The sequence below is a fragment of the Myotis nattereri genome, assembly GCF_964212035.1.
Source record: "Myotis nattereri genome assembly, chromosome: X".
In the NCBI taxonomy this organism is placed as follows: Eukaryota; Metazoa; Chordata; class Mammalia; order Chiroptera; family Vespertilionidae; genus Myotis; species Myotis nattereri.
The window spans coordinates 93,624,307-93,685,254 of NC_138078.1; the positions used below are offsets into that span (position 1 = coordinate 93,624,307).

The 60,948-nt window shown below is 44.0% G+C and overlaps 4 protein-coding genes and 1 pseudogene across 5 annotated transcripts; 2 read left to right on the plus strand and 3 right to left on the minus strand.

The window, feature by feature from the left end:
- Positions 1-22,571: 22,571 nt before the first annotated feature.
- Positions 22,572-23,510, minus strand: SLC25A53 (solute carrier family 25 member 53; the record flags this gene model as incomplete). The annotated part of the gene is made up of 1 exon (XM_081081859.1): positions 22,572-23,510. The coding sequence occupies exon 1, from the start codon at positions 23,490-23,492 to the stop codon at positions 22,572-22,574; it is 921 nt and encodes a 306-aa protein (XP_080937985.1). The 5' UTR covers positions 23,493-23,510.
- A 6,039-nt stretch (positions 23,511-29,549) lies between these two features.
- On the plus strand, positions 29,550-33,617 carry LOC308511767 (uncharacterized protein; the record flags this gene model as incomplete). Its single annotated transcript, XM_081081668.1, has 5 exons — positions 29,550-29,657; positions 30,490-30,748; positions 31,083-31,141; positions 31,317-31,431; positions 32,173-33,617. The coding sequence occupies 4 exons, from the start codon at positions 29,550-29,552 to the stop codon at positions 31,329-31,331; spliced, it is 441 nt and encodes a 146-aa protein (XP_080937794.1). The 3' UTR covers positions 31,332-31,431; positions 32,173-33,617.
- ZCCHC18 (zinc finger CCHC-type containing 18) lies at positions 32,021-33,218 on the plus strand (the record flags this gene model as incomplete). Its single annotated transcript, XM_081115269.1, is given in 4 exon segments — positions 32,021-33,031; positions 33,035-33,082; positions 33,086-33,201; positions 33,203-33,218. Coding segments are annotated over 4 exon segments (1,191 nt in total).
- Positions 33,618-45,571: 11,954 nt separating the features above from the next.
- On the minus strand, positions 45,572-46,069 carry LOC308536238 (hydroxyacyl-thioester dehydratase type 2, mitochondrial-like; the record flags this gene model as incomplete). The annotated part of the gene is made up of 1 exon (XM_081115340.1): positions 45,572-46,069. The coding sequence occupies one exon, from the start codon at positions 46,067-46,069 to the stop codon at positions 45,572-45,574; it is 498 nt and encodes a 165-aa protein (XP_080971466.1).
- A 119-nt stretch (positions 46,070-46,188) lies between these two features.
- On the minus strand, positions 46,189-46,692 carry LOC308536239 (ribonuclease P protein subunit p14-like; annotated as a pseudogene). Its single transcript has 2 exons — positions 46,488-46,692; positions 46,189-46,281 (listed from the first exon to the last, which is right to left on the minus strand). The product of its transcript is annotated as a ribonuclease P protein subunit p14-like (transcript).
- Positions 46,693-60,948: the final 14,256 nt, after the last annotated feature.

Below are 60,948 nucleotides of genomic sequence, written 5' to 3' on the forward strand. Positions count from 1 at the left end.
TTCTACAGTCTAAACAAACAGAATTCCTGATGGCATGAACACACCTCAGAGCTAAGTTCACTGTTAACCGTGTTGCCGCCTGTCTCACCTGTACGTAACACAGCCTCTGTTGTTGTCACTGTCTTCCTAGTGTCAGGAGTTCTGAAGAGAATATACAGGAGGCTGCGGCAGTCACCACTCAGAATGCTCCCAAGGGTCAGCTTCTGGTTTTCGCTGCGCAGTGGATGTAAAATTCCTTCCCTCTCACCTCCTGAGTCTGAATTTCATTTCATGCATTCCAAGTAGAGGAACAGTGTTGGGCAGATGGAGAACAGGCACATCAGCCCTGGCCACCATGGAGGCCACCAGTCAGCCTAGGCTGCTCCTCCAATGACACCAGGAGGCCACAGCCCAAGGCGGTCCCTCTAACAGCCTCGGAGCTTCACTCAACAGCCAGGAAAGTTAGCAGCCTGAGAGAAAAAACAGGACATACAACTCACTCTCCCACCTTTTTGTGCAGCATTACCTAAGACGTTACAGACACCACCTTACCACAGTCCACAGAATGGCCGTAATCTTAACTCTTTTGAAAGTTATAACCTAAAACAAGTCTCCAGTCATGACTAGAGCATTTGTTCATCTTCACACAACTGTCACAGCCACACTCATCTCAGAGCAGGACAGTGAGCTTGTTAAGGAGCCCAGTTCCCAGGCACAGCCAGGCCCCCTCACAGCCCCCACAATACATGTGCACCCAGATTATTACAGAATTTACCAGGCAACCGAAAAATACGCAGGAGTACCAGAGGCACAGGAAAAACCCAATTAATTCCAGACGTTTCACGTGTACCGGTACAGTGACTCAGGGGAGACTGTTTCTCTCCAATTCCTGAGCAAGCCAATATGGGGGAAGCTTTCCCTTTATACTGTTTGGTTTCTTTGTCCCCCCAATATGGGATGGGACTTCCAGACCTTTCAAGGGCTTTGCAAAAAGCCCCGTGTGTTGGGGTGGGGGCCGTGAGACCACATCTAAAGGCCTGGCCTAGAGCCAGTGCTGATGACTCCATCTAGGAGTTGTGTATTGTTCATGGTTTATGGCCTCTCTAAAAGGGGAGTAGTACTTAGGTAAACAGGTCTTGCAGGACCAGATAATTAAAGAAGGGGCAGTGACTAGCGAACCTATGACACGCGTGTCAGAGGTGACACGCGAACTCTTTTTTTGGTTGATTTTTCTTTGTTAAATTGCATTTAACTATCCTATCTATTAATAGACAAACATGGTAATTGACCGTACCTTTGCTATGCCTCCCATAGGCTAATCAGTGCAATATGAAAATTTACCACCAACAAAGATGGTGGCTAATTTGCATACTGCAGGCAGGGTAGGAAAGCGCCAGCGGCCAACGCGCCGCCATCCAGGGCAGGCCGGCCCCAGAAGCCCCAGAAGCCGCCTGATATGGCAGTAACTCTATCAGTAAGCACTCTGAAAGTCAGTGGCATAAATGCACCAATTAAAAGACAGATTATGAGGGTGAATCAAAAATAAAACCCACTTTAAATATAAAGACACATATAGATTAAAAGTAAATAAATTAAGCTGCAGCCTGTTTTGCTCAGTGGATAGAGCATTAGCCCGTGGACTGAAGGGTCCCAGGTTCAATTCCAGTCAAGGGCATGTACCTCAGTTGCTGGCTTGATCCCCACTCCCTATCAGAGCAAGTGCAGGAGGCAACCAATCAATGTGTCTCTCCCTTTCCCTTCACTCTCTCTAAAATTCAATGGAAAAATATCCTTGGGTGAAGGTTAACAAAAACAAAGTAAATGGATTAAGTAACATTAAAGAGATTATAAGAAAAATATATTCCAACTTTTGTTAGTTGTACAATGGTTATGTTAAATTAACACCTAAGAAATTGGGTGAAGGGAACATATAATATGCTGTAGTATTTTATAACTTTTTTAAATGTATGAGATTATTTCAAATTAAAATATTAAAAAAGTAAAAATTAATAAAATATTAATTGAAATGTGTATGCATTACATGAAAAATCTCCTAATTGCTTCTAGCATAATTTATTAAATTGTGCTAAAATTTACAAGGGTTCAATTAAAAAATATCTTAATTCTAAATGATATAATAGAAAATATATAATAGTGCAGTTATAAACACTTATCTGAAAATAAAAATTTAAAGAAGGGATTAGCCAAAGAAAATATATGCACAACCCATGGACACAAACAACAGTATGGTGATGGCCAGAGAGAAGTGGGGGGCAAGTTCTGGGTAGAGGGGGCAAAAGGGGGGAAATAGGGACATCCTATATAATAATAATAAAAGGTTAATATGCACATTGACTGAACGGCAGAATGACCGGTTGCTATGATGCGCACTGGCCACCAGGGGGCAGGCACTCAATGCAGGAGCTGCCCCCTGGTGGTCAGTGCACTTCCATATGGGGAGTGCCACTCAGCCAGAAGCTGGCTCATGGCTGGCCAGTGCAGTGGTGGTGGCAGGAGCCTCTCCCACCTCCATGGCAGCACTAAGAATGTCCAAATAACGGTTTAGACCTGATCCCTTGGGGGCCTAAGCCTTTAGTCGGACATCCCTTGAGGGCTCCCTGGCTGCCAGAAGGATATCTGACTGCAAGCTTAGGCCTGATTCCCCCAGGGAGTGGGCCTAAGTCGACAGGTGGACATCCCCCAAGGGGTCCTGGACTGTGAATGGGCCCAGGCTGGGCTGAGGGACCTCCCACCCCCAGTGCACAAATTTTTGTGCACCGGGCCTCTAGTATAAAATAAATATCAAACATATATTTTTTTTTTACTATGGTTGCAAATATCAAAAAATTTCTATATGTGACACGGCACCAGAGGTAAGTTAGGGTTTTTCAAAATGTTGACACGCTGAGCTCAAAAGGTTCGCCATCACTGGACTAGACTATAGGCCAGGGGTCCTCAAACTACAGCCCGCGGGCCACATGCAAATACAAATATTGTATTTGTTCCCGTTTTGTTTTTTTTTTACTTCAAAATAAGATATGTGCAGTGTGCATAGGAATTTGTTCATAGCTTTTTTAAAAACTATAGTCCGGCCCTCCAATGGTCTGAGGGACAGTGAACTGGCACCCTGTTTAAAAAGTTTGAGGACCCCTGCTATAGGCTAACAAGAATGTGCATGAGGTTACTGGCACAGATTCAGATTGCTATCCCCCAGAAATGTCTCATTTTTCCCATCAAGATGACTTGTGCCTGCAGCAAAGGCCTCTGGCCCCCACGTGTCCCGGACACCTGCCTGCCTCACCTTGCTGGCAGGCTTAGTTTGGTCCTTTACAGCTTCCCTGTTCTAGAAATAGCTGTGCCAAAATAAAGGCTTAAAAAAGCTGTGTGTTTACATGGGCTCAGTTTAAAGAGAAAACATAAACACCTACCAAGGTAACACTGGCTTTATGTATGGAACAGCTCCCTGCATGGATCACACGTTATACTCCATTAAAACTTGATGATAATCAGAATATCTGATAAAAAGCTGCTAAAAATGTGTTTCTTTTCCGAATTATCTTTTACAAATTAACATAAGTAACTAAATTTTGTGACCATGCCACCAAAACAAAGGATTCCCTTCTGACTCAGCATGTGTGCTCCTCCTGCTGACCCAGCTCAAGGTGAAGGAGAACCTGCCGAAGGTGAGGGTAATTCCAGGACCTGCGATTCCCTGGGAACCCCCCACAGCACCCTCTCTTCAGCAGAGGGACACCCCTGAGAGGACAGGTGGAAGCTCCGCCCTGAGCAGAGTGTCCGCCTGTTCAGGTAAGGCCGAGCGCCTGCATTGCTTCCTTGTCAGCTGTGTTCAACATCTCGAGGACTCCACCTGCTGGGCTGTGGGAACAACCATTCCCAGCGCTGTGGGAACACAGGGTTCCTCTCTGATCTGCAGGGCTCTTTCCCCTTAGAAGTGTGCACCGATCAGTCCTCAGGGGGAACTCAAGCGGGGGCCGGCTCTTTGCAGACCCCAAAGCAGACTCTGCCCTGTGAAGTCCACACACCTTTCCTCCATGGCCACGTGTGGTCTCTTGGGCCCCCTTTCTGCTCCTCAGCCTGCAGCCTCTCTGAAGGCTGTAAACGAGGCCATCACAGGGCTCGTCTCATTTGTCTCCTCTCTCAGGAATCACTGTCCTGTGATATCTGATGCTCAGTGTCTGAAACGATTGTTTCGTGTATTTCGTCTGGAAGATAAATCCAGTCCCTGTGATTCCATCTTGCTTAATGTGTGGAATGCCCTTGAGTTTATTTGCAACCTAGCCAATCCATAAGAAGATAATGTTCTGCAATTAAATATGTTGAGATTTAGCCCATGTGGAGTGTGACCTACCTAAACAGCAACACCCCACTTTACTCCAGCAGCAGCATCACAGACCCTCCCTGAGACCAGCCAGTGGGACCGGCCAGGACAGGGGTTATGACACTCATCTGTGTCCAATGAACTAAACAGATATGAAGCACACAGCAGGTGATATTAATGGAAACCTTTGCTGCTTCCTTTACAGAATTTGCTGATTGTCTAGGCATTTTAAAACCATTACTTTTGCATTTTTGGAGAGAGACTATAAAATGGTAAAAGTGTTTCTAAATATTAGATACAATTCAATGGAACACTATGCAGCTGTATAGAAATAGCATCTCTTATCTTTTGAGACAGCATGGAGGGACCAAATTTAGGAATGAGTTGGTGGCAAGGAACCTTTGGTTGACAAGTTAAAGTTACTTTATTGCACATTAGCAATCATCATGTTGGACTTTCCATTGAGTTTAAAAAATAGCTACACAAAATGTTTTCTGAAAGCATTGTCCAACAATGTGGAGATTGTGAGGGCATGGGGGAAGGAGGTGGAAGAGGGCAAAGAGGACATAAAGGAAATAAATGGTGATGGTAAAAAATAACTCCAATCAATATACAGGGAAAATTCTAATTGTTAAGTGAAAATATAAAAATTAATGTAAGAACAAATAAAATAAAAGCATTGTCTAATGTACTATATTTAGAGAGTATAATGGTAGTGATAAAACCCGTTTGAAGAAGAGGGGAAAAAACAACAACAAAAACTTTCACATTTTCCTGTTAAATCTCTGAACCATGTGAAAGAAGATGCCTATTAAGAAAAGCTCCTGGCAACTAACCGGGATCAAATTTAAAATCAGAGCCTAGCCACCATTTCTACACAGGTTCCCCTCTGGCAAACTGTGCTTCATAGAGAAGGTTGCACTAAACTGCCTGCCTCCAGCACTAGTGCTTGCATAGTATTCCTGCCACCTGAGCCAGCCCTATAAAGGGGTCCCTGAAATTGTATTTCAACCAATAGGACTGAGACTTTACATGTCCAATCCCAGCTGCACAGCTCTATCCCCCATCTGCATTTTCACCAACCAATCAGAGTGGCACTATTCTGACCAATCAGGACAGTACTTTTGGGACCAATCAAACTGTGAGGATTTGCAGTCCTCATTTGCCTGAGAACGGGCCAATCAAGGCTAAGGGGAGGAGACTTCTGTCAATATAAATGAGCTCCTTGCTGTCTAAGAGAGCACACTTTCCTATGCAATGAAGAGGTGGCAGTGAGGAGCGGTGGTTGGAGCTCCCAGAACCACCTTGCTTTGATGCTTCCTCACAGACAGGCTGGTTCAAGCTGTGCTGCTTCATAATTATGTTGTTGCACTACTGAGCTGTTCACAACCACACTCCTCTCATATGCATACTGTCACATTTAAGTTCTCTGCAGAGAATAAAGTATATTTCTTCACTGCACCCCCAAATTGGGGATTGGTTTAGCACTAAAGACCATTAAGAAATTGAAATAATTGTTTTGCACAATAGTAACCTTCATGCTGAGCTTTATATTTAGTTTAAAAAAACAGGTATACAGTAAGTACACATGAACCCATACCAATAATAAATGCTTGAATTAATTTTTTAAGCCCACTTAGCCACCAATAGCTCTTTTTGATAGCTATTTTCTTTCTCGGGTTAAAGAAGTAGGGACTGGAGACAAACTGTCTTTATGAAGTTATTCCAAGTGATATATGCAGGCACGCTGCTCCGGATATCGTTATAATGACCTGGTTATTTTTATCAACAGAAAAGGAGTAAAGGGAAGACTAGATAATATAGACATGCCATTCATACAGCGTTGCTAGAAAACTGTAATTTAACACTCTCCAAATCTGCTCCCTGCTGATTGATGGGGAAGAGACTGGACAAAGGCAGTTTGGGCACATGCCCAGTAAGGTCTGAGTGCCATGGGAAGATGCTTACCTGTCAGTCACATATGGGGACAAGTCAGTGGCCACAATAGGAGTGGTCACTGCAAGGGTGTGAAACCTGAAGATTTAAACTTCTGCACAAAGGGTGTTCCTCTCTTGGCTGGCTTACGTGCTATTTGCACCAGATTCCTGTTGCAGGGGCTCATACGCTGGGCTAATACTTTAATGAGCTGATGCTCTGTTGAACACAGCTGTAACATGGAACCATGCTGCCCTTGCCGCCTTGCTCTTTCAATTTTTGCTGACTCACAATCAAGCTGTTGCACTATTATGCTGTACCACAGCCTTGCTCCTTTCATAGGCATGCTGTATCACCTTTATGCTGGTTGCACAGAATAAAGTTTCCTTTTCACTGCACCCCCAAATTGGGGATTAAATTGATACATTGATACAAAGGACCATTGGTTGACAAATCAAGTTGCACTTTGGTAATTTGCATGCTGGACTTTACACCTACACAATATGTTGTCTAAAGGCATTGACTAATAGTGTGGTGATTTCTCGGGTGGGGGATGGGGGTGGGGGCAGGTTCCAATCACATACAGTGTGATTGTAGTTAAGTAAAAACAAAAGTAAATGTAAAAACAGGTTTTAAAAAAGCATTGTGTAATGTACTATATTTACATAGTATAATGGTGGTGACAGAAAACTTTCACGTTTCTGACTTAGTTAAGTCTGAACTCTTAGAAAATGCCTACTAAGAAAGGCTCCTGGTGGCTAACGGGGCTCAAATTTAAAAGCAGAGTCTAGTGGCCATTTCTACACAGGTCCCTCTCAGGCAAACTGCTTCAGGGTGAAGTCTGAGCTAAACCCCTCGTCTGCACTGTGTTGCTGCCTTCTCAGCCAGCCCTTACAAAGGAATTGTACTTCTACCAATAGAACCCAGGCTTCCCCTGTCCAATGCAAGCTGCACAGCTCTGTCCCCCATCATTTTCACTGACCAATCAGATTTGGTCTGTTATGACCAATCAGGACAGTGGTTTTCAGATCAATCAAACTGTGAGGATTTGGAGTCCTCATATGAGAGCAGACCAATCATGACTCAGGGATGGAGATTTCTGTCGATATAAATGAGCTCCCAGGTGTCTTGGTGAGCACAGTTTTTTTTTCCACTGAAGGCTTCCCTGCCGAAACTGAAACACTGAAGTCTTCTGCCTGGAGCTGGATGCCCCCCTCCCTACAAGTGGGCCACCTTGCTTTACTGCCTCCTCACACCGTGCTCTTTCAAGCTTTGCTACTTCACAATTGAGCTGTTGCACTATTGCACTGTTCCAAAGCCAGCTCTTCTCATGGGCAACTCTATCACCTTTAAGCTGTTTACACACAATAAAGTTTCCTTTTCACTGCACCCCAAACTGGGGATTACGTTGGTGCTAAGGACCATTGGTTGACAAATCAAAATTATTGCACATTGGTAAGTTTCATGCAGGACTTTACTTTAAGTTAAAAAACAACCCGACTACACAATAAGTATACATGAATCCATACCCATATAATATATGTTTGAATTCATAAATGTTAACAGAGGGTCATTGGCACCAATTGAATGGCACCAGGACTCTCCAATTTGGGGTGAAAGGAGACTTTATTCACAGCAGACAGCTCAACTGTGATAGAGCATGGCTTCCGGGAGGCAGCCCTTGGATAAGGCAGCCCAGCCCAATGATACAGCTTTGGCCCTATCTGGCTAGACAGGTCTGCTCTGCTTTGCTCAGCTCTGGTCCACTCTGCTTTTGCCAAGATAGTTCTACTGCAGCCAACCTACAGGACATCCTCACTCTTTTGAGAAGTGTTTTCAGTGTTCAGCTGGAAACAGTATTAGGTTGGAATGGAAAGTGTGCTCTTCTAGGCAGAGAGCAGCTGACTGTAGAGAAGTCCCTGCCTTTGAAGAACAAGGAAAATAGGTTTATTTGTGTTATGCTTATTAATTTGTGCAGTTATTCTGTGTCTTGTAAGTTAATGGTAAATAAAAACTATTAATTTTTATTAAAATGTCCTATTGTTTTATGTTAAGGACTAGGGGGCTAATGCACAAATTTGTGCACCTTGAAAGGAAGTGTGGGCTGCAAGGCTGCAGTAGGCTCAGGGGCAGGTCTTGGCCCATCATCTGCCCGGCCCCTCCCGCCACAGCCTCCGGTCTCATATCTGCTGGCAGCCCTGCTCCCGCCCTGCCGCTCCCATGTGCTGACAGTGCTGGCCCCGCTCACATCCACTTTAAGGCATCAAGTTATTGGGGCCTGTGCCATCAGCAGGTGCTAGCCAGGTGCAAGCAGCAGCTGCTGCCCCTATCGCCCCTCTGGAGCAGGGGGAGGTAGAGAAACCCTCAAGGGAGATCAGGGCCAGCAGCTACTGCTCACTCACACCTGCTGATGGCACCAAGCAATCAGGACCAGTGCCGGGCACTGTCTGTGGGTAAAAGCAGTGGCTCCAGCACCAACTGCAGGTGTGAGTGGGGCAGGCGCTGGAGGTGGGTGTGAGCAGCGGCTCCAGCACTGTCAGCGGGTGTGTAAGCAGGGGGCCATTGCAGGCAGCAGGTGCGAGAGGTGGCAGCCAGCCCTGATCTCCCCTCAGGAGCAGGAGGAGGTGGAGAAGCTCTGGGGCGTGATAGGCACTGGCAGTCACCACTTGCACCCACTGATGGTGCTGAGAGATCGGGGCAGGCACCGGGTACTGGCAGTGGGTTCAACTGGGGCCAGCACCGGCAACAGATGCAAGTGCCAGTGGAGACTGCGGTGCGGGGGAACAAATAATTTTCAGTAACCACCAGAGGCTCACCCCGATGACAGCAACTGGTGCCCCACCTTGGTTTGGCGCTCCCGCTCAACTGCTCCACCATCCCACCTGGGCCAATGCCCACCATGTTCCGTGCATGACCTCTGGTGCCCAGTGCACATCATAGTGACCAGTTGTTCAGTTGTTCCACCATTCGGTCTGTTTGCATATTAGCCTTTTATTATATAGGACTAGTGGACCGGTGCATGAAATTTGTGCACATTAAAAGGGGATTTATTAGAGGAAATATTTTAAAATTGCTACTTGCCTTTTCTCTATAACAGAAGTGTCAGAGATGAAAGAAAATTAGTAAAATGTATATGAAAATCTTCCTCCTGTTAGAGTCTAGGGCAGCCATGGGCAAACTACGGCCCGCGGGCCGGATCCGGCCCATTTGAAATGAATAAAACTAAAAAAAAAAAAAAAAAAAAAAAGACCGTACCCTTTTATGTAATGATGTTTACTTTGAATTTATATTAGTTCACACAAACACTCCATCCATGCTTTTGTTCCAGCCCTCCAGTCCAGTTTAAGAACCCATTGTGGTCCTCGAGTCAAAAAGTTTGCCCACCCCTGGTCTAGGGCATGCTGTGAGATCCAGAGTCAAGTCCCCACACACCCACAGTGCATCCAAATCGCACAAGACCCAGACCCAGCCTGCCCCACTCACATTGGATGATATCCAGACTCAGCCGGCCCCACCCTTGTCAAGCCCCCCCAGGTGGGGGGTTCAGCCTCAGGGTCCCTGTCAAGTCCCACATGGCAGGGGGCACAACCTCAGGTCCCCCGGCTCTGCGCTGGGGCGGGGGTGCAGCCTTAGGTCCTCCAGCCTGGTGCTGGGGTTGGGGTCACGGCCTGAGGTCCCCTGTCAAGCCCTGCCAGGTGGGAGGTGCAGCCTCAGGTCCCCTGCCCCAGCCCAGCACAATGCAGCCTCAGGCCCCTGCTGATTGCTCCTTAAGGCTCATTATGGGAACTCGGCCTCTGCTGTGGGCGCAGCCATCTTGACCATTATAGTGTGATGGTCAATTTGCATATCCCCTCTTTATTAGATAAGATGACTCATTTATTTCAGCCTTTTGTATTACTATGTTTCTATGAAAATTGAAGCTTTTGTTTTCTGCGGCCCACATAATCTTAAACCTTGTTTATTTGGCCTGTGTTAGTTTTTGAGTTTGACATGCTTGGAGTAGAGGAACCCTTTTTAAACCCTTATTCCCTGTGACTCTGAGTTAAGAGATCTGACATTCAATTGAAGCAAGGCACTACTGTGTTCATTCTGCTAGAGGCACTGTTGTGTTCATCTGTTGCAGGCAGGGATCTTTGTTTACTTTGCTCACTGATGTATCCCATATGCTTGGAACAATGCCTGGCATCAATTGGCACTCAATAAATATTTGTTCAAAATAAAAATAAACAAAAGCATTGTCTAGCAGTGAGGTGATTGCAGGACGGGGCTGGGGGGGGGGGCGTGTAGGTGGAAGAGGCCATACAGGGAATAAATGGCAATGAAAAAGAATAAAATAAAATAAAATTCAATCACTGTACAGGGAAAATACTAATAAGTAAAAATATAAAAATAAATGTAAAAACAAGTTTTAAAAAAAGCATTGTATAACATGCTATACTTATTTATTTTTTTGTTTGGTTAATTCTCACCCTAGGATATTTTTCCATTGATTTTTTAAAGAGAGTGGAAGGGAGGGGCAGGGACAGAAACATCCATGTGAGTGACACACATTGATTGGTTGCCTGGTGCACACACCATGACCAAGGCCAGGGATTGAGCTTGCAACCAATATATGTGCTCTTACTGGAATCGAACCTGAGACCTTTCAGTCCATGGGCCAAGGCTCTTATCCACTGAGCCAAATCAGGTAGGGCTAAAGTGCTATATTTAGGTAATATAATGGTGGTGATACAAAACTATTTCACATTTTCCTGATTGTTAAGTCTGTGAACTCTGAGACGCCTGGCACTAACTACACTCAAATTTGAAAGCAGAGCCTAGCAGCCATTTCTGCACAGGGCCCTCTCAGGAAAACTGCACGTGAGGGAGAATCCTGCACTGAACTGCCTGCCTCCAGCATTAAACTGCTTGCCTGCACTGTGTTGCTGCCAGCGGAGCCAGCACTTAAAGGTATTTGTGGAATTCTATTTCAACCAATGGGACTGAGGCTTTTCCTGTCCAATCTGAGCTAGCCTCATCAGCATTTTCACTGACCAATCAGAGTGCCTCTCTTCTGACCAAGCAGGACTGTACTTTTTGGACCAAACTGTGAGCATTTGGAGCCCTCATTTGAATGAGAACGACCAATCATGGCTCAGGGGCGGAGCCTTCTGTCTATATAAATGAGCTCCATGCGGTTGTAGTGAGCACACTTTCCTTTTCCACTAAAGACATTGCCCCTTGGAAGTTGAAGCATTAAGTGCCTCTCTGTAGCAGAAGCGATGGAGCCGGCGCACCTGGATCCTTCCCGCTTACAATTGGGCCGGCGTTCTTTGCCGCCTCCTCACAGCCAGGCTGTTTCAAGTTGTGCTGCTTCAACATTAAGCTGGTGCACTATTGAGCTGTTCCAGTCACGCTGTTCTCATAGGCATGCTGTGTATCACCTTTATGCTGTTTGCACAGATTTAAGTTTCCTTTTCACTGCACCCTCAAATTGGGGAATAAATTGGTACAAAGGACCACTGGTTGACAAATCAAAATTATTGCACCTTAGTAATCTTCATGCTGGACTTTCCATTGAGTTAAAAAAAAAAAACACCTATACAATCTGTTGTCTAAAGCATTGTCTGAGGACATTGTTTTTGCACAGGGAATATTGTATTTGTTAAGTAAACACAATAGCATTTGTAGTGAGCACGCTTTCTTTTTCCAGTGAAGATATTACCCAACGGAAGCTGAAACACTGAGTGGCCTCTCGGTAGCAGAAGCAATGGTGCCGGCGCTGGAGCTGTAGCAGCTGGAGCCTTCCCCCTCCCTCCTAGGCCGCCTTACTTTGCCGCCTTCTCAAAGTCCTGCTGTTTCAAGCTGTGCTGCTTCATCATTAAGCTGCGGCACTGTTGCGTTGTTCCACAGCCTTACTGTTTCACATTGTAGCTGTTGCAGGGAAGTTTCCTTTTTCACAGCGCCCCTAAATTGGGGATTGAATTGATGCAAAGGACCATTGGTTGACAAATCAAAATTATTGCTCGTTGGTAATTTGCCTGCTGGACTTTCCATTATGTAAAGAAGCCCAGCTATTCAATAAGTATGCATTAATCCATACCCATAATAAACGCTTGGATTAATAAATGTCAACTGGGGGCGCGGGCACCAACAGCCAACCAGCAGCGCAGCTGGCAGAGGAAGCCGTGGGCTGCGGGGACCACTGGAAGGGGCAGACTGTGAGCCCGGGTCGACCCCAGGTGCACAGCGGAGGCCCAGGGGGCGCCCTGGCTCAGGGTGCAAGGTGGGCGGCGACCAGCAGGGGCGATCAGGAGCCATATGCATGCATGGACCCAGGCGCCTCCCTGCAGAGGCGTGCAGGGGGCAGCGGCCTCGGGCACCAGCTACCTGGTGCTGTGGTGCTGGGGTCGGAGGGGCCAGGCCCTCAGGAGGACGCTGCCCCCCAGGCCAGCCGACTTCAGGTCATCATCATTGAACCTGGAGGTGGAGGCGGCGTGGGGAGACCAGCCTGGTGGGGCTCTTCACCCCTAACACCTGCAAGGCCTGCAAGTCCATCGTGGGTGTTGACTTTAAAATCAAAACTGTAGCCCTAACCGGTTTGGCTCAGCGGATAGAACGTTGGCCTGTGGACTCAAGGGTCCCAGGTTCAATTCCGGTCAAGAGCATGTAACCTGGTTGAGGGTGCATCCCCAGTGGGGGGTGTGCAGGAGGCAGCTGATCTATGTTTCTGGCTCTCTATCCCTCTCCCTTCCTCTCTGTAAAAAATCAATAAAATATATTTTTTTAAAAAAATCAAAACTGTAGAGCTAAGAGGAAAGAAAATTTGTAACACCAGAGACTTTTTGAAGAAGTAAAAAGCTATCTTAGGTGCTTTTTTTTTATTTACATTTCTCCAGCTGTAGCATTTTTGAAGTATTGGAGTACTTTTTTAAAAAATACATTTTTTATTGATTAAGATATTACATATGTGTCCTTATCCCCACGTTACCCCCTACCCCCCCCCCTCATGCCCTCACCCCCCTGTTGTCCGTGTCCATTGGTTAGGCCTATATGCTTGCATATAAGTCCTTTGGTTGATCCCTCCCCCTTACCCCCACCCTCCCCTACCTTCCCTCCAAGGTCTGACAGTCCAATCAATGCCTCTCGGTCTCTGGATCAGTCCTTGTTCATCAGTTTATGTTGTTCATTATATTCCACAAATGAGTGAGATCATGTGGTGTTTATCCTTCTCTGACTGGCTTATTTCACTTAGCATAATGCTCTCCAGTTCCATCCATGCTGTGGTAAATGGTAAGAGTTCCTTTTTCTTCTTCCTCTTCTTAAAGAATACCTTTCAGCATTTCATATAATGCTGGTTTGGTGGTGATGAACTCTTTAGCTTTTTCTTATCTGTGAAGCTCTTTATCTGACCATCAATTCTGAATGATAGCTTTGCTGGATAAAGTAATCTCGGTTGTAGGTTCTTGCTATTCATCACTTTGAATATTTCTTGCCACTCTCTTCTGGCCTGCATGGTTTCTGTTGAGAAATCAGCTGACAGTCGTATGGGTACTCCCTTGTAGGTAACTGACTGTCTTTCTCTTGCTGCTTTTAAGATTCTCTCTTTGTCTTTTGCTCTTGGCATTTTAATTATGATGTGTCTTGGTGTGGTCCTCTTTGGATTCCTTTTGTTTGGGGTTCTCTGTGCTTCCTGGACTTGTAAGTCTATTTCTTTCACCAGGTAGGGGAAGTTTTCTGTCATTATTTCTTCAAATAGGTTTTCAATATCTTGCCCTCTCTCTTCTTCTGGTACCCCTATAATTCTGATGTTGGTATGCTTGAAGCTGTCCCAGAGGCTCCTTACACTATCTTCATATTTTTGGATTCTTTTTTCTTTTTTCTTTTTCGGTTGGGTATTTTTCGTTTCTTCATATTTCAAACCTTTGACTTGATTCTTGGAATCCTCTTGTCTGCTGTTGGATCTCTGTATATTATTATTTATTTCAGTCAGTGTATGCTTAATTTCTAGTTGGTCTTTTTTCATATCCTCCAGGGTCTCACTAAGTTTATCGGCGGTTTCCATAAAATTCTTGAAAAACCTTATAAACATGGCCTTGAACTCTATATCCAGTAGTTTGCTTTCCTCCATTTCTGTCATTTGTAACCTGTTTCTTTGTCTCTGCATTTTTTATGCTTCCCTGTGTTGGCAGAGTGGCTTTGTGTGCTAGGTGTCCTGTAGGGCCCAGTGGTTCAGCCTCCCCAGTTACCTGAGATGGACACTCTTGGTGCACCCCTTTGTGGGCTTTGTGCACAGTCTTGTTGTAGTTATGCCTTGATTGTTGTAGGATCACTGGGAGGAATTGACCTCCAGGCCAATTGGCAGTGAGAATCAGCTGTGTCTGCAGTGGGAGAACTTCTGTGCTGAAGACACCCTTCTGGGGAAAGACTTGCTTCACTGGGGCTTTGGTGCTCACTGAGTCTGGCCCCTGAGTGTGTCCCTTATGGATCTGAGGAGTTGTAATCTGGATGGTCCCACTCTGACCACTTGGTACACTGGCTCTTGGATCTAAGGAGGTGCTAATTTAGCCTCTTCCTGAGGTTACCCAGCAGGAGCTAAGAAGAAAACTGCAGATTCCTCTTCCTTTTTTGGAGTTTGGAGGTGCCCAGATGCGGCCCAGCTGTGAAGCAATGCAAGCTGATGTGGGGCCTTGGGCCTTCTCTTGGAAGCCTGGGTCTGTCTGGCCCAGCTGCAATTTGTTAGGTAATTTTCAGGTTGTAAAGGGCCAGGGCATTCATATGCAAAAGCCACTGCCGGAGCCTGGATGGGGCGGGGTCTCAGGGAATCAAAGGGCGGAGCAAGCAGCTATGGCAGATCCTCAGCCCTGCCCTAAGGGGCCGCGTGTCTCAGTGTCCCGGTAATTGCTGCAAGCACCTCTGAGGGAAAGCCGCCCTCGAGTTCCGAGTTCTGCCTGCTGCCAGACAGTCCAGCTTCTCCCCGTATGAGTCCTGGGTCCCCAGAGACTTCCTGGAACCGGAGTTCAGAGCAGTCGGGAGCTTGTGACTCCCTCCCAATTCAAAAAGACAGCCGCGTCCTCAGGTGCCAGCCCCTTTCTGCGTGTGCGAGCCTCCGTACCTCTGCACTTTACTTCCGCAGCTCCTCTGGCTCTCAGTGTGCTTTTCTTTCCTTCTAGTTGTAGAATTTCCACTCAGCCAGCCTTCCTGTAGTTCTGGATGCTGTCCGTTTTGTCTTTTCATTGTATTTTTGAAGTAGTTGTGGGAGGCAGCAATTTCCGGTGTTTACCTATACCGCCATCTTGGTTTCCTTCCCCTGGAGTACTTCTAACACAAAGCAAAGCTCCATTCATAGCGGTCACTGAAGGTTATTTATGAATATTATATAATGGTAGAATATTACTAGGGAGAGGGTAGGATTTGACTTGGTTTTGAGGCCACAGAGTCTCTCACATAGTTTCCGAATGGATATCTCTTACGCTTTTAAGAATTACGAAGATCCAATAAAGAATGAAAACGCTGCTGTCCTAAACAAACCCTGTTGAAAGGAATTTTAAAGAGATGTAATTTACTCTATCAAAGAACATACATGTATTTGCCTAAACATTCCATACCTTTGTCATGATGAAGCTTCTCCCCCTTATGATGAAGCTTATGCCTGTTAATCTTAGACTTTTTGGTCTGATAATGAATTTGTGAGCTCTAAAAAAACACACACAAAATAAATGTCAACTGATGGTCATTGGCACCAAATCACAGCCAACAAGCGTCTCCGATTTGGGGTGAAGCAAGACTATTCAGACCAAACAACTCCCTGTGATACAGTCTGGCTGGGAGGCAGCTCTTGGGCAAGTCAGCCTCCTCCAGTGTGACACCTGCACCCCCTCCAGCTACACAGGTCTGCTCTGCTCAGCAACGCCCGGGCACCCCTGTTTGCCAAATGTCTTTGTTCAGCCTCCACCACAGGAAATCTCCACTATGCTCCAGGGGCTGTCTTTGGTGCTTCAGGTGAAGCCATAACAGTCTTAGATGGGAAGGAAAAGGGCTTTCCCAGCAGGAAGGGAGCTGACTGTAGAGAATTCCATGATTGGCCTTGTGAGAAAAACAGGCGATCTTTTCTGTCAAAGAATAGTTTAGACCAGCCGTGGGCAAACTACAGCCCGCGGGCCGGATCCGGCCCGTTTGAAATGAATAAAACTAAAAAAAAAAAAAAAAAGACTGTACCCTTTTATGTAATGATGTTTACTTTGAATTTATATTAGTTCACACAAACACTCCATCCATGCTTTTGTTCCGGCCCTCCGGTCCAGTTTAAGAACCCATTGTGGTCCTCAAGTCAAAAAGTTTGCCCACCCCTGGTTTAGACAGAGCCATTTTAGACTGTAATGTGGCAGTCACCATGGTGGCTCCTGTGACATGGCAACCACCATTTTGGCTCCTGTGCCTTGGCAGCCACCATTTTGGCCGCATGACTTGTAGCTCCCCTGGGAGCCGCCATCTTGAAATGGCAAAGGCCAATTCCTCCCTTTAAATTAGCCAATCAGGAAGGACTGTGAGCCTGGCTCCAATCAAGAGTGAGGGACAGGTCACGTGGGTCAGGAATAAAAGATGATGGACTCCTGCTCAGTGTGGGTGTGCTCTCACACCATGTGCTGCGCACCCTCCTGCAGGAGTAAAGATCCTGCCTCGCTGCCTGGCTCCTGAGTGGCTTTGTGTTCCACGTGGACCCCTTGTTTGCAGGACTCACCTTATTTCTAACATCACCCACTAGTAGAAATCAGAAAGCCTGATAATCTGGCATTCCTGCCACTGCTTGGGAGTCCAGAAAGCCTTGGTTGGTGTTGGACCCTGAGCCTAAAGTCCCTAGGGATTGGGGGTGGGATGAGGGGAAGGGAAGGAAAGGGATTTCCCTTCTGGATATCTCCATAGGGCCACCAAAATGAAAGGTGAACATGGTGGATGGTGCTAAATAGCCATCTCAGCCTGTGGATAAAGAAAAATTGAATTTATTTAGGGAAAGGGGATGAGGATGGGATACCCAAGGGGAAGGGCTGCACAGCACCGAGCCACCGAGACATTGGGTCCATGATGGCAGGACCCAGGAGCTGGAGCTTTATCCTTATATGCAGTCACTGGTGGGAAACTTTTGTCATCAGTGGGTCTGGGGCTGAGCTGGTGGGCTTGTGATGGGGATGGGGATGTGATCAGATGCCCTCAGGACAGTTTCCATTCATTGTATTGTCTGACTCCTTGTGTCCAGCAAGTTTTTCCTGTTTTTGTTTGTTGTTGTTGTTCTCCTGTGGCAGGAAGCTTACAAGTGGCCATTAAGGATTGAATTGCCCTACATGCCCAACATTGACAACAGCAAATGCTGACAAGGATGTAGAAACTCTCATTCACTGTTAATGGAAATGCAAAATGGTATAGCCAGACACTTTGGAAAATTTCTTAAAACACTAAATATATGCTTACTATACAATCTAGCAATTTTTTCCCTTTATATTTATCCAAAGTTAGTGAAAACATGTCCACACAAATATCTGCACACAGATGTTTATAACAAATTTATTCATAACTGCCAAAACTTGGAGGCAACCTGTATGTCCTTCAGTAGATGAGTGAATAAATAAATTGTGATACATTATTTATTCAGTTCTTAAAATAAATGAGCTATCAAGCTATAAAATGACATGGAGGAATCTTAACTGCACATTACTAAATGAAAGAAGCCAATCTGAAAAAGCTACATACTGTATGATTTTAACTATATAACATTATCTTAAATGTAAATTATGGAGACAGTAAAAAGATCAGTGGTTGCCAGAAGCTGGAGGGAGATGAACAGTAGAACACAGAGGATTTTAGTGGTGGGCAATGGAACTACTCTGTATGATACTATAATAGTGGATACATGTCATTATACATTTGTCTAAACCCATAGGAAGTGTACCAAGAGTGAACTCTAATATAAACTCTGGATTTTAAGTGATAATTGTTACAAATGTACTACTCTGATGGGAAATATTGATAATGGAAGAGGCTATGTATGTGTGCGGGTAGGGAATGTATAGAAAACCCCTGTAACTTCCTCTCAAATTTGCTATGAACCTAAAATTGCTCTAAGGAACGAAGACTTTTTAAAGTAAATTTATCATGATTGAAATAACCACCGCTACCTGCAACATGAATGAATCTCACAAATAATGTGAAGTGAAAGAAGACAGTCACAATTCCAAGTATATAAAGTTTAAATATCTATAAAAACAAATCTGTATTGTTTAGGTTTGCTTACTCATATAGACAATAAACCTATAAAGAAAAGGAAAAAAATGAAATCACAATAGTCAGGATGGGGGTTACCTCTAGGAAGGTAGAGGAATGTCATGACTTGGGACTGGGGATCAGGAGTGAAGGGAATAGGGGTAATCAAGGTGTTCTACTTCTTGTCCTAGGTAGTCGTTAGGTGGCTGATAGCTTTATAAATGTTCTTTTAACTGACAGTTCTCTGTTGAATGTTCCTTCTTTCTTAATGAAATGGAAATCAAGGTCACCAACTGGGATTGAGGATGAGGAAAGAGGTGTTGAAGATTTGATTAGAAGGAAGATGGTATCAAAGAAACAGGGAAATTGAAGTGAACAGAACAGAAAAATATTGTATTCTCATCGCATTCTTTTCATGAAATTTTTCAAAATTTCCTGATGTATAATGCCTTTTTCTATCATATGTAACATTATTTTATTAATTTTAATATACTACAGTATATGCAGTTACCCCAAACATGTAGTTAGATTATAATGCTATTTCATGTTTTAAAATAAAATTTAAAAGCAAAATTAAGTATCATAAACCATATAATTGTGTTAGTACATTAATCATTTATTATTTCACCTTGTATTTTAGAAAAGCTGATATAGTTTACATTTAGACAAAAATACACAGGGCTTATACAGGGAATTTTATTATTTTTCTTTCAACTTTTTATACCAAGTAGCTTTAGTGTTAAATTTTACATTTTATAAGTTTTAAAGACATCAGTATTTAAAAACCTTATTTTATAGATCTCAAGTTCAAAAGTCATTTTTAAACGTCAGAAAATATAGCCACATTAACTTTACAAAACTAAATATGGACATTTAAAATTACTAGAAACTATTACACTCAAACTTTACTCAGAAGATTTAAATGGAAAAAGTTGATAGGTTTAAATAATTTTATAATTTTGCCTATGTTTTTATTATGAACCAATTTGTAAAAAAACTATTTAAATTATAACATGCTTTATTTGTAAATTTGTGTTTATGTTATAATTGCATAACTTCAGGTATTAACATACTTAATGTAAATTTAAAGTTTTTATAAAGGCAAATATAGTAAATTGAAACAATTACCACCAATGTAGCTTCAAAATATGCCATGAAATTGGATTTTTTAATATTCTATAATAACTGTGCCATTAACATAGAGATAAAACAGTCTTTTTAAAATAATTTGATTCTATAAACATTGAATCTAGAAATACTACAATTGCAACTCTTTGATAGTTCAGGAAAAATGTCGTGTGTGTGTGTGTGTGTGTGTGTGTGTGTGTGTGTGTGTAGAGCTAGAGAATGAAGTCTCAAATAATAAAGCAACTGTAAATAACGTTAACAGTAGGTAAATTTGGGTAAAGAGCATGGGAGTGTTCTATATACTTTAGTTATGCTGGCAATTTTTTAAAAGTTTGAAATAGTTTCTAAATAAGTTAAAATGAAGAAAGAGCCCTAACCGGTTTGGCTCAGTGGATAGAGCGTCGGCCTGCGGACTCAAGGGTCCCAGGTTCGATTCAGGTCAAGGGCATGTACCTTGGTTGCAGGCACATCCCCAGTGGGGGGCGTGCAGGAGGCAGCTGATCGATGTTTCTCTCTCATCGATGTTTCTGACTCTCTATCCCTCTCTGTAAGAAAATCAATAAAATAAAAAAAAAAATAAAATGAAGAAAGAGACATATACTGGCAGTGACTTAAGTGGAAATTGACAGCATAGTTGGAAATAAATGCATCTCTTGAATAAAAACGTGGGTGGATACAGTAATGTATCCTTTCCTTTTCAGCTTAAAAACCAAAGTCATAGCTAAGTTACGAATTTTTATAAATAATAGTTTCTTTCTTCTGAGCTAGCCTTGAAATATAACTAGCTGCTGTTCTATTTTGCTGTCACTTGTGCAGACTGTGTTTTCCCTCCTTTAGTCTATAGGAAGAGTACTGCCCCTATCCCATCTAAGTCTGTATGGGATCAGACGTGGGAACTCATCTGCAGTTATTCTGGACAAGCCATTTTCTGTTGATCTTGCTGGCAAATGCTCTCTGATTTCGTATTACCTACAGTGGTGTCTAGTTTTTGTGATATTCAGTGAGGAATTCTCATTACAAGGATCTACAATCATGTCATTACAAATGATGAATTCAGTTGGGTATGGATGTGCAAGTGGAGGTCATTATCATATCTATCAGGGGAAAACTGCAACATATGTCATCTTGGAAATCCTCAAAATTCCAGCTGAATTAAAGAGACTGTTAAGCAATATGTTTCTGTTAGTGAAATTTCAGTTCCTAAAGTGTTGCTAATAGCAAACATACCATGAATAACAAACTGGTCAAATGTTCCAGTTGAAAGCCATTTATTATCATTATTATCAGCAGCAGCAACATATAACACAAAACTAAATATACTAATACAGTGGGGCCTTGACTTACGAGTGTCCCGACTAACGAGTTTTTTGAGATACCAGCTGTCTCTGGGCCGATTTTTTGCATTGAGTTGATAGACTAATTTGAGTTAACGAGCTCCTTAACGAGCGCCGTCTCCGAACGAATTAAACTTGTAAGTCAAGGACCCACTGTAAAAGAAAACAAAATCACACCCCAAAAGTATGTCTCTTGCTGAGAGTGAGTTGGTGACATTATCTTCATGTACAAGAGACAGCTCCCTGAGGATAAAGACCATATCACAGTTTGATAATCAATTCAATAATTCAACCATTATTGAGCACCTAGGCACAATAGAAGATTTAAACATGTGTACAAGAATCCCTGCCTTCTAGGAGTTTTACAGTCTAGTAGGAGGTATTGAAGAACACCAAGAACGCAGGGCCACATGACATTAGTAACATAATGGAATCAGCGCCATATATTAAGTTATCACAAGAGGCTACCATCACATTCAGTTGTGCGTAATCAGGAGAGGCACCACAGAGAAGGTGGCCTCTAAGCTGGACTTTGAGGTTCTGGAAGGATTTTGGCAGACTGGCATGTGGAGAAGGGACACTGGAGGTGAAGAGAATAAGTGTGGGCCAAAGTATGGCCATGGTAAAGTTTGGGGCATTTTGGGGGAGAAAACAATAGTCCAGTTTGGCTGGTATATGAAATCTATGTAAGTGAGAGTGGTGTGATGAAATGCTAAAAGTTATGAGTACTATACTTTGAATGGCTCTGAACTACAGGCTAAGATTTCTGACCTTTAATTTATGTCACAGTGACTATATCGACAGCAATAAAATATGCAATGATCTGTGATGATTTCTTAGGGAAACTAAAGTGGTTTCTAGGCAATGCCATTGCTTTGCTAACAAAAATGTCCCCGCAGATAATTCCAAGCAATATATGGTCATTTTTTTCTACTTTACATGCAACTAAATCGCTTCCTTCAAAGTCTATTCTTTCTATATATCCATGAACCACAACTCTCCCCACTGCCACTTCCAGCTCAACAGTTCTTTTGGCACCTAATCAATTGAAACAAGTCTAATTTAGAATTCCCAGCTACAACGGCCACCCTGAAGCTACCCATAGTTGTGAGAAATGAGAGTAGTGGTGACAGGTGTAGTGAACAATGTCATGAAAATATAGCCATTTGAGAAGTTCTATGCAATCCCCATCGTAAGAGTCAAGCTTAGTTCTTTGAACTTGGAGTTCCTGGTCCTCCACTCAGTTTGGTCCAGAGAACAAGAGGGGTCCCAAAACTCACAGTGCCTAATTAAAGTTCTTTTAAACTTTCCTCTTATTATCAAAGAATTCCTTAAAGAAATGACATTTCATCTGGTTGACAAGTTATTTATAGGCCTCCTAAGTCCAAGGCTGTTGAAGCTGTGGACTGGCAGGAGTGACTTTCTCTTTCTGACCAAGGAAGGATACTAGGCTTTGTCTGTTCCCAACAGGTTGGTGGTTGGGAACTTCTCTAATGCACTGACAGTTCAAATATCCTAAGAATGATTGTATTAGATAACCAAGCCAAAGAAGTAAGCTATTTAGACCAACCCAAGAAGACTTAGAATAACAAAGTTGCCATGGTCACACTTTCTGAAGCTAGTCAGTCTTTCAGCTCTTTCCTGGAATGAGACCTCCTCTGAAGGAAGTCATGGATAGCGGTAGTGAGGCCCCATGTCACACTGGACCTTAGGATGACGAGGGATCCTCCACGGTAGATCAGGAACACCTTTCGGCCCCGAGTGTCCCACATGTCCTGGGCAGAGGCCCACAGGCTGGGCATGCTCTGCCAGCCAATATGGGACTGCATATTGGCAACTAGTACAATCAGAGGATAGAGAACTAGGCAGGTGATTGTTCCATTGACACTGCCAGACACCATGGCAGGGACCCAGTGAGGTAGGCCTTGTTTTGCCAAGCCATCCTGGATGGGGTCCTTGAAGGAGAAATACAAAGCACTCCCCAGGCTGTTCCTGAGAAGGACAGGCCAGAAACCACGATAGTACCCCAGCGATAGCCGCCCCCAAAGCCCATAAGAGTTGAATTCCTTGAGAATGCTGAAGGTGGTAGGGAAGCGAGCTTGCTTGCGACCATCCTGGAGCACGTTTTGCACCCTTTCAAAGGGGCTGAGTGCCACAGCCTCCACCACACCAGACATGAGCCCTGCAGCCCAGCGGTGTCCCAGAGAGTGTGGCCCCTCAGGGGAGAGAAAGCACAACAGGCTATCATAAGTCCCAAATAGTAGAGTCCCTTGCAATGTCTTGGAGAGAAGAGGCGGGTAGATTCCCCGGTAGAAGTATTGGGGGCCTTCTTGCCAAAGCTGTCGCAGAGCCTCTGACACCGCCACAGCATGGATCTGTTGCCGGAATACAACCTTATAAATAGGAAAGGTCAGAAAAGTAGACATAAAATTGGAAATGGCCCCAAGGGCATAGGCCTGGGAATGCCAGCTTTTCTTTCCAGGAGTCTCTGCTCGCGTCCAGTGCTGAAGCTCCTTCCCGGGAGAGTGGTTCGGTTCCCCCATGCTGGAGACAACTGGGTGCAGATGGAATAAACTGGTAAGAGTTGGGGGGAATAAGTTAGGCTGACTATTAAATCTGTTGGTGAGCATTTTCACTGCTTAGTTAGAAAGAGAACTATGAGAAACTCAGCTTTAAGGAAACAAGCCACTCTTTGGTCCAGCCTCTGAGAAATAACTCTCTTAAGGAAGAATTAAAACAAAGGCAGTTAGTTTTTCTGGAGTCACCGCTACAGTGTTTTGCTGACACAGCAAATATTCTAATATTCAAAGGAAGTTTAAGATTGAATAAAACTGGAGAAGGAGGGCTCCAAAACCTATTATATTCTGTTTTCACCACATGAAAAGTCACATTTGATAAGTTGCTAGAATAATAAGTTGCTATTCTCTTTCTGAAAAGTGGCACTATCTTGTACAGCAGAAAGGCATTCAAAAGTTGTTGCCTTTAAAAATTGGAAGTTTTAGGAGTGGTGAGTCTTCCTCTACTCTGTTTCTGTAGATTCTTGCCTATGTTGTAGCTGTTTCATGTTCCCCTATCCAGAATGAGGAATAGAAAGAGGAGCTGTTCCTAGAAATTCAGCACCAAAAGACTCTGCACCTAGCAATTTCCATGCCTAACCTTGTATGACAGAGCAGAGGTTCTCAGCCTTGACACTATTGACATTTTGGGACAGAAAATTCTTTGTTCTAGTGCCTATCCTGTGCATGGTAGGATATTTAGCAGTATCCTGGCCTCTACTTACTGGATGCCAGTAGCACCAGTTTTGCCCTAAACAGCTATGACAACAAAAAACATCTCCATATTACCATATGTCCTGGGGAGAGGGCAGACAGAATTGCCTCTGAGTCGGAACCATTATAAAAAGGGAAGAAGCAGTGCTCAAGAAAAAATTAATGCTCAGTGTGAATCTGAGAACCTGAGAAAGCTTGTCAGGAAGGAAATGGGGGCTCCAACTAAGCTGAGAGGACAGGGTGCTGCAGTGGGAGATGGTGTGTGAAGAGGAAGCATAGATGTATGAGTAGGAGAGAGGAGGAGGAGGGTGGGGGCAGATGACCAGGCTGGGGACTCACATTTAGGTGGACAGGAAGCCTGGTAGGAACTGCAGACCCAGAGGTTTCACACAGAACTCTGGGCCCTGTGGTCCTGAGGGGAGCGAGGTGTTGGGGCTCTAGTTAGCTAGCAGTTGGTGGCCCACTTAATAGGGACAAAGAGGGTTGAGGCCCAGAGGGAGGGGGAGAAGCCAGGCACTGCAAGAAGCCCACTGCAGCCTTTCCTGGACTGCTGCACCCAGAACCTGACTTAAAGGGCTCCTCCTTCCAGAATCACCCCTCAGCTCCTCCCTGGCTTCTTACTCCTGCTCCATCCAGGATCCCACAATCTCATTTTACAACCCCCCACCCCAAGCCACACAACTCACACTCTCTCTTGGTGGAGGGGGGTAGAGGCTCAGCCTCCCCTGCTGTGCCATCACTCCTCCCCCACCACACATTCCATGTTTGCTGTAAGCTCCACCTCCTCACCCCTTGACCAGGAGACTGTAAGGGCCCTTCTGCCTAGAACCCTTTAGCTGAGCACTGGCCAGGAGCAAAGGCTAAAGAGGCCCACTCCTTGCATCCCTCTGGGGCCCTGGCAGTGACCTCCATTCCTCCAAAGCCAAAGGGACACCTTCCTCACTCCAGGCAGGAGGTAGCTCCACTCAGGCTCCTAAAGCCACAGGGCCTCCTAATATTCCCCAGCTGTCCTCCCAAAGGACCTCTTCCCCAACTTTTACCCGCATCTAAATAAAGATGAGTGATGAGGGAAATGTCTGTTCCTTCTTCTATTTCAGAGTGCAACAGTGTACCACTTCCTTCCAATACTTTCCTGAGTAACCTAAAAACATTACTAGCTGCATAAGGCAGGCTGACTTAGCAGAGAGAAAACGGAGCTAGGATTTGGCAGACCATCATTCTAAGTGCCAGTTGTGTTAACTTCCCAATCCTATGCGACCTTTAGAAATTAATTTACATCTTGTAGTCTCCTCCATCTGAGTTATAAAATGAGAAAACCGGGTAAAAATCTCCCTAGGTATGCTCATACTGTGCATGTCAGGGCATTGACATGGGGGAATTTTGGCAAATATTTGATAGAGGAATTAATTGTATTTTTCCATCCCTGATTTTTTTTTTGCCCCTTTTTCCAGTCATTTTCAGGGATTAAAGGTGAATTATTTAGACATATCTTATCTTAAACATCTAATTTGTCATTTTATAAATCTAATTTTTCCTATTTAATGGGGGTGAGGAGAGTCCAGTTTTTCTTGTTCAGATGCTAGTCTTGGGGACAGACTGACCTGAGACTGAATTCTGCCTCCACATTTACTTAGTTGTCTGATTGTTCAAGAAACTTCACCAAGTCTTGGTTTCTTCAGCTATAAAATAAGGACAATAGATCTCTCTCAATATGTAGTTTTGAAGATTAATAAAATCAAATGAGATAAAGTGGTTGAGCATCCATAGCATGGTGGCCTCGATAAAAATAAATAAATAAAAATAAGATGCTTCCTGACCTCACATCTGTCTCCACAGAGCAAATGTTCCTGTGGGACATTCTCAGGCCAGCCAGAACCAGATGATGTGGTATGATGGAACCAATCCCATGTTCATTTGGAGGTGGGAAAGACTTTTCTTCTGTAAATGTCAAGGTGTTAAACAATCCCAGACAACCTGCCCCATTAAGATGAATTTCAAAGTCAAGACCACAGGTTGGGCCTGGAGTTGGCCTGTGCCTCCTGCATTTGTAGCCCACTAAAGTGAGCCCAGGGGATTCCAGACTCCCCTGGCCAGACTAGTCCAGATGGACAGCCTGTGTGACCATCCAAGGATCCAGTCCCACATTTGTCCATTCATTCAGGGCATACCTGAGCCAACCTGTTGGTCAGCTCACAAACATGTATTCAGTATGATCATCTAGTGCCGTGGTCAGCAAACTGCAGCTCGCAAGCCACATGTGGCTCTTTGGCCCTTTGAGTGTGGCTCTTCCTAAGTCTTAGGAGTACCCTAATTAAGTTAATAACAATGTACCTACCTATATAGTTTAAGTTTTAAAAATTTGGCTCTCAAAAGAAATTTCAATCGTTGTAGTGTTGATATTTGGCTCTGTTGACGAATGAGTTTGTCAACCACTGATCTAGTGAATAACTGTGGGTAAATCACTGTGGAGCTGGAAGTAAATAGGACTTTGTACCTACCTTAAAGGGCTTAGGAATATAGTGGGGTAGACTGGTCAACAATGAGCTAATCTACACTGGAAGGCAAAACAAAGTGTGTAATCAAGGACAGAGTAGAAAGGCAAGAGCTATGTATTCCACCTGGGACAGGGAACAGCCAGAAATTTTTCTTCAGGGAGGGGCATCTGACTTGATCTTTAACCAATAAGCAGACCTTCATTAGGTAGAGGAGTGAGGGCAGGTATTCTAGGCTGAGGAAGAGGCCTAAGGCACTGTGACTTAAAAGCATGAGTGGTGCATGGTGCTGGATGCAGACCATGGGAAGGAGATACAGCTGTGGCTGACAGAGAGATGATTTAGAATGAGGGCCACATTTGTTTTCCACACTGCAGTGCATTGTGGGTTTGAATTTTGCAGTGCCACTTCCTAGCTTTATGACCTTGGCCAAGTCTCTGTCTCTTTACCTCTCTGTGCTTCAGTATACTTATCTGTAAAATTATTGTCATGAAGGATGCATGAGATGAAAAATATAAAATGCTTAGCACAATACTTGGTATTTAAGTTGCTCCACAAGTTATAATAGTAGTTTCACTTTAAAAAATGAGATCCCAGGAATAAAGATTACAACTACATTGTTCTAAAGGCTAAAATCAGTCTAATGTACTGGGTCATCTGCAGAGTCCATTTTCAATTATTTGTTTGGAAGACAGCAAAAAAGAACTATTCATGGCTTTTGGAGTCTGACAGCCCTGCATTGGAGTCCCAGTACCTCCATTATCCAGCTGTGTGGTTTATGCAATTTACTTAACCTCCCAAAAAATCCGTTTCTGGATCTGCAAATTGGAATAGCATGCCTGTCTTGACAGGGTTGCTGAGAAGCTTAAATAAGATAACAGATGGAAAGTTCCTGGCACAGAGGCAGGCAGTCAAGGACAACCATTGTTGTTTCAACTGTTCAACTGAAAGCGTTTATCTCCCTAAACTTTGGGCTATTAAGGTTCCTTTGTAGAAATTGGAAAATGTGGTCTCAATAAAGCCATGAATTGGAACACAGTCCACATATTGAGGCCAGAGATAAGGGATGCTCTGTACCCAGTTGGAGCCAAATGAGCAAATCTTCCTCCCAGCCTTGGGCAGAGACCTTCCCACTTTGTTCTAATGACCAGATCCAGGCACATTTACACAATCCATTTCCTTTCACTATTTTTTTTTTGTCAGAGCTTTAAGATCTATTATTTGTCCTATTTGACCCACCCTCACCAGGTCAACTGCAGATCACCTAATTTAGTGAGGAAGTCAATTTAAACACAGAAGAATCTACTGAACCCCAGGGTCAGATGTCATGGGATTGGAGAGCAGAAGCAAGAGTCTAAACTTGCAGCAGTTTTCAACCTGTGGGTCGCGACCCCTTTGGTGGTCAAACGACCCTTTCACAGGGGTCGCCTAAGACCATCCTGCATATCAGATATTTACATTACAATTCATAACAGTAGCAACATTACAGTTATGAAGTAGCAACGAAAATAATTTTATGGTTGGGTCACAACATGAGGAACTGTATTTAACGGGCCAGAAGGTTGAAAACCACTGGAAAGGAAACCTAAGAGCTACTTCCAGCATCACTCCTGACTGTGTAAGATGAACCTTCTACCTCCCTCCTCTACCCTATTCATTGTTCCATCCACAAGAAAAAGTCCACAGTGTTCAAATGGAAAGTGCTTCATCTCCAAATCTGAATTGTTTACTTCAAGGAACTCTAGGTATTGGGGCTGTAAATAAGAAGGCAGAAAGGAGCAGGTGAAGTACCTTGGCAGGTTGAAGATGATCTCATCAGTAAAAGGGAATCAGATTGTTCATTTGCTTTCAAGCAACAGAAGTCAAGAACAAGACCCATAGGAAGCCTTCTAGCCATAATTGACATACTAGTAAGTGAAGTAAAGACCTGCTCTCCAAGAACCAGAAGTCACGGAAAATGGAGCAGGTTTCCCAGCCCCTGGCTTCACAACCCGTTCACTATGGACAGCCCTGCATGCTGTTTCCATGGAGGTGCTACTTCTCTGGGGCCAGTGATGGAAAATCCAGCAAAGGAGAGGTCCCCTCAAGAGCTCACAGAAGGGCAACCTAGCAACCTGTCCTGAAGCCAGGAAATGAAAGAGCTCTATCAGCAGCAGAGAGCTATGGTTTTGGTTTAGATCAAATTGTTTCGTTCTCACACTTCTTTCTCAAAATCAAGTTGAAAGAGGAAGATGCTATAAAGAAAGGTTGTAGGGAAGTGGTTCTTAACCATTTCTGGGCGGCTGACTTATTTGAAAATCTACCAAGCTTTGGACTCAGAAAGATAGACAGGTTCCAAATTCTTTGCCAACAATTTCAGGAAAGACCCTAGGTAGGAATCTCTGCTCTGGAGTTGCATCTCATGACAGATATACTGTGGACAGGTACATTGGCAGCAGGCCTACTTACCTGATGTGGTTCACAAATCTCTTTACACCTCAGAATTAACAATGGTAGTATTTAAAAATATAAATCATACTCCCCATTCCAGTCTTAGTAAATCCAAATCCCCCAGAGGTGGGTCTCAGGAATCTACATTTCTCACAAACTCTCCAAAATGATTCTGAGGCAGCCAGCCCTGTACCCACACTTTGGTTAATAGCATGGGTTCTGGCATCAGAGAGATTTGGTCCAAATTTTGGCTTCACCTTGTAATTTCAGGTGTCATTTCACCTCTGAGCTTTATCTCTTTTGGGGCCATAAGCTGTAGAAATACTGTTTTACTTAAAAAAAATAAACTGGCAACTTGTTTTAGTGTAAAAAAGAGAAAGAAAGTTACCTTACTTTCCTCTTGGGTATAATGGGTAATGTAAAAGTTGCCCATGTCTTCCCACACCCCTCTCCCTGCAGCCCCCTCATCCCCTCCCTCTGCACTACCAGCACACCAAGACTGCTTGCTGTTGATAAGGTTTGAGAACACTAATGTAAAAAAAAGCTCAATTGAGCAACTAGCATTCAGAGAGCAGCAGACTTGGATGCAAAATCAAAGCTGATGCTTATTTGCTATGTGGTTCCAGGCAACATACTTAACCTCTCTGTTTCCTTATCTATGAAATAGAGAGAGGAGTCCTTGCTGACTATTTCTATGTAATTCTAAATGAGCCCTCCAATCTCCACTTTGGCTCTTCTCCACTAACCCTCAATCTGAGAGTAGGGAGGGAGGAGTGTTCACAAGAGACAGCTTTTGAAATCAGACATGTCGACTTGGGCATGAGCTCTTAGCTCCGCACTTCCTAACCATATTGCCTGGGCGCTTAAGCCCCCTCTCTATGAAATGGGCACTCTGCTACCTTCTTCCCAAGGCTGCTGAGAAGAATCAATGAATGTTAATGCAAGAGCATCTGCAAGTAGAAAGCTCTCAGTAAATGCTTTCCCCCCTTCCCTCTACTATACAAAGGTGAGGAACTCTTATTGTTCACTTGATTTCTGTCCCACCTTGTGCTTAAGACATCCAGTCGCAGAGTGCTAAGGAAAGTAAGGTAGAAGGGGAGTGGGAGAAGGGAAGCAAAGAGAAAAGCAACAAACTCACGGGTAAAATGCAAATCGGCCGAGTCCGGTGCTTCCCAGCTGCACTTGACACTACGCTGGCTCTCGCGCCTGTGTGCCGCAGCCCCCGCGAGTAGCTCCCCCCTTTTGCTAGCTATGGCTTGGGCCGAGGCTGACCAGGGAGGCCGCCCCCGCGTCCCACTGATTGGCCGCGCCGCCAGGCTCATTATGCTCTTTTGTCTCAATGGGCAAAGGCTGAAAGAAGCGTGGCTGCTGGGAGGGCCCTGTGGGTAAGAAGGGGCCGCCTCCGCTGCTGTGGGAACTATGAGGCCTCAACTCAGCTCCCCCTTGCTGGGCGGCCTTGCAGAGCAGCTCCTTTTAGCAGCCCCAATTCGCTTAGTGGCCTAGGAAGCAACATCCTACCCCCACCCCCGCCTCAGGGCCTCAGAGATCTGAAGGCGGCATACCTTGCTGTCCACTCAGCACCATCCACTGTCCACCGGATGAGTACAGGTAAAGAAAGGGGGTGCGACTGCCTGGCGTGGTGAAAGCTTCAGGGAAGCTCCAGCAGTACTGGGCGGCTCCACGCTTGGGGAATCGAAAACTGTGAGGCAGGGGAAGGAGCTCTCCCATAGCCCGGCTGGAGGGAGGAGGTGGGGGTGTCACTGGATGCTGCCTAGTGGGTAGGATTTGCCTAGACTGAGGAGGGGGGTCGTTTTCAGGAGGGGTAGTTAGGGGAAAGGAGTGGGGATGAATCGCTAGCTATCTGCCTTGAAACCCTTTTCATTTCATCTCTTCCGGGAGGGGAATATGGTGGTGTTCGTTCCAACTCCTATTCCCTTTCTAGGTGGTAGACCTTCAAAGCCAAATGAGAACTTGAAATCTGTGTGGCTGATTGCAGAGCTGGTAGGCTGAAGATTTCCTTGAGACAATGTAATGTAGGGGTCGCTTTGGCTTGTATTCAGAAGATGGGAGAGGGAATTTTCTGTCTGGATACAGCGGTGGTTGGGTGGTTGGGTGGTTGGGTGGTGGTGGGAATGAGGCTGCTTCTGATTCTTCTCTTCCCTGCCTTGCCCTCCAGGATGATGCAATATGAGGACTGGAATATTCGACCCTGAGTGGTAAAAGGTCGACCTACCCCAGAAAGGAATTTCTCACGGAGAGCACCTATTACAGAGTCTGGAAGTGAAATAAAGGTGTGCCCTTGTTTTCGAGCTCTGGTAAGAATCTGAGAAATAACCGGCAAACTTTGAGAAGGGGTTATAGTTGAAACCTGAGACCAAGAGTTTAATCTCATTTATTACCACAAATCTGTAAGACTTAGACCATTGCACTCTATTTTGAGCACCTGGTTCAGCTCCACACACTATTTTACCTGGAATTCCAAGCTACAGTTTGCCCATCCTCCTCACTCCTGGAAGATTGGTAGGAGGGGATGGATGTGGCTCTGAAAAGCATCCTTGTTAGCATGGGACACCCCCTAGCTCCAGAAGGTTGTAATTGACAGTTTCCTGAAGGTTAATTTTAGGGCAGTGGGCAAATATAAAATGTACTGCAGGATGTTCAGGAAGGTTGAGAAACCTATTGCAGTCAGCTTCCCTGAGGTCTACTACCTTATTGACTTTACCCCCTCCATCCGCCCCGCCACTTTTTTTACAGCTCCTATTGAGATACAAGGAAGGCAGAGCCCAGGAATATTGCTTTGGGAATTCCTCCTGCAGATTAGGCTTTTCTAAAAGCCTGAGCATCTTGTTATACATATAGGCAATCATTGATCATTTGGTCATGGCTAGCATCATTACTCATGTGGGTAATAGCCGGCGGCAAAACACACCCTTGCCTCCTTGGGCCCCTTCCATGTTGAGGTCCTTGGGGAGGAGTCTTGGTCCTTTAAGGTTCAACATGGCAGAAAGAAACATGAATTTGTTTACCGGCAGAGCAGTACCAGTCCAAGGGGAAGAAACCTTTGAAAACTGGCTAATCCAAGTCAATGGGGTCCTGCCAGATTGGAATATGTCTGAGGAGGAGAAGCTCAAGCGCCTGATGAAAACCCTTAGGGGCCCTGCCCGGGAGGTCATGCATTTGCTCCAGGCAGCCAACCCCAGCCTAAGTGTGGCAGATTTCTTACGGGCAATGAAATTGGTGTTTGGGGAGTCTGAAAGCAGTATCACTGCCCATGGTAAATTTTTTAACACCCTGCAGGCACAAGGGGAGAAAGCCTCCCTTTATGTGATCCGTATAGAAGTACAGCTCCAAAATGCAATTCAGGCAGGGCTCATAGCCGAGAAAGATGCAAACCAGACTCGCCTACACCAGCTCCTTTTAGGGGCTGAGCTGAATGGGGACCTGCACTATAGGCTGAAGCATCTTCTCAGGATGTATGCAAATGAGCAGGAGTGTTTTCCCAATTTCCTGGAGTTAATCAAGATGATAAGGGATGAGGAGGATTGGGATGACACTTTTATTAATCGGAAGCAGGCCAGGAGATATGAGTCAATGTTGGAGAGGGCAACCAGCCCAGTGGCATTTCAGGGTTGCCTACGGATAGTGATCGGCAGTGCTGACTGCAATGTGATAGAGCTAGGTGATATCATCAATGACTCAGATGAGGATGTGATCCTGGTAGACCCTCCACTTCCATCCATGGGTGCCCCTCCCCTCAGAGACAGGGTCCCACCTCAGGATCAGACATTGGTCATTGATTCCCTAAACAGTTCCCAGGTCCAGTCTCCTTCCATCAGTGGTGGTTCCGGGTATAAGAATGATGGTTCTGGGGATATGCATAGAGCCAGGAAGTGAAAATACACAACCCACTGTTCATATTGTAGAAAAGAGGGCCACTCCAAGTAAACCTGTGACAATGAGAGCAAAAAGGCCCAGGTATTTGAGAACCTGATCATCACCTTGCATGAGCTGATACCTACAGAGGAGGAGGGGTCAAAAGAGGTACCCAGTAAAAACAATGACCTCTGAGCCACAGTAAAGTGATAGACCCAGCCCTAAGTAAATCCTTAGATATACTAAAAAACTGGTGATGAGGAAAAATGGGAGTATATTTCTATCTGCATGAATTAATCCATGGAAGAGGAGGTGTTGGATGCCAGCAAAGTGGAGGGGATGGCCTGACCTCTGTCCCTGCTCCCTCTTCTGTCTCCCTAAGGGTCTATTCTCTGTGCATCTATTTCCTTGCTGACTTTGTTTTATGAAAGGAGTAGAACACTTTGTTAAACCTTTAAAAATGTAGGAAAATAGAAAAACTAAAGTACAAATCACCTGAAATTCTCCACTCATATAGCCATTGTCAGCCCTTTGATGAATGTCCTTTTGTATATTTCCTTATAATTGTGTACCCAGATAAATATATGTATACATAAAAGTGATCAAATATAACTGCTGTTCTATACTGTGTATTTTTTCACCAAGCACTATATATGGTGACCTTCTATGTCAATGAATATATATAAGCATCAAGTTTAATGTCTATGTGTGATATTAATTTTAGGAATATAGAGGAAAAAGAGGAAAACTAAATATAGAAGCTATAATGAGGAGGGTCATACTCCAAAGTAGAATTTTTAGACATGAAGAAAAGGGAAACTGAAAAAGACTTTCATTTTTTTTGCATGTATCTGTCCAATTTTCCCAACACCATTTATTGAAGGGACTGTCTTGACTCCATTGTATGTTCTTGCCTCCTTTGTTGAATATTAACTGAGCATAGTGGTTCAGGCTGATTTCTGGGTTCTCTATTCTATTCCATTGATCTATATGTCTGTTCGTGTGCCAGTACCAGGCTGTTTTGAGAACAGTGGCTTTGTAATACAGCTTGATATCTGGTACTGAGATCCCACCTACTTTGTTCTTCTTTCTCAGGATTGCTGCAGCTATTCGGGGTCTTTTTTTATTCCAGGTGAATTTTTGGAAAGTTCATTCTAGGACTGTGAAATATGCCATTGGTATTTTAATGGGGAATGCATTGAATCTATAGATTGCTTTGGGTAGTATGGACATTTGGAACTGGAGAGCATTATGCTAAGTGAAATAAGCCAGTCAGAGGAAGATAAATATCACATGATCTCACTCATTTATGGAATATAATGAACAACATAAACTGATGAACAACAGATCCAGAGACAGAAAAGCATCAATCAGACCATCAAACCTCAGAGGGAAGGTACGGTAGGGTGGGGGTAAGGGGGAGAGATCAACCAAAGGACTTGTATGCATGCATGTAAGCCTAACCAATAGACACAGACAACAGGGGGATGAGGGCATGAGTGGGGAGGGGGGATAATGGGGGAATAAGGACATATATGTAATACCTTAATCAATAAAGAAATTTTTAAAAAAGACTGAATACCTCCCAAAGAGCTCCTTATCACAATTGATCTGTCTCTTAAGTCACTGAGTCAAGTCCCCATCTACTTGTTAATAATGTCCCAATGCTTCTCTAATGCATCTGAGAAATCTGATGATGGGACAGGGGTGGGGGCAAAAATGGTAAATGGGTACTTCAGGGGCTCCATTCCTGTTCACTTTGGGAAGGGGCAGCTCTTCCTTTCCAGGGTAGATTTCATAGATTGCTGCTACTGCTGTTTCTGGACAATGCCTGGAAGCAGCAACAAGACTGTCCCTTGGGCTGACACTATCATCTCTGCCTCCTCCCTAATTACACAGAAACTAGCTACTCTTAGGATTGTGGTACCTCGAGGCTCAGGCCTTCCAAGCCTCACCCTAGCTGCATGCTAGAGGACACTAGCAGCCCAAGAATTCCAAGCTTACTTCACCTCGACCCAAGAATGGGAATAGCCAGGGCAGGATAAAAAGCAATCTGGATGTCAGGGCATGTAAAAAAAAAATAAGGGAATTAGAAAATTCACATACCATTTTAGAATTAAGGGCATTAATAGGAGAGAGAAGATGCAGAAGGACCTTCCTGACATCTATTTCATGGCCTCAGATTGGAGGGCGATAAATAATTATGTGTGCTCTGGCCACATGGCTCAGTTCGTTGGAGTGTCATCCTGTACACGAAAAAGTTGTGGGTTTGATTTCGGGTCAGATATATACCTAGGTTCAGGTTTGGTCCCAGGTCAGTGCGAGTATGGGGGACAGCCAATCAATGTTTCTCATGTCTGTGTGTGTCTCTCTCTCTCCCTCATCCCCACTTCCCCTTCTTCTTTCTCTAAAACCAATGGAAATGTATCCTAGGGTGATAAAAAAAAATGGCATGTGACCTCAGTCCCTAAGGGTCCCATGTTTCTTGCAGTTTTATCAGTACCTATCCTTGTGAGCAACACAAGGTTGGTAGGGAAATGATTTCATTTAACATAGGGAGTGGAGTGAAATAAATCCAGACCTGAGAGAGAGCTTGTCAGGAAGGAAATAGGGGCTCCAACTAAGCTGAGAGGACAGGGTGCTGCAGTGGGAGATGGTGTGTGAAGAGGAAGCATAGATGTATGAGTAGGAGAGAGGAGGAGGAGGGTGGGGGCAGATGACCAGGCTGGGGACTCACATTTAGATGGACAGGAAGCCTGGTAGGAACTGCAGACCCAGAGGTTTCACACAGAACTCTGGGCCCTGTGGTCCTGAGGGGAGCGAGGTGTTGGGGCTCTAGTTAGCTAGCAGTTGGTGGCCCACTTAATAGGGACAAAGAGGGTTGAGGCCCAGAGGGAGGGGGAGAAGCCAGGCACTGCAAGAAGCCCACTGCAGCCTTTCCTGGACTGCTGCACCCAGAACCTGACTTAAAGGGCTCCTCCTTCCAGAATCACCCCTCAGCTCCTCCCTGGCTTCTTACTCCTGCTCCATCCAGGATCCCACAATCTCATTTTACAACTCCCCACCCCAAACCACACAACTCACACTCTCTCTTGGTGGAGGGGGGTAGGGGCTCAGCCTCCCCTGCTGTGCCATCACTCCTCCCCCACCCCACATTCCATGTTTGCTGTAAGCCCCACCTCCTCACCCCTTGACCAGGAGACTGTGAGGGCCCCTCTGCCTGGAACCCTTTAGCTGAGCACTGGCCAGGAGCAAAGGCTAAAGAGGCCCACTCCTTGCATCCCTCTAGGGCCCTGGCAGTGACCTCCATTTCTCCAAAGCCAAAGGGACACCTTCCTCACTCCAGGCAGGAGGTAGCTCCACTCATGCTCCTAAAGCCACAGGGCCTCCTAATATTCCCCAGCTGTCCTCCCAAGGGACCTCTTCCCCAACTTTTACCCGCATCTAAATAAAGATGAGTGATGAGCCCTGGCTAGTTTTTCTCAGTGGCTTGAGTGTCAGCCAGAGGATTGAAGGGTTGAGGGTTTTGATTCCTGGTCAAGGGCAAGTACCTGGGTTGTGGATTTGATCCCTGGACCTGGTCAGGTTGCCTGTGGGAACCAACCAATCAATGTTTTGCTCACACAGATGTTTCCCTCTCTTTCTCTCCCTACCCTTCCATTCTATCTGAAAACCAATGGAAAAAATACAAGTGAGGATTAAAAAATAATAAATAAATTAATTAAATAACAAATTTTTAAAAAAGGTAAGTGGTGAGGGAAATGCTGCTCCACTCTTCTAGTTCAAAGTGCAATGATTTTCCACATCCTTCCCACATTGAATGACTTACTCAGATAAACAATCCATGCTATCATAATTTCTTTCTGGGCTCAGGTAGAGTAAAAGGAAAAATAAATAAATGCTACACTTTCCACCACCCTCCTTTCCATTGGAGCTGCTTTAGGGTTCAGTATAGATTGCTGCTTTGAAAACTTCTGTGATGCATCCCCTTTCGGCCCTCCTCCATCCTCTTTGTTGTGTAAACTTGAAATTGTCTAAATTTTTATTTCACCAAAATGACAAAAACCAGAAACTCTATTTCACTTTGTGTGACACTGGCTTTTCCTTTATTCAAGAAATATGTATTTTCTTTATTTGGAAGACATGGAACAATAGGGCATTCTGATCAGATTAAGAGTTAGCCAATGTATGGCTTTTAGAGAATTTTATGTTTGATAGCCTTCATATAGGTCTTTTCCTTCCTTTCTTTCTTTATTCTCATTAGTTGCTCAGAGATGAAATGAGTCTTTTGTCAGGAGAAACTAACGTTTGAATAACCTTTTGTATTATATCCTTCCTTCTAAACACTTTCCCCCCTTGGTTTCCAAGACACCCATCTCATAGTTTCCCCACCCAGACCTTTTTGTGCCTAGTTCTCAGTTTTCTTTGCTGAACCTTCTTTCTCTTCCTGATCCTTCCATAATAGGGACAAAAATTAAAATCACCACAATACTACTGTGATTTATTGAAAGCTTATTTATGTGCCAGTCGCCTTTCAAATGCAATATCTCTTTAATTCTCATAGCAATTCCATAAGATAGTTATGACTTTATAATTACTATTAATATTATTATTAGTTGCCACATATTCAGATGAGGAAACAGGCTGGAAAATTAGGAAACTACCTAGGACCAGTTAGTAGTAGAGCCAGGGATGAGAAGCTTGGCTAACTGACTCCAAAGCATGTGCTCCTTGCTTGGGTTAGGTCTCAGGTACACAGTACCCTGTGATGTAGGTACTATCACTATCTGCACATGATGCATGAGGAGCCTGAGGTCTACACACATGGAGTGATTAGCCAAACATCATAAGAACAAGTATGTCACACACAAGAATGGATTCTTTAAGGAACACTTATTTGACAGAATGGAGGCTTTTTTCTACCTTCTACTTCTTTTACTCTGGGTTGCAACTTGCTGACCTACTGCCTGGCAACCATCTGCCTCCACCCCAACCCCCCCTACCCTCCCACACCTCCTTCAGTTGCATTATCACATTCCATTTGAGCACTAGGTTGTTTCCTGTCTTTGCTTTTAGGTGCAAATGGTTGTGAATTTAACACCTGTAAGAGGAGATAGCAGCAAAAGTCAGAGGGGAAGGGATGAATTGTTCAATTAGTGGTGCTAGGGGAACTTCAGTATCTGATTGTAAAAAAGATGTTTACTTTGTCTCATTATATTAAATATGGATTCCAGATCAATTTGAGAAATGGAGATTTTATTCAAGTATGTACTAATTCTTTAATAAAATACTTTATTGGTATGAAAGTAATAAAAAGAATCACATGTTCAAAAGCAACCCTTTTTAAAACTGCAAGAAAACAAATATTTATTAAATCTCTAGATTGGAGAAGGCTTTCTCTGATTAAGAGTGATGAAAGTGTTAGGTTTGATGGAACAATTGAGTTGATACCCTTCCCCCAGGAACTGGCTTTTCAGGTCATTTCACTATGGATATTCCCTTTGCTGAAGACCACTTTTCGCTTGTGGGTGACCACATTCCATTCTTTCCTCTCTGGGTATGCATAAAGAAGTCTCCGCCCAGAAAAATCCCACCAAAAGTCCTTTAAAAGCCACTGACGCCCCTCACTGGGTACTGGAGCCATCCAGGCTCAGCCACCTGGTGTGTGGATGATCAAATAAATTCGTAATCCCTCACCACTCTGGCCTTGTGTGTTCCTCCTTCAGCGACCTAACATAAATAAATTACAAAGAAAAGACCAATGTAAAACAGAATTAATTTTAGACTGTAATAAAGAATAAAAAGCATTTATTTGAGCAAAAAAGGAGCTACAGCCCAGGAGACACACATTCAGGTAGCAACCTAAATTGTGATCCATGGAGACAAAGAGGAGACCATCTTTTATCAATTAGGTCCATCTTATGTAAATGAGCTGTCCAAATTGTGCAATTCTGATTAGACAGAGCCAGTCTCAGTCTGTTGGTAAAAAGTTGAAGTGCAGGTGGTCTGCAGGTGAATGGTGACGCAGAGATGAGCTCGGCAGGCAGGATTGAGTTTAGAGAAGCAGAGGGCTACTGCTCGCTCAAGCAAGTAGCAAAACCTCCAAAGTTCTCATGGCTTTTATTGGGGAGTACAGCAAATAACAATGGAGTACAGTAAGTGACAATGAAAAACAGGCATGCCTATGAGATCATTTGAGCTAAGTTATACATTAAACTATTAATTTCCTATATTATACAAAGACCCTTTCAACCTGCAGCAGTGTACCCTCCCTTGTACTTTCCATGCCCTCAAGGAAATTCTGCCTCTGAACAACAAATCTTGCGTGCAAGACTTTGTTCTCACGTGGCCCGCTAGCAGGCCCCCATCTGTTCTTGGTAGAACGTTCCTCTTTTAGTTAACTTCTCATTCCACTTGACCGGCTACATTGAAGCCAATGTTTCCTTCAGTGGTTGACTCAGACAGCATACTGTGAGAATCCAAGAGTTCAGTCTGAGGTTCTTGCCAGTATACAAAGTACATGAGGAGCCCCTGTCAGCAAATGGCCACTAGAGTCTTATTATTTATACAATTTGGGCCCTCAGTTGACCATAAGGAATTCATTTCAACAGATAAATTTCTTCTCAGGGTACACATTAAATGAATCTTTCTTTTCAGGTTCCACACCATAAACCCAAAAGACAGCATTAACAGATATAAAAGACAAACAGCAAGCTGAGAAGTATTGGCAACAAATAAGAAAAACAAGCCCTGGCCGGTTTGGCTCAGTGGATAAAGCGTCAGCCTGTGGACTGAAGGGTCCCAGGTTCGGTTCTGGTCAAGGGCATGTACCTTGGTTGCCGGCACATCCCCAGTAGGGGGTGTGCAAGAGGCGGCTTATCGATGTTTCTCTCTCATTGATGTTTCTGGCTCTCTATCCCTCTCCCTTCCTCTCTGTAAAAAATATCAATAAAAAAATATATTAAAAAAAATAAAAACGATAACAATAGTAAACTTTTATTGTGTTTACATAGCTAATGTTAGGTCAAGCTGAAAGGAGCCAGGACAAGAGACACTGTGAGATAACATTGACAAATATGTTCTCCCAGGCAGTGGACTTTCTTGTTGTTTTGTTGATGATTTCTTTTGCTGTGCAGATGCTTTTTATTTTGATGTAGTTTCATATGTTTATTTTCTCCTTAGTTTCCACTGCCCCAGGAGCTGCATTAGTAAAGATATTGCTTCAGCATGTGTCTGAGATTTTGCTGCCTGTGGATTCCTCTAATAATTTTATGGTTTCCCATCTTACGTTTAAGTCCTTTATCCATTTTGAGTTTATTTTTGTGTATGGTGTACGTTGGTGGTCTAGTTTCACTTTTTTGCATGTATCTGTCCAATTTTCCCAACATCATTTATTGAAGAGACTGTCTTTACTCCGTTATATGCTCTTGCCTCCTTTGTCAAATATTAATTGAACATAATGGCTTGGGTTGATTTCTGGGTTCTCTGTTCTGTTCCATTGGTCTATATGTCTGTTCTTATTCCAGTAACAGGCAGTTTTGAGAACCATGGCTTTATAGAATAGCTTGATATCTGATATTGTGATCCCTCCAACTTTGTTCTTCTTTCTCAGGATTGCTGCAGCTATTCGGGGTCTTTTTTTATTCCAGATGAATTTTTGGAGAGTTCATTCTCGGTTTGTGATATATGCCATTGGTATTTTAATGGGGATTGCATTGAATCTATAGATTGCTTTGGGTAGTAAGAACATTTTAATGATGTTGATTTTACCAATCCATGACCACGGTATGTCCTTATATCTGTTTATGTCTTCCTCTATCTATTTTTTCAGTGTCCTGTAGTTTTCTGAGTACAGGTCTTTTACCTCCTTAGTTAAGTTTATTCCTTAGGTATCTTAATTTTTTTGGTGCAATGGTAAATGGGAATTTTTTAAATTTCTCTTTCTGTAAGTTCACTATTGGTGTTTAAAAATGCCATAGATTTCTTGGCGTTAATTTTGTATCCTGCTACATTGCCAAATTCATTTATTAAGTCTAATAATTTTTTGATGTAGTCTTTAGTGTTATCTATGATAAGGATTTAATCTACATTTACAGGGAACTCACACAACTTAACAAAAGGAAAATAAACAACCCAATCAAAAAATGGGCAAGGGCCTAAATAGATACTTTTTGAAAGAGGGCATACAGAAGGCTAAGAGACATATGAAAACATGTTCAAAGTCACTAATCATCCGAGAGATGCAAATCAAAATGACAAGGAGGTGCCATCTCACACCTCTCAGAATGACTATCATCAACAAATCAACAAATTACAAGTGCCTGAGAGGATGTGGAGAAAAAGGAACCCTCTTGCACTGCTGGTGGGAATGCAAACTAGTTAGCCACTGTGGAGAACAGTATGGAGTTACCTCAAAAAGTTAAAAATGGCCCTAACTGGTTTGGCTCAGTTGATAGAGCATCAGCCTGCGGACTGAAGGGTCCCAGGTTCGATTCCGATCAAGGGCATATACCTTGGTTGTGGGCACATCCCCAGTAGGGGGTGTGCAGGAGGCAGCTGATTGAGATTTCTCTCTCTTTGATGTTTCTAATTCTCTATCCCTCTTCCTTCCACTCTGTAAAAAAATCAATAAAATATACTTTTAAAAAAAGTTAAAAATGGAACCCCATTTGACCCAGTGATCCCACTTCTAGAAATATATCCCAAGAAACTAGAAACACCAATCAGAAAGGATATATGCACCCCTATGTTCATAGCAGCACAATTAACCATAGCTAAGATTTGGAAACAGCCTAAGTGCCCATCAGCAGATCAGTGGATTAAAAACGGCGGTACAGCTACACAGTGGAATACTATGCTGCTGTAAAAAGGAAGGAACTCCTACCATTTACAACAGCATGGATAGAACTGGAGAGCATTATGCTAAGCGAAATAAGTCAGTCAGAGAAAGATCAATATCACATGATCTCACTCATTTGTGGAATATAATGAGCAACATAAACTGATGGACAAAAACAGATCCAGAGACAGAGAAGCATTGATCAAACCATCAAACCTCAGAGGGAAGGTAGGGGAGGGTTGGGGCAAGGGGGAGAGATCAACCAAAGGACTTGTATGCATGCATATAAGCCTAACCAATGGACACAGACTCCAGGGGGCATGAGGGCATGAGCAGGGGTGTGGGGGGACAATGGGGGGTGGTAAGGATACATATATAATACTTTAATCAATAAGGAAAAAAAAGAGAGACATTATGAGTGTTGAAGAAGTGAAAGGTGAACATAGTGTATGATGCACGTGGGTAGGCTAAATCAGACGGTGATTAAAGAAAATTGAATTTATTTAGGGAAAGGAGATGGAGGATGGGATATCCAAAGGGAATGGCTGCACAGCACCCAGCCACCAGGATTTTGTGTCCATGATGGCAGCACTCAGGAGCTGGAGTTTCATCCTTATATGTAGTCACTGGCAGGAAACTTTTGTCAGTGGGTCTGGAGGCTGAACTGGTGGGCTTGGAATGCAGATGGAATGCAGGTGTGTGATTGTTAGTGACAGAAATATAATATTGGGGACAAGCTACAATTAAAGAAATATTACTCATGCTCTGTTAACCATGGTCGTTCTGTTCTGATTAGAGAAAGCACATTCTAACCTGGCTGAGAGTTGTATGCCTGGGGACATGGGAGCTAACATCGGAATGCAGTCCATACTCCAGTCCTGAGGACTGCCTATCATTATGGAAAGGTTTACAACCTCATGGCTGAAATAATCTAGTCCTGGAGGCACCCACTCTTTACAACCCTCAGTCCCTATTGCCTGTAATCTGGTCCCGGGGCTCCAGGAGGCACCCACCCTCTGTGAACCCCACACCCAATCCACATGACTTGTAACCTGCAATGATTATACCGTGTCTGCTTTCCCAGGCCTGTGATTCCTACTTTCCCACATAATCTTTGTCCTTCAACACAATATAAGCAGCTGGCTTATGGGGAGAGACAGAGCAGGTTTTTGTGGGTGACCTGCTGCTCTCCCATACTGCTGGCATTATTGATTGAATCCTGTCTCCGCTTAATTGGCTCAAGTAGTGACAGGCAGCCCAGACCCCTTGGTTGTCTGGTTGGTTACATTATCAGGTGCCTTCAGGACAGTTTCCATTCCTTATGTTGTCTGAGATGCAAATCAAAATGACAAGTTTTTCCTGGTCTTTTGTTTTCCTGTAGCAGAAAACACACAAATGGCCGTTAAGGATTGTATTGCCCTACAGTCCTAACAGTTATCATTTCTTAAGATCTTACAAAGTGCCAGAAATATTCCAAGTGCTCTACATGATTTCATTTCCTTCTTACAATAACCCTGAGGTAGATCCTAATATTATCTCCAGTATCTAAAACATTCTTATTTAAGGGGAAAACAAATAATGCATAAAATGTAAATATACAGCATAACAAGTTATTATAAAGGAAACCACCATAAAGATCAAGAGATAGAACACTGCCAGAACTCCTGAGATCCCTGTGGGCTCCTGCTCAATCACCTCTCTCCTCTAAAGGAAAACCCTGGTGATAGTTATGACTTTTACTTGTTTACCTTTCTTTAGAGCTTTACCACTCAAATATGAATCCCCAGACACTATTTTTGTTTTTTAATTTTTTTTACATTTCCAGATACTTTCAATGGCCATAAAAAGATACTATTATAGAAACTGGCATTGCTTTAGTAATGGGAACATTATAAGACACAGGGTGACGTAACAAAGAAATGTTTGGAGCCAGGCTGGGCCATCTGAATCCCAGCTCTCCTGCATACTCGCTGTACAACCCTGGGCAAGTCACACAGCATCAGTCTGTTTCCTTGTCTATAAAATAGGACAACATAAGTTTAACTTCACAAAGTTGTTCAAAGGATTAGTTAATGTAGAAAATAGGCACATCAAGTATTGAAGAAATGGTAGCTATTAGTATTAGTGATGATATCACACTCCATTTCAAGATTGCTGCTAAGTCAGAGAATGAGTTCTATAGAATTTAAATATGGCTTCAAGTCCACATTTTATGCAAGTTCCCCATTTTTCAACATATATCAAATTTTCAACATGTGCAGTGTTTTTTCTATCAGCAAGCCTTCTTCCAGTGGACCTGAGCCTGTGAATGCTGCCCATTCTGAAATGCATGAGAATGGCACCCTTGTTTCTCACATTGATTTTGATTATTTTTACTTCAGTCACCAACTAGAGTATGGTACAATATTAAACAAGTTTAAAAATACTTTACACACATCACTGCCCTCTAGTGACTAGAATTAATTCTTTCAAGTAATCCATTAACTGATTCCCTTAATGTAAAAAACTAAAATAAAAATCTAGTCACTGATCTACTAGGAGAAAAAACCTTTTTCCAGGAAATGTGGGTTGAACCAACCAATTACACTTGATCTTACTTTCCTGATCAAAGCATCTAGCTATGGTCAGAGCCATTCAGGTGGGCCACATGCATGTTCTGTTACAGATTGTCTTAAAAGGGTTAGCTGTGTTGAGGATGACCATTGAATACTAACACAGTAGGCACATTTTCTCTTTAATGCCCCCCAACTCTGAAGAACTTGGCCTCCATGGTGTTCCTTATACTTTTTATTTCTTATAAAATTTTTTACAATATGTATATAGTATTTACATACAGGAGGGAACCCACATTATCAAGGAAGGGAGAAAATAATCTGGATTGCTAAAATAGAAATTTTTCACTCAAGAGCTATTCCAGATTTAAAATACCAAGAGATTGGTTGACATCCTGAAAGACTGGATGTCACCTGCGGGCCAGTTAGCTTTAAACTCAGGAAAACCTCTAATCTCAGTCACAGGGGAGAAGAAACAATAGTAGTAGCTCCTGTTTACAGGCTAGGCCTTGTGCTTTGCTATTTGTATCTACAACAATCCTATGGTAGGTGTTATTAGCCCCATTTTATAGATTAGACCAAGAGTTTACATAACTGAGTTTAAATCTTTCTCTGATAACAAGAAACCATCTGAGAGGCATGTACCACTTGAAGGTTAAGCAAGATGCCATCTTGGTATAAACAGTAACAAATTACAAAACACTCTGACCCATAAACTACTGAATAACAGTATCTAAGAATATTTATTGGTAAAAGACAGGTGTTCAAAGATGACCCAATTTCTATTCTAATTGCCGTCAAAAATTAAATGCTGCCTAGCTAAAAATTCACTGAGAAATTTATTCTATACAGCTGTAGGTAAATTTGTGTTATCAAAATGCAAATTTAACTTGGTTTGAAATCCTTAAATTAGAACCTTGAGCTAAATGATAACTTTCCCCCTATTTTTTTCAAATTTTCAAACTTAGATGATAGACTCGTTTGTATGAAGCATAAGGCCAAATTAGAAAGTGGACATATGGACACCTCGCTACCTGCTGCCCTCCCCCACTGTGGGCTGCTGGGTCTGCTGGCCACTCCTTGTTGAAGAGCAGCAATCTGTTTTCCTCAGAGGCTCTTCAATAACCGTAACACTGATGCCTGAATTTGCATCTTTAAACACATATTTCAGGGGTTGGGAGCTTCTGGGACCATAACTTTAACGCAGCCTTCCATAACAGTCTTTTCACTTTCTTTTACAAAGCATGACACAGCAATAAAAGCAATGAACAGCTTCAGCCTTTTCACTTCTGCAGAAGCTACAACTTCTCCAACATATAAAGGGGCTGGAAAGTGAATTTCCTGGGAAATAAATACACAGCCTGGGCCTGGCATTTTAGTACCTAGGAGAGCTGAAATAAGTCCATTGATCAAAACTCCATGCACAATTGTCTTTCCAAACTTGGTGTGTTTTGCAAAATCTTCATTTAAATGCAAAGGATTGACATCCCCTGTTAGTTCTGAGAAGGCAACCCTTTGTGTGAAGGCTCTGCTGAATTCAGCCCGGTCTCCAACTCGGATGTGCATATGCTGAAAGTGCTGCCTGCTTACAACTGGTTGGTTCAGGCAGATTCTCCTCTGAAGGCTACACCACCAAAGACAATGGCTGGAAATAATGGAGAACATCTTTGGCACCCTCAAATTCCATCAACAGGAGTACTAAGCCTGTTTCAGTCATCAAGCATTATGCTGGCACCAAAAGATAGTTTTGAGAGCAGAGGAATGTTTCTGAAATTGAAGACTATTCAATCCAATACTAGTTCCCTACTATTACCAGATAATGCAAGGAGAAATGGAGAAACCTGAATCACTCTGAAGACACATTTCTTGCCTTTATACTATAAAGGTTCTCAACCTGTGGGTCACGACCATCAGAAAACACATATAGCATATCAGATATTTACATTACGATTCATAACAGTAGCAAAATTAAAGTTATGAAGTAGCAACGAAAATAATTTTATGGTTGGGGGTTACCACAACATGAGGAACTGTATTAAAGGGTTGCGGCATTAGGAAGGTTGAGAACCACTGCAAGTTTATAGGATCCTAACAGGTTCAAAGAGCTCCACAATCTGACAACAGCACTCCCCAAACAGGTCCTTCAGGGCTGAAATAAGCAGCTGTTAGAACTGTGCAGCATTCAGTCCAACCCCATGTTCTTGAAATTCTAGGCAGACTTTCATGTAGTGGTGGTCAGAGGGGTTTTTGTAAACTATTCTCTCATATGTGGCAGCTGGGGCTGGCATCTTTTCCAATCCTGATTGCACCTGAAGCCCAGCGCACGCACTCTGTACCCCGGGTCCCCCTGGGCCCTCGCAGCCAACCACCACCACTTCCTCAGCTGGCTTCATTGTACAGAGGCCGGGAGGGGGGGGGGAGCGGGGGGGGGGGCGCTCCAGTTCTCCAGCCCTGCCTCGCCCACTACCCGCCCATCCTGGGCAGAGGTGGAGAGGTACTTCCTGTTTTTTAATTTTATGTAAATAGAAATACCGTGTATGTATTCTTCTGTATCTGGCTCATTTCCCTTACAATAATATTTCTGAGGTTCAACTTTGTATGTAGCATTAGTTCATCATTTTCAGTGTTGAGTAACAGCATTCCATTCTATGAATTTACAAGAAATTATTTATCCATCCTACTGCTGATGCACATTTGGGTCATTTCCAGTTTGGGACAATTAGGAAAAATGTTATTATAAACATCTTTCATTGTCCAGCCTGCATTGCTCAATAGTTGAGCATTGACCTATGAACCATGAGGTCAGGGTTCAATTCCTGGGCAGGGCTCAATCCCCAGTGTGGGGCATGCAGGAGGCAGCCAATCAATGATTCTCTCTCATTGAAGTTTCTGTCTCTCTCTTCCTCTCCCTTTCTCTCTGAAATCAATAAAAATATATTTTAAAAAATAAACTTTTTTTTGTCTCCTGATGCACATATGCTCACATAGAGTACATATATAGGAGTGGAATTGCTGGTTCATAGAGCATGTGTTTTTGCAACCTTATTAGATACTACCAAACTGTCTACCAAAGTTTTACCACCTGCCACTTCTGCCATCAGTGTTCCTGTTGTTCCACCTCCACAAAAACACGTGGTATTGTCAATAAAGTTTTAAAATTTTTGCTTAAGGTTTGTTAATGTAAGAAACATTCAAACCTGTGAAGAATTTTTTGTGAGTTTATTTGTGTTAGGGGCGCTGGAGGAATGCACGAGGCCAAAGTGGTAAGGGCTTATAAATTTATTAGGTCATCTGGATACCAGATGGGTTGATCCCAAAAATGGCGCCAGCACCCAGGGATGAGGAGTCAGAGATTTTAAAGGACTCTAGGCAGGCTTTTGGTGGGTGGAGAATTCTCTTGGCAAGTCCAGATCCTAGGAAGGTCCTGAGGGGAAGGATAATGGTCTTCTTAGCAAGTGGAATGTGGTCTAAGCAAAAGGGAATGTCTGCTGTGAAGTGGTCTAAAGGTCAGTTCCCAGGGGAGGGGATATAGATTTAATTATTTGATCAGACCTAACATTCCAGCCTTTTTGTTTTATGGAATAGGGACGAAGATCCTATCTTCTGTAGTTACTTCCTGCTGAGGGGGGATGTTGAGATCATAGGGGGTGGACTTTGATTGTCATCGGCTGGAACACTGTATAGATAACTCATGGTTGGAGCGAGAGGTTGCAGCAGCATGATTTCCCTGAGAGACTGGTTGGTGAAGGCTCAAAAGTGGTCCTGAAGGAAAGATAAAAAATAGCGCAGAATACCGGTACATGGGCCAAAAATGAGAATGAGGAACAGGAATGTTAATGGTTCTATGAAGGGAAGTAGCCAGGTATACCAATTTACATTCTTTAGCCAGTAGTCCTATGAATTTGATTGACGTTCTCTAATCTTTGCAGCCCTTTCTGTTAATTTTTGGGCAGCATCCCTGATGAGGCCAGATTGATTGACATAAAAACAACCTTCTTCTTTCAGAACAGAAAGAGGCATAGATCCCCTTTCTTCACCTTTAGGAGGTCTAGCTAGTCCTTCCAATTATGAAGGGTGACAGCTGCTAGAGAGTCTATCTGATCCTGAATTTGAACTAAACTTTTGGCAATGTCATTTAGGGTTTCTTGTAGATCCTGAGACAGGATTTCAAAATATGATAGAGCAGTGGTTAAGCCCCCGCTATGTGCTTGTTCTAACCCCTGCTGTGATGCCCAGGGTTATGAGAAGAGGGATTATCTGGAATGCCCTTTTGTGTCACATATGATAGTTACGGGGATAGGTAAAGACATTATGGGAGGCTACATTTACGTTGGGTGAAAGATAGAAGAGAGTACAGGTTCCTCTCTAGTTGGTCGGAGACAGATATATGTGTTTTTCCCACAGAGGAAGAAAAATCCCTGGTCACGAAAACAAGCTGAAATATGTAGAGAGAAGAGGTGGACTAATGGGTATGAGGTTCCTTTTCCCAGTTCCATGTTCCAAGCTGAGAGGGTAGTCACCATGGTACTACCTATAAGGGGTGACAGATGAGTAGTTGAGATTCTACTGCAGTGAAAGTAGGCAGGAACACTAGTGCAGTGGGCTGTTATCCAAGGGAAAAGCAAAAGGGAAAAAAAGGAGCAGTTGAAGCCTCAGGCCTGAATGGTTGGATAAGAAGTAAAACAGATTGGTTGTAGGAAACAATCAATGGCTTCAGGGGAGACCCGGTAGTCAATGCTTTGGGACCAATGGCAGTTCAGTAGTTCTAGGTTAACTGGTGTTGCAAGTTGATGATGGGAGATGGCCTGTAGTTATATTGCCCTGTAACCGTGAAAAGCATAAAGGGGCTTAGACAATTAGTGGGGTGTGGAGAGTGATAGACACTGTGATGGGGATAGAGGTTAGAGTTCTCTTATTAAAAACTAGTAGCCCGGTGCACAAAATTTGTGCACATTAAAAGGGAATTAATTGCACTAACCGGTTTTGCTCAGTGGATAGAACATCAGCCTGTGGACTCAAGGGTCCCAGGTTCAATTCCAGTCAAGGGCATGTACCTTGCTTGCAGGCACATCCCCAGTGGGGAGTGTGCAGGAGACAGCTGATTGATGTTTCTCTCTCATCAATGTTTCTAATTCTCTATCCCTCTCCCTTCCTCTCTGTAAAAAATCAATAAAATATATTTTTTTAAAAAGGGAATTAATTAGCAGAGATATTTTAATATTGCTATTTGCCCTTTCTCTATAATAGAAGTGTGAGAGATGAAAGGAAATTAGTAAAATGTATATGAAAATAATATATACATTTATTAATAAATAAACAGTAACAAAAGGATATAACAACAACAGAGTCATAATATAAAAACGACAAAAACATGATATGAAAACGACAAAAACATGATATGAAAACAAAAACATGATATAAAAACAACAGTGATGCAAACAATGACTGATAAAGTGATTAAACTTATTCTAATATCTCCCTGTATACCACATTAAGAGTGAAAACACTTTCAGAATGCTTGACTAATTAATTTCCCTTGTGGTGAAGTTCTTAGAACTTTGACTGCTCTTCAAACTCGAGAGAAAGCAACATATAACTGACCATGTGCAAAAACGGGTTCAGGTAGGAAAATGCCTACTTTGTCTAGAGTTTGTCCTTGTGATTTTTTTATTTTTTTATTTTTATTTTTAAAATATATTTTATTGATTTTTTACAGAGAGGAAGGGAGAGAGATAGAGAGTCAGAAACATCGATGAGAGAAAAACATCGATCAGATGCCTCCTGCACACCCACTACTGGGGATGTGCCCGCAACCCAGGTACATGCCCTTGACCAGAATCGAACCTGGGACCTTTCAGTTTGCAGGCCGATGCTCTATCCACTGAGCCAAACCGGTTTTGGCTCCTTGTGATTTATTAATAGTCATCACAATGCTGGCATCATGGGAAACCGTCATCAAACCAATTTAAATGGGAGGCCAGTGTCAGATGGGGACAAATTAATTCTTGGAATTAGAACAGCCTCTCCCTCTCCAGATCCTGTTATTACTTCAGCTTTGATAATGTTAGGTCATAATCTTTTGATAATAAATCTGGTACCATTACAAAGACCCCATTTACTATTGAGATTTCTCAATAGCATGATGATTGCACCCACTTTCAATTTTAATATATGACATGGCATTCCCGAAGGAGTAATACTATTAAGAAATTCTATGGGAAAATTTTCCTTTTCAGCATCATTTGTGGAATCAATGGAATCATCACTCAAATATGTGTGAAAATCTCCATCGAGTATATATCCAAATTTTCTTCATTTAATTTTTGAACATGCTCATTTTTTGGACAAAGAATTGCATGTTTAGATATATTTTTAATATTATCTATAGCAGTGGTTCTCAACCTTGGCTGAACATTAGAATCACCTGGGAATCTTTTAAAAATTCTGATTCCTGGGCCTCATCCTCCAGAAATTGTATCTTTGTTATGGGGTGGGGCCACAACATTAGTAACAAAGAAACAGAATTAAAACTTTATTGTGGGGAGCCGCTACAGTGTTTTGGACAGGTTCAAGCCTTGGACTGATGAGAGGGCACAGTCCTCTCATTGCCATGTGCAAGTCCCAGCTTGGAGGGCAGGGCCCTCCCAGCACAATTATAGCCAACAGCTGTAGTTGTAAGCTTGAACCTATGATCCGAACACGTGGCCCCACGTGCCTGAGTGATGTAGGCTTGGTAGAGTTCAGGTGCAGGTAGTTGAGTAGGTTTGAAACCCAGGAGAATGTTGTAAACATCTTGGTCATGCCCTTACTTTGCCTCGTAGCTTCTGCTATAAAATAAAGGCATGGCTGTGGGCATGGTCGCTGTCTCTCAGAGAAGCAACGTCCCACTGAGACCCAGTTTTCATTCTCTTGTCTGTCTTTTCTAAGCCTTTCAGCCACCCCCACTCAGGTTCACCCCACTCAGGCTGTGCTGGCGTGGCACACTTTATAAAGAGATGCCTCCAGGCTCCCAGGGTGGGTTCCTGCCTCAAACCCTGCCCTTACAGGAAACAGCTCCGGGAAACAGCTCGGGGGAGGGCGCAGCTGTTGCCAAGACAACCCCTGCAGGACTGACTTCCTTCCGCTTGGTCGCAGTTCTGGTGGTCATGATGAACACCACCCAGGGTTTTTATATAAGTAGATAAATATAAACTGAAAAGAAGGGAGGCTTGGTTTGCCTGTGCTGTGGGATAATTACCTAGAAGGGCGTTTAAAGGGCTAGGGGTAGAAGTGTAGTTTAAGGTTCTTTCATTTCAAGAATTAATTTTGTTAGATGAGACTTAAGGAATTTGCCTTTTCTACCTTGCCTGAAGATTGGGGCCAACAGGGGGTGTGTAAGTTCCACAGAATATTTAGAGGTGTGGAGACCTGTTGAGTTATTTGAGATATTAAAGCAGGTCCATTATCTGATTGTAATGAGGTGGGTAGGCCGAATCTGGGAATGATATGCTGAATGAGAATTCTAGTGGGTAATGCTTCTACCCAGCCTGAGAAGGTATTTACTAAGTTTAAGAGGTATTTTATTTTTTTAATGGGGGACACGTGAGTGAAGTCAATCTGCCAGTCTTGGCCAGGGATTTGGCCCCTAGACTGATGAGTGGGGAAAGGAGGAGGTCTAATATAACTTGTCCTTGGGGAGATACTGAGTAACAAGTAGAACAGGTTTTGGTGATATCTTGCAGTAGGGAGGCTAGGCTAGGACATGTGATGAGGGGTTTTAGGAATTGTAAATGTATCCTATATGTAGGGAGTTGTAAATAGCCCATAAGATATCGCGGTCCTGTCCCTGGGGAAGAATATATTTTCCCTGAAATTTTAACCATGGATCTTCCTGAGTAGCTGCAAGAGCTAATAGAGACTGAAGTTCCTCTGGGGTGTATTTGGGTGTTATACAAGGTATAGCTAAGAGTTGGGGAGATGGAGGCTTCCTCTGAGCCACTGTCTTGGCCATTTGGTCTGCTTTGTTATTTCCCTATATTACAGCATTATACGGACTTAGGGCCCTGTGCAGTGTATAACTTTTAAGAAGGCTATAAAACGCTAAGCAGGAAGACTTGTTGAAGTTTTCAATGATAGGGTCAAGGACTGTGAATGAGCGGCGGAAATAAAGAAAGTCTAGACTTCAATCTAAGGATGTAAGCAACAGGAGAGAGCCTGTACAGTTTGCTTTAGCTTACTAGGAGAGAGGGGTCCCTTCAGACATCAGGGGTGATCAGGTTCTAACTCACTGGACAAACTTTTCTACAACTTTCACAAACCTTTCTACCCACTCACAAATAACCAGCTTTAGCTAAAAATAAACAACCAGCATTTCTTAGAGTGACATTTATGAACACATTTTAAACACACTCTTACTTTAAAACAAATAGAGAGTAGTGGGACCACTCAGTCAAATGGGAGTTATCCCAAGAAATGAGAAACACCAATCAGAAAGAATATATACACCCCTATGTTCAAAGCAGCACAATTTACCATAACTAAGATTTGGAAACAGCCTAAGTGCCCATCAGCAGATCAGTGGTTTAAAAAACTGTGGTACATCTACACAATGGAATACTACGCTGCTGTAAAAAGGAAGGAACTCCTACCATTTGCAACAGCATGGATGGAACTGGAGAGCATTATGCTAAGTGGAAGAAGCCAGTCAGAGAAAGAGAAATATCATATGATCTCACTCATTTGTGGAATATAATGAACAACATGAACTGATGAACAAAAACAGATCCAGAGACAGAGAAGTATTGATCAGACCATCAAACCTCAGAGGGAAGGTAGGGGAGGGTGGGGATAAGAGGGAAAGATCAACCAAAGGACTTGTATGCATGCATATAAGCCTAACCAATGGACGCAGACACCAGAGGGGTGAGGGCATGTGTGGGAGGTGGGAGGCAATGGGGGGATAAGGACACATATGTAATACCTTAATCAATAAAGAAAAAAACACAAAAAAATAAAATTAATTGAAGCTTTGACTATGTTCAGTCTCAAAAAATATATAGAGAGTATTTATTACAGAAGGTCTCAACAAAGTACAAGAGATCTTCTGTAATAAAAGTTAAGAGCAGGTGAATTTAAAACTTGTCTAACATCTAAAGTAATAGTTTGATTGTCAACAGTTGAGATGATGCTCTGGAGAACAGCAGTCTCGCACCTTGTTTTATAGATTACAACCAAAAGAGGAGACGTAAGTGGTTTACACAAAATCCATTGGTGATGGATTAGGGAGGTGGGAGAAAGCAAAGTGGGGAAACCTCTTAAATTGAATAAAAAGTAAAATGATAACACATACTTCTTTTATTTATGTGGGTGCAGGATAGCTAACAGTCAACAACTCGGTAATAATGAGGGGATTTGTGGTCTCTGCAGAATGGTGCCTGTGCTTTGAGAGATCCAGAAAAAGGAAAATTACTTTGACATTCCAACAATATTATTGTAGATGCAAAAGGACAATAGGCTCAGTTAAAGTAAAAATTGACCTTTGTCAGGGAAAATATCAGCCTAGGACAAGACTACTCATCATAAACTATTTTTTAATTAAGGAGTTTTAATTTCAGACCATCCTTTGTAGTTACTTTAAGTCTCTGAGTTTGCAAGGCTGCCATGCAGGCCTTCCCTGAGCTAGTCTGGTTAGCCTGTGGCACCTTTTTGTCCACAGGTTTTACACATTTTATTAAATTTAGTTCAAGTTACATGTATCCCGCACTTTTTGAGAGTTTATGTTATACCATTTGGTTTTTTATGGAACACCTACATTAGTACCTGTTTTTGCTAACTGAAAGAAATCCCAAAATGCAAAGAGGATTTTTGGTTTTATGAAAAATGAAGAAAAGTGAAAATATAGTTCAGCATTTGTTTTGCAGGCAACCCTTACAAAGGCAGTGTGTGTGCACCCAGAGCAGCAAGACTGGCACCCCCAAGCCCCTTACAGGGAATTACACTCAGCATCTCAGCCTCAGCCCCTCATAACTTTGAACTGTGTCTGTGAGCATCTGTGCTTTATCTTGGTTTATTTTGTATGTCCATTAGCAAGATGTGTCCTAAGGTATTAGAAAAGGCTAAGAAAACTTGTTAGGGTGTTACACAGTGTGAAACATTTAATTATATATGAAAACTAGAGGTCTGATGCATGAAATTTGTAGGGGGGGGGGGTCCCTCAGCCCGGCCTGCACCCTTTTGCAATCCGGGACCCCCTGGTGGATGTCCGAGGACAGTCCTCTTGTAATCCAGGACCCCTGACTCCTAACTGCCTACCTGCTTGCTCCTAACCGCCCGCCTGCTTGCTCCTTAACACCCTCCTGCTCGCTCTTTATTGCTTGGCTCACCGCTCCTAAGCACTGCGTTTGCCAGCCATGAGCCTGGCTTCTGGCAGAGTGGCCCTCCTGCTGTGGGAGTGCACTGACCACCTAGGGGCAGCTCCTGCATTGAGCATCTTCCCCCTGGTGGTCAGTGCATGTCATAGCAATCGGTCATTCTGGTCATTCTGCAGTAACGGTCACTGGGCTTTTATTATACAGATGCTAGAGACACAATGCATGGAAATTCGTGCAAGAGTAGGCCTTCCTTCCTCTGGCTGCTGGCACTGGATTCCCTCCAGCACCTAGGACCTGGGCTTCCCTCCTCTAGACCACCCGCAGGCACCCGGGACCTGGTCTGGCTTCCCTCTGGCACCAGCTTCGTCATGAGGGACGTCCAGAATGACGTCTGGAAGACATCCGGTCTAATTAGCATATTACCCTTCTATTATTATAGATAATTAAGTATATTTGTTATGATTTGGTAGATTATTTTTTTGTGTCTTGAAATGCTCAATTTTTCCCCCAAAGAAATGAATGGTGCCTAACCAGTGTGGCTCAGTGATCGAACATCAACCTATGAATCAGGAGGTCACAGTTTGATTCTTGGTCAGGGCACCTGCTCGGGTTTTGGGCTCGATCCCCAGTAGAGGGGGTGTAGGAGGCAGGTGATCAATAAATCTCTCTTATCATTGATGTTTCTAGCTCTCTCTCCCTCTACCTTCTCTGAAATCAATAAAAATATATATATTTTTAAAAATAATGGTAATAGCTTCCCTTTATTCCATTTGGGCTTAGGAAAGGTGAAGTAGGAATTATCTACTTTTGGATAATGGGGGAAACCTGTATTTGATTTTATATTATTGTAAACTAAGGGCCCGGTGCACGAAATTTGTGCACTGGGTGTGTGTGTGGGGTAAGTGTCCCTCAGCCCAGCCTGCCCCCTCTCACATACTGGGAGCCCTCAGGCATTGACCCCCATCACCCTCCAATCGCAGGATCGGCCCCTTGCCCAGGCCTGACGCCTCTGACAGAGGGTCCCCTGATGCCTGGGCCAGAGGCATCAGGCCTGGGTGGGGGGCGGAGCCGGGGATTGGGGGGATATGATGGTCCCCTTGCCCAGGCCTGAAGCCTGGGTCAGAGGCGTCAGGCTTGGGCGGGGGGTGGAGCAAGCGATCAGAGGGAGATGGGGGTCCCCTGCCCAGGCATGATTCCTGGGCCAGAGGCCTCAGGCCTGGGTGGGGGCCAGAGCCAGGGGACCCTCATTCTCCCCCATCACTGGTTCTGCCCCCAGCCCAGGCCTGAGGCCTCTGACCCAGGCATCAGGCCTGGGCAGGGGACCCCCAGACCCCTCCGATTGCTGGCTCTGCCCCTTGCCCAGGCCTGATGCCTCGGCCAGAGGCGTAGACCCCCATCACCCTCCGATCGCCTGATCGGCCCCTTGCCCAGGCCTGACGCCTCCGCCAGAGGTGTCAGGCTTGGACAGGGGACCCGCATCTCCCCCGATCACTGGCTCTGGCCCCCACCCAGGCCTGAGGCCTCTGGCCCAGGAATCATGCCTGGGCAGGGGACCCCCATCTCCCTCTGATCGCTTGCTCCACCCCCTGCCCAAGCCTGACGCCTCTGACCTAGGCTTCAGGCCTGGGCAAGGGGACCATCATATCCCCCCAATCCCTGGCTCCGCCCCCCCACCCAGGCCTGATGCCTCTGGCCCAGGCATCAGGCCTAGACAGGGGACCCCCAGTCCCCCGCCCAGGCCTGATGCCTCGGCCAGAGGAGTTGACCCTCATCACCCTCCAATCACCAATCACCGGATCGGCCCCTTGACCAGGCCTGAGGCCTCCGGCAGAGGTGTCAGGCCTGGGCAGGGGACCCCCAGCTCCCCGTGGTTGTAGGCTCCGCCCCTGCCCAGCACCCCGAGGTTGCAGGCTCTGCCCCTGCCCAGGCCTAACGCCTCTGGCCGAAGCATTAGGCCTGGGCAGGGGACCCCCAGCTCCCCGCGGTTACAGGCTCCGCCCTTGCCCAGGCCTAACGCCTCTGGCCTAGGCGTCCGGCCCGGGCAGCGGGGACCCGCAGCTGCAGCGGCCCCATGATCGTGGGCTTCGCTTTAGGCCCAGGCAAGGGACCCCTAGCTCCTGGGACTGCCAGCTTCAACCGTGCCCAGCTCCCATTGCTGGCTCCACCCCTACTTCCTGCTGTCACTGGCCAGGGCGGCAAAGGTGCCTGATTCTCCGATCATGGCTGGGGGGCAGGGCAAAGGTGGCCCCAGGGCCGCCTTTGCCCTGCCCCCCAGCTCTTAGCTCCCCCCTGGGTTTCCGATCACTGTCAGTGGCAGGGGGCTTCTTCCTCCTTTCCCTTTCGCCTCCCTGCATTGTGACTACATATGCAAATTAACCGCCATCTTGTTGGCAGTTAACTGCCAATCTTAGTTGGCAGTTAACTGCCAATCTTAGTTGGCAGTTAATTTGCATATAGCCCTGATTAGCCAATGAAAAGGGTAGCGTCGTACGCCAATTACCATTTTTCTCTTTTATTAGTGTAGATGTAATATTTACTTAAATTTCATTTAAATGCTCACTGATGGTATATAAAGTATAATTGAGCTTTTGACATTGATTTTTGTATACTGATTTTGCTAATTTCTCTTAATTGTAAATTTTTATCTATAGCTTCTTTGGGATTTTCTAAATACACAACTATATCATCTGCAAATACTATAATAAGTTTTATTTATCCTTTTCCAATCCATGTTCATTTCATTTTTTTCTTGCCTTACTGCACTGGCTAGGACAGGGGTGGGCAAACTTTTTGACTCGAGGGCCACAATGGGTTCTTAAACTGGACCGGAGGACCGGAACAAAAGCATGGATGGAGTGTTTGTGTGAACTAATATAAATTCAAAGTAAACATCATTACATAAAAGGGTACGGTCTTTTTTTTTTTTAAGTTTTATTCATTTCAAACAGGCCGGATCCGGCCCGCGGGCCGTAGTTTGCCCACGGCTGGGCTAGGACTTAGAGTAAAAGAAGTGGTGAGGGGGGCATCTTTGTCTTATTCCTGAACTCAAGGGAACCACTTTCAATAATTCAACATTAAATATGACTCCAGCTACAGGTTTTTGGTTTACCATCCTATATAATAAAAGTCTAATATGTAAATAGACCAAACAGTGGAATGACTGGTTGCTATGATGTGCACTGACCACCAGGGGGCAGACGCTCAAAACAGGAGCTGCCCCCTGATGGTCAGCGCACTCTCACAGGTGGAATGCCGCTCAGCCAGAAGCCCTGAGCTGGGCTCACGGCTGGCAAGACCAGTGGCGCTCCTGCCTCTGTAGCAGCACTAAGGATGTCCGATTGCTGGCTTAGGCCAACTTCCTGCGTGGAGTGGGCCTAAGCCATCAGTCAGACATCACCTGAAGGCTCCCAGAATGCGAGAGCGAGCAGGTCTGGCTAAGGGACCCCCCTCCCCAAGTGCATGAATTTCATGCACCGGGCCTCTAGTTTATTATATTAAAGATGTTTCCTTCCATTCCTTATTTACTAAAAGTTTAAAATTTTTTCAATGGATGCTGAATTTTACCAAATTATTTTTCTTTGTCTATCATGACAATCATGTTTTTCTTATTATCTTTTTTTTTAAACGATTTATCACAATTAAGGGGTCTTTTTTATTTATTTATTTATTTATTTATTTATTTATTTATTTATTTTAAATATATTTTATTGATTTTTTACAGAGAGGAATGGAAAGGGATAGAGAGTTAGAAACATCGCCGAGAGAGAAACATCGATCAGCTGCCTCCTGCACACCCCCTACTGGGGATGTGCCCGCAACCTAGGTACATGCCCTTGACCGGAATCGAACCTGGGATCCTTCAGTCTGTAGGCTGACGCTCTATCCACTGAGCCAAACCGGTTAGGGCAAGTCTTTTTTATTTTTATTATTTTTTTTATCAATTTTTTTAAAAATATGTTTTATTTATTTTTTACAGAGAGGGAGAGGGATAGAGAATTAGAAATGTCAATCAGCTGCCTCCTGCACACCCCCCACTGGGGATGTGCCTGCAACCAAGGTACATGCCCTTGACCAGAATCGAACCTGGGACCCTTGAGTCCTCAGGCTGAGGCTCTATCCACTGAGCCAAACTGGTTAGGGCTGTTATTATCTCTTAATATATTAAATTACATTGTTTGGTTTTCTAATAAAACAACCATGCATACCTGGAATAAACCCAATTTGGTCCTGGTTTATTATAATCATTACTGGAGGCCCATTGCACAAAAATTTGTGCACTCGGGTGGGGGGGGGGGGCGTCCCTCAGCCCAGCCTGTGCCCTTTCGCAATCTGGGAACCCTCAGGGGATGTCCACCTGCTGGCTTAGGCCCACTCCCTGGGGGATTGGGCCTAAGCTTGGAGTCAGACATCCCTCTGGCAGCCCGGGAGCCCTTGGGGATGTCTATTTGCCAGCGGGGAGCAGGCCTAAGCTGCAGTCGAACATCTTTAGTGCTGCTGAGGAGGTGGGAGAGGCGCTCGCCACCACTGCTGTGCTGGCAGCCATCAGCCTGGCTTGTGGCTGAGCAGAGCTCCCCCTGTGGGAGCACACTGACCACCAGGGAACAGCTCCTGCATTGAGTGTCTGGCCCCTGGTGGTCAGTGTGTGTCATAGTGACCAGTCATTCCCAGTCTTTCTGCTGTTAGGGTCAATTTGCATATTACCCTTTTATTATATAGGATAGAGGCCTGGTGCACGGGTGGGGGCCTGCTGGTTTGCCCTGAAGGGTGTCCCGGATCAGGGTGGGGGGGTCCCACTGCGGTGCCTAGCCAGCCTGGGTTAAGGGCTGATGGCTGTTTGCAGGCTGACCACAGCCCCTTCAGGGTAGGGGTCCCCAGTGCGGTGCCTGACCAACCTGGATGAGGGTCTGAGGGCCGTTTTCAGGCTGGCCATGCCCCCCAGCAACCCAAGCTCCCAGCCTCTCCTTTTTTTCTTTTACTTTTTTTTTTCCAGTGCTTCCTTGAGCGGAGGCCAGGGCAGGCTGGAAGCAGGTATGTGGGATTTATTTATCTTCTATAATTGAAACTTTGTAGCCTTGAGCATAGCCCAGGGCTGGCCAGGGAAGGTGGGAAGCTTGGCTTCCTCCATCGCCGGGGGTCACCCAAGCCTCCTGCTCGCACCAGCTCTGTGGCCACCGCCATCTTAGTTGGGTTAATTTGCATACTCGCTCCTGATTGGTTGGTAGGCATGGCTTTGGGTGTAGCAGAGTGGAGGAGTGATAGTTAATTTGCATGTTTCTTTTTTATTAGTGCAGATATATTGCTGCATTCAATTTGCTCATATTTTGTTTAGGATTTTTATATCTATGTCCATAAGATATATTACCCTGTATTTTCCCTTTCTTGTAATGTCCTTGACATATTTTGGTGTCAAGGATTTTCTAGCCTCATAAGACTAATTTAGGATTAAAACCTCTTTTTCTTTCTTTCCTTCTCTCTCTCTCTCTCTCTCTCTTCTTTTCCTTTCTTTTTTTTTAAAATATATATTTTATTTATTTTTCACAGAGAGGAAAGGAGAGGGATAGAGAGTTAGAAATATCAATGAGAGAGAAACATCGATCAGCTGCCTCCTGCACACCCCCTACTGGGGATGTGCCCACAACCAAGGTACATGCCCTTGGCCGGAATCGAACCCGGGACCCTTCAGTCCGCAGGCCGACGCTCTATCCACTGAGCCAAACCAGTTAGGGCATCTTTTCCTTTCTTTTAAATAGAGAGGGAGAAACATTGATTGGTTGCCTCTCTTAAGCACCCCAAACTAAGTATGTGCCCCACTTGGACCCATAACCTTTTGGTGTATGAGATGACACTCCAACCAAGCCACACCAGCCAAGACAAACCACTTTTTTCTATTCTCCTTTGGTTCTTCTCCACTTATAAACTTTTGAGGTCAAAGGTATTTAAATAGATTATTTTTCATATTTTCATTATATCCAATTATTTGCTTATAACCCATGCTTGAATGAAGCTTATCTAACACAAGTATTGTTTTCTGTAGGTGCCAGCGAGGGCTCTGGGATGAGATGGGCCATACCTGAATAGGTGTTGGTGAGGGCTCTGGGATGGGGGTAGTCCACACCTGGGCAGGTGCAGGTAAGGGCTCTGGGATAGGGATGGGCCACACCTGGGTAAGTGCCGGTGAGGGGTATGGGATGTGGT